At 35.1% G+C, this 72,089-nt stretch overlaps 1 protein-coding gene and 1 long non-coding RNA gene across 2 annotated transcripts; both read left to right on the top strand.

The window, feature by feature from the left end:
- The first annotated feature begins 25,535 nt into the window (after positions 1 to 25,535).
- On the top strand, positions 25,536 to 28,174 carry LOC101255592 (bidirectional sugar transporter N3). Its single transcript, XM_004239256.4, has 6 exons — positions 25,536 to 25,811; positions 26,041 to 26,077; positions 26,175 to 26,385; positions 26,558 to 26,719; positions 26,843 to 26,962; positions 27,696 to 28,174. Exons 1-6 carry the CDS (start codon positions 25,760 to 25,762, stop codon positions 27,999 to 28,001), a joined length of 888 nt encoding a protein of 295 aa, XP_004239304.2. The 5' UTR covers positions 25,536 to 25,759; the 3' UTR covers positions 28,002 to 28,174.
- Positions 28,175 to 32,430: 4,256 nt separating this feature from the next.
- On the top strand, positions 32,431 to 35,639 carry LOC112941565 (uncharacterized). The gene is made up of 2 exons (XR_011221022.1): positions 32,431 to 32,565; positions 35,383 to 35,639. It is a non-coding gene; the product is annotated as an uncharacterized lncRNA (long non-coding RNA).
- The last annotated feature ends 36,450 nt before the right edge of the window (positions 35,640 to 72,089 follow it).

The raw sequence follows: 72,089 nt of genomic DNA on the forward strand, positions 1-72,089 counted from the left end.
CCTTATAGAATGGCTCCCGCGGAGTTAAGGGAGTTAAAGGCCCAACTTCAAGAGTTAAGCAAAGGCTTTATTAGACCAAGTGCATCCCCTTGGGGTGCTCCTGTGTTGTTTGTGAAGAAGAAGGATGGAAGTTTTCGGATGTGCATAGACTATAGGCAACTGAATAAGGTAACTGTTAAGAACAAGTATCCTCTTCCTCGCATCGATGATTTGTTCGATCAGTTACAAGGTGCATGAACGTGATTATCCGACCCATGATTTGGAGTTGGCTGCAGTAGTGTTTGCATTAAAGCAATGGAGACATTATCTATATGGGGTTAAGTGTGAAGTCTATACGGATCATCGTAGTTTGCAGTATGTCTTTGCTCAGAAAGATTTGAATTTGAGACAGAGGAGATGGATGGAACTACTGAAGAACTATGATATCACTATCTTGTATCATCCGGGAAAAGCTAATGTTGTGGCAGATGCTTTAAGTAGAAAGAATGGGAGCATGGGAAGTCTAGCTCACTTGCAGGTTTCTAGACGCCCATTGGCTAGAGAGGTTCAGACTCTGGCTAATGACTTTATGAGGCTGGAAGTACTAGAGAAGGGAGGATTTTTGGCCTGTGTGGAGGCAAGATCTTCCTTTCTTGACAATATTAAGGGAAAGCAGTTTACTGATGAGAAACTAATCCGGATTCGAGATAAGGTATTGAGAGGAGAGGCTAAAGAAGCAAAAATCGATGAGGAAGGTGTTTTGAGAATTAAGGGAAGGGTATGTGTACCCTGCGTCGATGATTTGATTCACACTATTCTTACAAAGGCTCATAGTTCAAGGTATTCTATACATCCTGGTGCAACCAAGATGTATCGTGACCTAAAGCAACATTTTTGGTGGAGCCGAATTGTCAACAGGTAAAGTATGAACACCAGAGGCCTGGAGGGACACTTCAGAGAATGCCCATTCCTGAATGGAAGTGGGAGAGAATTGCAATGGACTTCGTGGTTGGTCTTCCAAAGACAATGGGTAAGTATGACTCCATTTGGGTAATTGTTGATAGGTTAACTAAGTCTGCTCACTTCATTCCGGTTAAGGGGACTTACAATGCAGAGAAGTTAGTCAAACTTTATATCTCAGAAATTGTTCGATTGCATGGAGTTCCACTTTCCATCATATCAGATAGAGGTTTGCAGTTTACTTCTATGTTTTGGAAAACATTGCATGCTGAATTAGGTACTAGGTTGGATCTTAGTACTGCATTTCACCCTCAGACTGATGGTCAGTCTGAGCGAACGATTCAGGTTTTGGAGGATATGCTTCGTGCATGTGTGATAGAATTTGGTGGTCATTGGGATAACTTCTTACCCATAGCAGAGTTCTCATACAACAATAGCTATCACTCAAGTATTTATATGGATCCTTTTGAGGCACTGTATGGGAGAAGATGTAGGTCTCCCATTGGGTGGTTTGATCCATTCGAGGTTAGACCTTGGGGCACTGACCTTCTGAGGGAATCGTTAGATAAAGTGAAATGCATTCAAGAAAAGCTTTTAGCGGCTCAAAGTAGACAGAAGTAATATGCAGATCGAAAGGTTAGAGACTTGGATTTTATGGAGGGTGAACAAGTCTTGCTGAAGGTTTCACCCATGAAAGGGGTGATGCGGTTCGGTAAGCGAGGTAAGCTTAGTTCGAGGTACATTGGTCCATTTGAAGTTCTGAAGCGCGGGGGGAGGTAGCTTATGAATTAGCCTTGCCCCCAGGACTCTCAGGAGTGCACCCGGTATTTCATGTGTCTATGCTGAAAAGATACCATGGGGATGGAAACTACATCATTCGTTGGGATTCAGTTCTTCTTGATGAGAATTTGTCTTATGAGGAGGAGCCTGTTGCCATTTTAGATAGAGAAGTCCGCAAGTTGAGATCAAGGGAGATTGCATCCATCAAGGTTCAATGGAAGAATTGGCCAGTTGAAGAGTCCACTTCGGAGAAGGAGGCTGATATGCAAGAAAAATATCCACATCTCTTTACAGACTCAGGTACTCTTTCTCGCCCTTGTTTTTCTTCCTGTGATCGTTCGAGGACGAACGATGGGTAAATTGGTATCTATTGTAACGACCTATTTAGTCGATTCGAGCAGTAGAGTTTAGTTTTGAAAATAACTGACTGTGTCAACGAGCCACAGGACGCATCGTCGTGGTCACGACGGATCGTCGAGGGTCTCCATCCCAAAACACTTAAACTCTGGAAAATTGGGTACGGGGATCAACTCTCTGAACTTCGCGACGGAATTGCAGCACGGACCGTCGTAGGCACGACGGACCGTCTCAAGACCCCTTACTGTCTTGACTCTCTGAATTCTGTGACGACCCTGCAGGACGGACCGTCGCAGGCACTACGGGCCATCACGAGTGGCGTAATTCCACCTGGGTCGGATTTCTGCTAAAGTTAGGGGCATTTTGGACTATTCATGCGTATAACTAGGAAGTTAGTGGGTTAATGTCAATAATTTAATTACTTGGGGGTTAAATGAGATAACCTTGAAAGAAATAATGGTTACTTTTATCATAATGAATTATATGATAATTAGGGTAAAAGAAAGAGAATTAGAAAGAAAAGAAGAGAGAACGAGCGAGGGGAGAAGAACGAAGAGACAGCAAGGGCCTTGGAGAAGTAGATTGCTTGATCACGATTCTTCGGTGGAGGTAGGTTATGGTTTATGCTATTTCATAGTAAACTCTAAATAGCGATTGATATGTGTTGGGTGGTATTGTAAAGTATTCTATATGCTTAATTGTGTTGTTACATGTTGTGATTATGTAAATGGTGATGGATTATATTGATAATACTGTGGAATCTTAAAAACCTTAAATCCACTCTATTAATGATGATGCTTGATATAAAAGAAGGCTTGAAGAACTAAAAGAATGAGGTTAATGGATTGGGTGTCACGAACCGACATGTGGTATTAGGGGATCGGGTGTCACGAACCGACACGCAGAATTAGGGGATCGGGTAACACGAACTGACACGTAGTATTAGGGGATCGGGTGTCACGTATTGACACGTAGAATTAGGGGATCGGGTGTCACGAACCGACACGTAGTATTAGGGGATCGGGTGCCACGAACCGACACATAGTATTAGGGGATCGGGTGTCACGAACCGACAGTAGTATTAGGGGATCGGAGTTTCACGTTCCGACACAAGAGGAATAAAGGGATTGAATCTGGAATTATGTAAATGTAATTAAATTCAAAGAACCTATTTCCCAAATGAGTGTGGTGTGGAGGCTTGAGTCCTCATAGATGTACTTGGTGTTGTTGTCAATAGTTCTTGTACTTGTTGTTGCCACCTGTTAAGTATTATGGTTGATTTTATACTATTGTTTAATATATATTGATTTCTATTTTGAGTTGGCCGGTGATATCTACTCAATACGTGTGCCTTGTACTGACCCCTACTTGTATGTTTCTCTTTGTTATTTGTGGAGTGCAGCAAACGTACCATCGACTTCGACTCATCCGCCACTCTAGCCAGTCTTCAGTATATCAGAATTCAGGGTGAGCTGCTGTTTCTAGCTCGGACTGGACTCTCTCCTTCACGTCCTGATGTCTTGAAGTTCGGACATGGACCATCTCTTTTACTTGTTTTAGTTTCTTGAATACTCTTAGAATTAGAAATTTGAGGATAGATGTTCTTGGTGTGATGACTTTCAGATTTTGGGTATAATAATAAGTATTGAGTTTTAGAAGTTATTTAATCGATGTTCATTAATGAGTTTTAAGTCTTCCACATTATATTCTGTTTATATTGTATTGAAATTTTGGGGTTTAGATTGGTTGGTTCGCTCACATATTAGGATAAGTGTGGGTACCACTCGCGGCTCGTTTAGGGTCGTGACAAATATTTTTATCTAATAAAGTTAGCCAAGGCTGAAAACTATGAGAAAATACTCCACCAAGGACCTTCGTTTCTGGGAGCGCAATTCATTTTAATCCAAAAAAAGAAACCTAAATTCAATCCTTCCACAACACAAATTAAGAACACAACGGTTTGGTTAAGATTTCCTTAACTCCCGATGGAATTCTATGACCTAGACATCTTTAAAAAAATAGGAAACCAAAAAGGATTTGTTATACCTCTAAAATAACATAGGTGAAACTAGAACCTAACATGTTTGTCATGAGGGTCTAAGGTCCTAAAATTGATTATAATGTGGTAATGAGGTAGTGTTTAAAGTATTAGGTGAATTGTAAGTGAAACGTCAAGGGACGATTAAGACGTGTGACGACTAGTAACCTATGTGCTTCATGTGTGTATTTTGTATTTATGAGTGTTTTATGATATTATGAGGTCCTTATATGATTTATTATAGTATTTATAGGCAATGTGAAGTTTCATGAAGTTTGAAGGTCAAACGTCCATGACGTTTGAAATTTTTGCCTTGAAATGACCTCGTGTGTCTTAGCATGTTTTGTCGAGTTTTATGTGTTCATTTTGGATGAAATTGATGCGGGAGGTTCTAAACTCGTAGACAATTATATTCGGATTGGAAACATCCGGGCAAACATCCCCAAGGACCAACCAAGGGTCTTTGAGGAAGGACCCTTCATTTGAGGACAAAGCTGTCTAGGCCTTCCCCAATCACGACCAGTAGGCTAGTCGACGCCCCGTCATTGGTGGACGTTGGTCAAGACTCAACCTAGGGAGATTAATCTCCCGATTTCCAGTCTCTTAACGAAATGACGACCAGCCAGGACTGTCCGTTTGTGGACAAACGGTCCGTCGATGGGCAAGCATCGATGGTCTGTGTAATTGCGTAGATTCACTGTAAAGTGACTGCCCCATGTCTAAATAAGAGTTCGGGCGGTTTCCTAAGGGTATTCTAGGTATTTTAAGCCCTAATTTCCTAGATGAATTCATTCTTCAAAAATCAAAAACCCAATTCCCTAAGAAATTCTCTAGAACTCCATTGAAGCCAAAACTCAAGGAAGAGCTTGGATTGAAGATTTGATTGATGATTCTTCATCAATTTCGTGGTTTAGCTTCATTGCGGTATGCTTTTTTTATCCTTGAAACTCTCTTCATCAAGGAGCCCAAAATTCAAAGAGATTTCTAAGGGCAAGAGACTCAGGATGTGAATCGCGATACATCTAAGGGAGAGAGGCTATAGGATGATAGAGTTTACCTTCTTTTCTACTCCTATATTGTGTCGTAGAGTAAAAGTTACGATTATTCTTTTCCTATGGTTTTCCTTGTGTTATAGGAGATGAATACGAGGAGGACATCGGCTAGGATACTTGAGGAGAATGATGTGAATGAGGAGATTCATCCTTAAGTTGAGCAAGTTATCCAAGGTGATCAAGCGGCTAAAGGTTATCAAGGTGATCAAGTCCCTATTGTGGGTGGAGGTAATAATGTTCTGGTGGTTCCCACGAAAATGACTAATGGAGATATTAGAGAGACTTTACTTACTTTAGCCCGAGCTTTGACTACCAATATGAATAGGGGTATTGAGCCTAGAGTGAATATTGTGGAGAGCACTATGACATATAGATTGAGAGATATTGTGAATATGAATCCTCCTATCTTTCTTGTCTCTAAGGTGGTAGAGGATCCCCAAGAGTTTCTAGATGGTGTGTATAAGGTTTTAAGTGCCATGGGGGTGACTTCTAGGGAGAAGGTGGAGTTAGCTTTGTATTAATTAAGGGAGTTTTCTCAAGTATGGTATACCCAATGGAAGGATAATAGGCTGGTTGATTCGGGAACCTATTAAGTGGAAAGAATTAAAAGAAACTTTTCTAGGAAAGTACTTTTCCCGTGTGAGGAGGGAGGTAAAGGTAAAGGAGTTTATCAATCTCAAGCAAGGTAATATGAGTGTTGAAGAATACTCTTTGAAGTTCTCTATGTTGTCTAGATATGCACCATCATTAGTGTCTAACCCTAGGGATGAGATGAGTAGGTTTGTGATTGCGGTCGCTGACCTAGTGAGAGAAAAATGTTGTACAACCATGTTCCATGTTGATATGACCCTATCTAGACTCATGGTTTATGTTCAATCAATTGAGGAGTCTAAACTTGGTAGGATTGCTAGAAACTTGAAAAAAAGTGTTCAAGTGATCAAAGTCAACCTAGGTTGAAAAAGAAGGTTTTAAGTCAATAAGAACCTAGGGGTGCTAAGGTAAAATTTGAGAAAGGAAGTGTTTCTCAAAATGGCAAGCCTACATGTGCTACTTGTGGAAAGAGGCACTACGGTGAATGCCTATTGGTTTCGGGAGTTTTTTTGGATGTGGTAAAGATGGACACAAAGTGAGGGATTGTCCTACTAGAGATGGTAATCAAGTTCATCCTAATGTTCTGAAAGATGGTGCTCCAAAGAAGAGGCGTTTTTATGCACTCCGGACTAGAGGAGCAAATCCGGATGAGGGAGATGATGATGATGGTAAGTTCTTGTATTTCTCTTTTTAGTGTTATGAGTTCCTTCTAAGTGGGGGAGTATGGTTAGTAGATGGTCTAGATGGCCATAGAAGCATGTTGCATGTGCGTGGTGTTTAGGAGTCTTGTTATTGAATTTCATTGATTCCTTGCATTGTGAATTTCATCATATTATTATTATGTTGTAAGATGTGCTTACATGGTTTTACATTGCATACTATCATGTTTCCATCATCAATTGCCTAAAAGTTTCATTTTTGGATTATTGAATTATGTTCACTCTGCCAGGAAATTTACCATAAGATTTTCAAAAAATTGACTAATTCTATTTGGAATGAAGGATGTGAGTTTTTATGGCATGATGAGTTGTAGAATTTCATCTAGTTTCTTGTTGTGATGTGAATCTCTTGATTATGTGAAATTGATATTTCTTCTAGATGTTCGTATTGTATAAGGTGTTATGTGGTATGGTTATGAGCAGCTAGTTGAATCTCTATTTTTGGAAGTGTTCAGAGAGCGACAAGTGTCATTCAGGACGAATGTCGTCCAAGTGGGGGAGATTGTAATACCTTTAAAATGACTTAGGTGAAACTAGAGCCTAACATGTTTGTAATGAGGGTATAGGTACTAAAATGGTTTATAATGTGTTAATGAGGTAGTGTCTAAAGTATTAGGTGAATCGGAAGTGAAACGTTAAGGGACGACTAAGACGTTTGACGACTAGTCACCTATGTTCTTCATAATTTTTTTATGTGTTAATGAGTGTTTTATGAGATTATGAGGTCCTTATATGATTTATTATAGTGTTTATAGTCAGTGTGTCAAGTTTCATGAAATTTGGATGTCAAACGTCAAAAAACGTCCATGACGTTCGAAAGTTTTGCCTTGAAATGACATTGTACGTCTTACCATGTTTTTTTGAGTGTTAATGTGAGTGGTCCTAAACTCATATACGATCATATTTGGGTTGAAAACGTCCGGGCAAACATCCCCAAGGACCAACCAAGGCTCCTTGAGAAAGGACTCTTCATTTGAGGATAAGGCTGTCTAGGCCAGCCCCAATCGACTGAGGCAATCGACGGCCGATAGGCTGGTCGACGCCCCGTCGTTGGTGTACGTTGTTCGAGACTTAAACTAGGGATATTAAGCTCCCAATGGCCAGTCTTGAACCAAACAACGGCCAGCCACGACGGTCTGTTTGTGAATAAATGGTCCGTAGATAGCAAGCGTCGATGATCTTTCTAACTGCGCAAGTTAATTGTAAAATGAAGGGGTAAATTGGTAAATTCACCCAACGCCCAAATAAGAGTTTGGGCGGTTTCCTAAGGGTATTCTAGGTATTTTAAGTTGGTTTATAGGTCCTAATTGTCTAAACAAATTCATTCTTCAAAAATCAAAACCTCAAGTCTCTAAGAAATTCTCTAGAACTCCATTGAAGCCAAAACTCAAGGGAGATATTGGATTGAAGATTTGATTGGTGATTATTCAACAATTTAGTGGTTTAGCTTCATTGAGTTATGTATTTTGATCCGTGAAACTCTCTTCATCAATGACCCAAAATTCAAAGAGATTTCTAACGTTTTCTATCCATGGGTTCTTTATTTAAAGGTTTTAAATCATTGTATATTGATTGAACCATAATTAACCTATGAACCCATGTTATTCATGAACCCTATTTTTTGACTACTTTGTGGTTGACTTGATGTTGTCTTAATGCTTATGAATTCTAGTGTAGTTTTCTATGGGCTACTGATTGATGTAAGAATTTTATTAAATTGATGTATAGGCTGTCTTAGATATATAAATCTATATTAAATTAACCTAGATCCATTACGTATTATGGTTTTTGTATTGAATTGATGATCATGGCCATGGGTAAGGGCCTTTTGGTATTTAATTGGATGATTTAGCTATGGATTGAAGTGGTGAGAATGGATTGGTGGTACGCTACCCTAATTCTCTTTATTTTATGTAATGTAGCTCTTGAATTATGTTGTTATTGGTATGGAACACTCATTGTGGCGGTGCTATGCGCTTTACTTGTGAATGATGCGGCTTTGTCGGCGTTACTTTATATATTATGATTATCATGACCTTGTCGTCACTACTTGATGTATTATGATGAATTATGTAGTTTGTTTATGTGAAGTATGATCATATTTATCTACATGTGAGTAATGTGAAAGTATGTGTTCTGCTATTGAAGTTGTTAGTGACCATGTTAGACTAAGACTATGTCCTTATGTGTGTAGTCTTAGAGTTGATGCATGGTTCTTCCTACTTGACTATATGAGTGTATGATGGTTATATTGATTATGCTATAGTAGTGTATAGGGTGACTTAAAGATGATAATGGTTATTCATATGTGCTTGTAGAATCATATGCTATACGTGGTAAAGTGAAGTATTGACGTGTCTTGTGTGGTAGACTTGTGTCCCTTACTTGATACATGTATGAATGTGAATATGAGATGTCTTGACTTAATATGATAAATCCTCTTAGTCTTGTATGTATGAATGACATGAGACCTTGAATGATGCTAAGAAGGTCATTTATGTGGAACCTTCAACCTAGTGGTAAGGTTATAATCCTTGAAGTCAAAAGTCGTAATGATATCCTTCTTGTATGAATGGTGGACTTATGGTTAGCTGACTGGAACTGCATGAAATCATCCTTAGGAAAGTCATTAAGCTATCCTTTTCGCTATTGAAAGGCAGCCCTAGGGGACCTCTTTGGTAGGGTGAATGTGATTGAGTTATGAACTAGATATGAAACCTCTTCATGTGATTCGTAATGTGAATTACTCAATGATAACAAATGTTAGCACCGAGTGAGTATGGTAAGGGAATTAGCTCTAGTTAAGAATGAGTCTAGAATGCAAAGAAACCCTTCATATTCCTTAACCATGTGCCTACATGGGATCTGTTCAATTTCTACAATTCGCAAGTATAACACCCCTCCATAGGAGTAGGTTACAACTCCGGATTCCATGCTTATCTACCATGGTCTATGTCTGTTATTGCCTATTCTTATCGTATAGGATACCCACTAGTATTCGAAAAGTTCTATGAAGTTTAGGTGGTGGTATGTGATGCTATCTAGATATTGCACAATAGGCTTTGAAGATGTTAGTGAGTGATTCCCTAGGTCTTCTCCAAGATCGTTACTTAAATGTCCTTATATATGATGAATGTCTCTTTAATGAACTAATGAAAGTAATGACTTAAGTTAAAAAATATGTTAAATGAATAAGTACATATCTAGAGTATTTAAGGATTGTCTAGTTAAGGTGTGAATGAGGCATAGGAATGGTCAATTCATATCTTACCTAGATAAGTCTTAAGAATGACTCTAGTAGGAAAGTTGGTTGAATAAGTAGACATAATCTAAACTTAGATAGTCTTAAGGATTATTTAGGTAATATTTTAGAGGTCAAGTATGGACATTCTCTTCTTGATTTACTTAAGTAAGTATTTTGATAACCTTTTGAAAAGAGAATGTCATAATATATGTATGTTATTGTATGAAATGAGAATCATCTTATCCTAGGTACTCTAAAGGATCTCTTAAGTGTGTGTGAAGGGATTGTACGGGCGGTCGTTTCACAACTCATTCAAATGAACCTTAGAATTACAATTTGGTAGGAGAATCTCATGGTTATGTGTTTGGTGCATTGTAAGTGTGTGTATCTTATTATAGGTGGTCTTAAGGATCATTTAGGTGTGCCTAGAAAGGGTGTATGGGCAGTCTCTCTTTGTTCTTACTTAAGTGAGTCTTAAGATAGCTTTTAGTGAGAAGAATGCATGCTAAGTAAGTTCACTGTAATGTTGGAATATGTTCATTGTGAAGCTTAAAATAGCTCACTATAATATTTTATAATTCTCTGTTTCTTAAATTGTGATAAAATGCTTATGTAATATATTATATGTTTCTAAGGTGTTAAATGTTGTTATTATGCTTATACTATGATGTTTTAATAAAAAAAAAGCATATTTCCATTAAATGTCGGATATGTTTGTACTAATTCCATGCTTTTATCTATCTCTAAAGTGATTTATAGGTGAAGGTGCTTTTGGGGGCGAAACTTGGATTAAAGTATCTTTCAAGCAAGTTGAAGTATGTTCTCATATGAATCGAGGGCATAGATGTCTTTGATTTATTTTATTGAAGTATTGTAATACACTTAGTACTATTATATTGTCGATTGTATGGATCGTGTCCAAAGTCTATTTTGAGTCTAAGATTTGATGACATAAGACTTAGTATTTTCTATGGATTTTATGTGAAAGATATTCTTAAAGACTATTTGAATTTTGTGAAAAGTTTTAATTCCGCACTACTTTCATATATGTATATGCGATGAACGATGCAAAAAGGCTAGTACAAGACCTCCGAGAGGCCAAGTACGTTGTGTTGCGATCCAATAGAATGTCCTAAATTTTAGGGTGTGCTCTCAGAATGTAACAAGATTCATCCTGAAGATAGACACTGTTACTATGAACACCACGAGGGAAATATATTCTAGGCTTTGCATCCTAGCCCCCCTCTCGAAATAACTACCTACATACATTCTAATAGGATCACAACTTCAAAGAATATATTATGAACCCTCCACACCCTTATGTACCCATTGTTGTAGACTTGGTCACCTAGTTATATTTGCCACTACAAACCTTCTAATATCTGTCCACGTCCAACAACAATGATGAACCAAAAACTAACCAGAACTTTCCAAAAAAAAGAGCCGAATGAAAGCATGGGATGGACAACAATGATATATCCAAAAAGAAAGAAACCCATATAAGATATTACAGAACAATGACGTAGCGAAAATATAAAGTGATCGACATATCTTCAGCCATTGTTAGCGATATAGTTGGATTCCACAATTCTTCTTTTCTTTAAAGATCTTCTAAGCACTCAAAACCTCACTCTTAGATAGTATGAAATTGTTAAAAGTAATGTGCTTAGGAACATTTGAATCAAATGACATATTTATAATCATGTTTCCATCAAGAACGGTTAAGAGGTTATGGGAAGTTACCAACCACTAGTGTAGTAGGATAGTGGATCCATGTAGTGGGATAATGGGTAGTTAACTATTATCCCATTAGTGGGGTACTGGGTAATTAACCACCTTCCCATTAATGGGATAATGGATCCATGTAGTGGGATAATGGGTAGTTAATCGTTATCCCATAAGTGGGATAAGGGTAATTAACCACATTTTCATTAGTGGGATAATGGATATATGTAGTGGAATAATGGGTCTATGAAGTGGGATAATGAACCCATTTAATACGGACCATATCATCATTAACAAAAATGATAATATTCTCCTATTTGGTTCGTATATTCTAATCCCATTAATGAAATACAATACATGAATCATGGCGATAGTTTCTCTTGCAGTGAGTAGTATCTTCCATGTATCACAATGCACTATATCTCTAAAATTTAACCCATATAATTAATGAATAAACTAAATATTTATTCAAGGTCCATAATTTAGTGATATTTCTGAAAATAAAACTGAATGTGCACACACTTAACTAGAAATATCATATAAATTAGAGTTTCATAAACATTCATTGTTACAAAAAAATTTTACATAGTGGGACTAAGTCCCATTGTGACTATATGATCCTTAAATTTTTGTGGTGTCATGCCTTTAGTTAAAGGATCAGCTAACATTACTTTAGTGCTAACATGTGCAATGACCACTTTCTTGTCTTTATCATATTCTCTTATGGCTAGATATTTGATGTCGATATGTTTGCTTCGACTACCACTTTTATTATTCTTAGCCATAAAGACAGCAACTGAATTATCATAATATAACCTTAATGGATTAGATATAGATTCGACAATTCTAAGTCCAGAAATAGAACTCTTTAACCATACACCATGTGAGGTAGCCTCGAAACAAGAAACAAACTCAGCTTCCATAGTAGAAGTAGTAATTAGAGTCTGTTTGTCACTTCTCCAAGATATAACTCCACCAGCTAACATAAATATGTATCCTGAAGTTTATTTTTGTGAATCAACACAGCCAACAAAGTCTGAATCAGAGTAGTCAATGACTTCCAAGTCATCTGATCATTTGTACATAAGCATGTAGACTTTTGTTTCTTGAAGATATCTTAAGACTTTCTTTACATCTCTCAGTGGTCAAGACCTCAATTACTATGATATCTTCCTAACATTCCAACAGAAAATGATATGTCAGGTCTTGTACAAGCCTGAGCATACATCAAGCTTCCAACAGCAGAAGTGTAAGAAATGTTCTTTATTTGTTCCCTCTCAATATCATTCTTCGGGCACTGATTCAAGTTGAACTTGTCGCCCTTCTTGATAAGAGCTACACTTGTTGAACAATCTTTCATCTGAACCTCTCAAAAATTTTATTGGTATAGGATTCTTTGAGATAAACCTAAGGTACCTTGATGTCTATCTCGATGAATCTTAATACCAATAACATAATATGCATCACCCATCATATCATAACTTTTAGAGAGAAATTGTTTCACCTCATGTATCATCCCTTATCACTAGATGCAAGTAAGATATCATCCACATATAGAACTAAGAAACATATTTTACTCCCACTGATCTTATTGTATATACACTGATCCATAATGTTCTCAACAAAATCAAATGAAGAGATAACATTATGATATTTCAAATACCATTGACGGGAAGCTTGTTTTAGTCTATATATGGATTTCTTTAACTTGCATACCAAGTGCTTACCATTACTAGAGGAGAATCCTTCAAGTTGTTTCATATAAACCTCTTCCTCTAGATCACCATTGAGAAATGTGATTTTCACATCCATCTGTTGCAATTCTAAGTCAAAATGTGCTACTAATGCCAATATTATGCGCAAGGAATCCTTTTTAGACACAGGAGAAAATGTCTCTGTCTTTCTTTTGAGTGAATCCTTTAGCTACGAGTCTTGTTTTATATCTTTCTATGTTACTTGATGAGTCTTTTTTAGTCTTAAAAATCCATTTACATCCAATGGTTTTAACATCACTAGGAAAATCGACAAGAGCTCAAACGTCGTTACTTTTCATAAAATTCATTTCTTCTTTAATGGGATTGTACCACAATTCATACTCCTTAGAATTCATGGCTTGTGAAAAAGACTCAGGATCATTTTCAACTCCAATGTCAGATTCTTGCAAATATACAACAAAATCACTAGGAATTGCTGATATTCTTTTTGTAGTGGATCTTTTCAATGTTGCACCAACATTTTCGTGTGGATTATGTTGTTTAATTGGTTATTCAATACTTTCAGGAATTACTTGAAGAACTTGATTTATATGCATGTTTCAGCAGCTTGTGGAATCTCATTGATTGATTGCTTAACACCTTATTGAACTTGAGGGGTATTATGTACAACAATCAATTTTTGACTTAAAGTGGAAGGTTGTCTCTCATAGAAATTGTATTTTGAAAGTGATCACTTCCACTAAATAAGTCATTTTCAAGAAATTCTGCATTTCTTGATTACACAATCTTAGTATTGTTAGATTGACAGTATAATATGTATCCTTTAGACCTTTCGTCATATTTAATGAAATATCCACTAATGGTCCTAGGACTCAGTTTCTTTTCTTGTGGGTTGTAAAATCTAACTTCAGACGGGCATCCCCACACATGTATATGTGTCAAACTAGGTTTTCAACTTTGAATAACTCAAAATGCATCTTTGGAACAGTCTTGGTTAGAACTCGGTTTAATATATACGATGTTTTCTTAAGAGATTCAATTCACAAGGACTTAGGTAGCTTAGAGCTACTTAACATACTACACACCATGTCCAATAATGTTCAATTTCTTCTTTCTGCTACACCATTCTGATCCAGAGAACCATGCATAGTATATTGGGCAACAATTCCATTTTGTTGAAGAAACTTTGCAAAATGGACCTTGTACTTGTCCATCTTCTGTATATCTACCATAATACTCACTACCTCTATCACTTCTCACAATCTTAATTTGTTTTTCATATTGTTTCTCTACTTCAGCCTTGAAAACTTTAAAGACTTCTAATGCTTCGCTCTTATTATGAAGCATGTAGAGATACATATATCGTAAGTAATCATCTCTAAAAGTGATAAAGTATTTCTGACCATATGCATCCATGTTTGGACAATATACATCTGAATGTATGATTTCCAATGCGGTTGAACTCCTCTTGACACCTTTTTTGACTTGTTGATCTGCTTGCTTTGATGCAGTCTGTACAACTATCATAATTAGTAAAATTTAAAGTACTAAGTACTCCTCATTTACTAATCTCTTAATTCTATCGATGGAGATATGCCCAATCTCCGATGTCTTTTAGTGTCAGTTTGTACATGCATAACAGTATGAATGGAATCATTTTGTAAATTAAGAGAGAAAAGTCAATAAGACAATAAATCATATTCAACAAGTTTAGATTTATAAAATAGTTTGGAATCACCTTCTAGAAAGAAGGAATATTCCAAACATATAAGTCTTGATACTGAAATTAAATTCCTAGAAAAATTAGGAACATAAAAAATCTTTTCCAACTCTAAAATAAAACAACTACTAAGAACTAAATTGCATGTACCAATAACTCCCACAAGCGACTGCATCTTGGTTCCAAAATGGATGCTTTACTCAGCTCCCACTGGCTTCCGCAAGTTTCTTAAATCCTACAAGGAATTCGTAATATGGATTGTAGAAGCAGAATCAATCCACCATGTGTTATGATTGACATCAATCATATTAGCTTCATAACAAAGAAGAGAGATAGAAGTACCTTTCTTAACAAGTCATTGTTAAAACTTGACACAATCATGCCTTATGTACCCAATCTTTCTACAAAAGCGACACTTGGGTTCCTTTTTTATGTCAGTTTCAAGTGGTGCATTTCCTTAAGACCTCTTGTTAGCTTGATTTGTCTTCTTTTCTTGAGTATTCATGAATGCACTTTCTCCTGTTTCCATCAGTAATCGACCTTCATCTTGAACACACATGTCCTTGAGTTCATTAATAGACCATTTATCTGTATGTGTGTTATAAGAGATCTTAAAGGGACTATACTGTGCAAGTAGACTATTCAGGATATAGTGCACAAAAAAAGTTTCAGACATTTTGACTTCAAGAATCTTTAGTTGAGCCGCTAAGTCTCGCATTTTTCATAATGTGCTCATGCACATTTCTCACACTATTGAGCCTCATTGATGGGAATTTCATAATTAAGGTGTTTGCAAGTGCCTAATCTGAAGTCTAAAATTGTTCATTAATAGCTTTCAGTAATGCCTTGACATTGTTATGTTGTTCGACAGAACCACAAATACCAGCAAAGATTTTGGCCTTAATGAACATAACACTCAAACGGATAGAGCATTCCCATGTTCATGAAGAAAAATCTCATCTTGAGTGCTGATTTCATTAATAGTTGGTTCGTCTTTCCTGATAGCATAATAAGCATCCGCACACCCTAAGTGAAGGAGAATTTTCTTCTTCCAAATCTTATAGTCCTCACCATTTAGTTCGAAAATATCAGAAATATCAGAGAAATTTATATGTTGCATAATTGTAGATTAATATATATACATACTTAACACAAATTTGAGGCAAGTAATATAAAGTTGAATCTACTAAAAATTGTTTGTATGCTAAATTTTTAATTCAATTATATTTATATTTATGATAAAATTATCAATTAAATAGCATGATATTCTATCTTTATGACAAAACTATTAAACTCTCATTCATAATTCCTGTGGGTAATTGTGAAAAATATTTAATATTTCATCTTAATTAATTATGCAACTTAATAATAAAGAAATTAAGTTATCATATCATGCATAATTAATTATAATTCTAATATCTAAAAATTTCTTTATGTGATCTTTACCTTTTAAATTTTAGGGAAAATACCCAAGTACCCCCTCAACCTATGCCCGAAATCCCAGAGACACACTTATACTATACTAAGGTCCTATTACCCCCCTGAACTTATTTCATATGTAATTTACTACCCCTTTTTAGCCTACGTGGCACTAGTTCAAGAAAAAAAGTCAACCATCATTGGGCCCACAAGATAGTGCCACGTAAACTAAAAAGGGGTAAAAAATTATTAATAAAATAAGTTCAGGGGGGTAATAGGACCTTAGTATAGTAGAAGTGTGTCTCTGAGATTTAGGGCATAGGTTGAGGGGGTACTTGGGCATTATCCCTAAATTTTATTCAATTAAAGATGTTGCTAATCTTAATCAAATAAATTCTAGATCACTTAGACATTTATTTCTTTAAGTGATCCAAAATATAATATATATTATCATTTTATTAAGATTGTTGTGGCTAAGTCTCAATGAAATAAAATTATATGAATCACTAAATATTAACTCATAACCATATACAAGATTTATGGTTGAACATTATGCAACAAAACAACAATCTCTTTGCTTTTATTATTAGAAAATGCTTTCAATAATTTCAAAACAAGATTTAAATTTTTAAGAACCATTTTGAGTGATTTTACAGAATTTTGACAACTAACAAAGCAGAGGGAATTCAATGACTCTGATACCAAATGTAAGATATTGCAGAGCAATGATGCAGTGAAAATATAGAGTGATCGGCATACCTTCAACCATTCATGTTAGCGATATAGTCGGAGCCTACAATTCTTTTATTCTTCAAAGATCTTCTAAGCACTTAAAACCTCACTCTTAGATGGTATGGAGTTTTTATAAATAATGTGCTTAGGGACCTTTGAACCAAATGACATATTTATAATCGTGCTTCCATCAAGAACGGTTAAGAGGTTATGAGAAGTTACCAACCACTAGTGTAGTAGGATTGTGGATCCATGTAGTGGGATAATAGGTAGTTAACCATTTTCCCATTAGTGGGATAATGGGTAATTAACTACCTTCCCATTAATGAGATAATGGATCCATGTAGTGAGATAATGGGTAGTTAACCATTATCCCATTAGTGGAATAATTGATACATGTAATACGGACCATGGGTATATGAAGAGGAATAATGGACCCATGTAATACGGACCATATCAACATTTCCAAAAATACTAACAACCCAGTCTACTTAAAAGCATGCATGAGGATAATAATCAATTCTTCATACCTCCACATCCCATAATCAACCCCACTAGACAAAAAATGACAAGCAATAACATTAGTAGCATAATAGAATTGCAAATAAAAACAAATACCAAGCAAAATCCAAACCAGTGAAACCAAAAATGATAACACAAAAGAGTTGTTACTTTCCGATAAGAAACACAAATTGTGACTTTTATGAAAAGTTGTGGCTTTTATGAAGAGTGAGACGAAAGGTTGTAGATTTTATGAAAAAAAGATGCGACTCGTATGAGAGCTTGTGACCTTTTCGAATGGTGTAACTTTCCAAAGAGTTGTGAACTTTTCGATAAGAACAATAAAGATTTGTTCACACTACCATTTATTTTCTATAAATAGAAGAATTTCCTTTCATTTTATAATAACAAAAATTTTGAACTTTTTCTTCTTCTTCTTTGGAGGATTAAATATTTGTATACATTAATCATGTTGAATAACTCACTGAAACCATTATTTTGTATCAACACTGAAGAATAGAATCGTTCTATTCTGAAAGGATCTATTCCTTAAACTTTGTGTACTAGAGAGACTTATTTCCATAAGGGACATTGTGCGTACAATGGGTTCAATTTTTTTCATTTTGTTTCATTCTATTGTTAAAGATCCTGATATGTTTTTTACCGTTATTAATTTTTCTTATATTATTACTTTTATTTTGGAGTACACGCTTTAAACTTTGTTATTTATGTTTCCTGCAAAATTATTTTTATAAGTACAAATTAAATAATAAACATTAATTGAGTATTCAGACAAGTTTTCATAACTGGAATTATTGAAGGTACAATTAAAAGAATCTTTATAAATCTTTAATTTCTCATCAACAACGTCATTCCTTCACATACAAGGATGGGATTATGTGTTCTTTAGAAAATCCTCTAAGAGTTAATAAATTTGTATGCCCATGTGTTATGATTTTTATGTTGTTATTATCTATTTTTACTAAATTTTATCAGTAGATATTACGAGTACTTTAAGGATTGAAAGTTTATTGAAGTGTTGGTCAATTTTTGAGGTATGTTATTTCAAGACATGAGAACTTTTTTGGTTAAATGATTTGTTATAATCATTGGATATCTCATAGGTTACTCCCTTTAATGTATGTTTTTTCTCGTTATTTTATTGTCTCCTTAACATTATATTGATTATTTTTCGTTTGGTATGTATATGATCTCACTTCCTTTTAATGTTTTTTTATTTTTTCCTTCTCATTCGGCTTTTTCTTAATTATTTTGGTGTGAGTTATGACTATTTTATGGCAAGCTTAATTTGAAATATATGAAACAAAATTTGCTCTGAATAAAATTAATATCTTTAACTACAAAAGATGTGTCTATTAAAACAGAAAAGACATAAAGTGTCACCTCAAGTTGTCCAGAATTTTCAAAAAGACACCCTAACTATGAGGGCGTTCTATTACCCCCTAAACAATTTCAATAATACATTATTACATCATTTCTCGATCAATACCAGATTTTAAAGAGCAAGTGTTTATCACACACCAATCATTGCGTCACGTGTTTATTGAATTTGAAATATATATATATATATATATTTTTATTTTTATTTTATTGCTTTAATTTTAATTTTACTTTAAATTCTTTATCTTTCACCCCTACTCACAAGTTAACCCTCCCTTCATTTTTTTTTCTTCTTCTTCTTCACCTCCCACCCTCACCTCACCCCACCCCTACCTCAAGTTGAGCCCCTCCATTTTTTTCTTCTTCTTCTTCGATCAAATTCCTTTCTTTCAAAATTATACTATTTTGTAGTATTTGTGATATTGATAACAAAACTAATTATTTTTTTAAGAAAATTAAAATTTTGAAGGTATCATAAATTAATTTATCTCATTTCATATAAATTCAAAACTAGAAATGATAATTTTGTAAGAATCAAAACTCTCAGAAAATTTAAAAAGTTTAAGTGGAATTTGAATTTTAAAAAGTAAATAATACCTACTAATCATCTTGAAATCTAGTGGGTTATCAAATTGTTCGAAATATAATAAAATTATATAATTTTAAAGTTGAAGAGAGTTAAACTAATAGTAGTAAAAAAAGGAGGTGCAGTTGTGATAAAAAATGATATTGAAAGTGAAAAGTTACCATGAAAATGACAATGAATTTTTGAAGAAGAAGGAAGAAAGAAAGAAAGAAAATTAATAAAGAGAAAAAGTTAAAATAATAAGAAAAACAAGAAAATATATTTTATAGCAAAATACTTGTAAAAATAAAATTCTATTTATTTTTTTAGTTTGTTCACGCTCTCCATGCCAGGTGGATAAAAATGATGTAATAATATCAGTTAAGGATTGTTTAGGGGGGTAATAGGACGTTTCCATAGTTTAAGTGTCTTTTTGAAAATCAGGACAACTTTATGTGTCACTTTATGTCTTTTCTCAACATATTTGTTGTCCTTTATGTTTTAAGACATCTTCGAGCGTTTGAGTTATCTAGGTTATACATATTTTTAATTTTTAATGTTAAAGAATATTTCTTCAACATGAATCTAGAATCACACATTTTAAACTACTTGTACTTTCATAGTGCAACAATTATACATACATATTTCAAAAAAAATAAAATCGTAAAGTTGCATTTATGAAGCATCTAGAAGGGCCTTCATAACGACAATGTAATGAAGAATGAATTTCTAAAAGGGTCAATATTTTTTTTATTGTTTCAAATTTAGTTTTCTCCTTCTATAAATTTTTTTTGAGTAACAAAGTAATAAGAACGAAAAATGATGAGCGTTTGGCCTCAGATAGTCTCTAAAAAAATTATTAAGGAGCTATTTTGACCATAAAATTATTAGATTATATATTTTTCATGTAAGAAAATAGAAAAAATGATGTTTAATCGCTACATAAAAACATCACTTTGTTTTAACAAGGCAATTATATCATCAAACATATAGTATGATAAATTATGTAAAAGATAAAACTGATTAGCTATGAAGATAGTTTTAATCATTCACTATATATTTACAATACTTAAAATATATGATAATGTCAAATCATTTAATTTTTGTTGAATTGTAATTAAAACCTACTAAAATTTACTCTTTTTTTTTCTTACAACAGTTGATTACTAGAAAGATTGTTCAAAAGTTAAGAAAAATTATTTATCCCCGCATGAAACGTAAGTAAATTACCTAGTTAATTAATAACTAAGGGATGTTTGTCATCTCATGTAATTTTCCTTATAAAAAACTAAGTGTGGCCCGTTAAGTTAGCTAGGCCAAAACCTAGCTTCGACTCATTTAGCCTAGTATAGTGGGCTCATGGCTTCTGGGTTAGGCCAGAATGACCTTGGTTTCTATTGAGCTCAGGATCGGACCAGTCTATTAGTGGGTGACCCAGCGCAGCCCAACCCGATTTTATAGCCTTGTTAGTAATGATTAATGTTAATGGGTTGGTCCGATCCGACCCGGCCCAGTCAACAGCTTTACTCCCAAAAGAAAGAATAGGCAGGAATTTAAGAAATGAATAAAAAATTTGATCTCACTAGGTAAATTGTGAAGCACTTAATATATATTGCAATCACAAAATAAACAAAAAAAAATACTAATTAAATTCTTAAGATTATGAGTACAAATATATATGTTTTTCCCTTAGTTTTTCTTGCTTGAGATATCTCAATGATGCTAGCATTGTTAATGATGATGTATTTTCTAAACTAAGAGTATATGAATCGCCTTGAAACCTATTTGATTTCTACGACACGGTTTTGTACATCTTCTTGAAATGTACATGGTTGTCAAGAAGATTTGCTTACGTCTTGATTTCTTCGTGAATATTTCAATATCATTTACAAAAAAAAAAATTCCAAATACCTTTTCAAGTGCGTATATTACTCTTTATTTAGACATGAGCTAAGATATATGGTAGAGTAGCCTCCAACAACCTAATTAGAATCCAACTTATCTTATAAAAACTCATAAAATTTCGATGTTTACACGCAAATTTAGAGGTTAACATGACTACTACTCCTAAAGTACTAAATGCTAGATTTTTAGACCCGTATCATAGCATCCAATTTTTGTTATACCAAATAACAAGTTCGAGAATAAATGTTACCACTATATTAAGACCGTACTTGTGAGGGATTTTTAATTAATTGTAAACTTAGGGCTAACAAATTAAAAGTTTACGTGATCATTGTCTCCTCATAGCTCAACTTTTTGCCGTCTATTCGTGGGAAGAACAATCAAGTCAAATACCAATAAATTTTAAAACGTGCATCCACGTATGCATCATTTATTATTTGGGAAAAATAAGAAGTACATACTATAAACTACAATATTTTGAATTTTGTGAGGATGAAATGAGTGCCAGGTCAGCCATGGCAAAATTAAAGAAGCCACTTGTTAATTAATTTTTTTTGAATGAATTAGATTATTTAAGGGTCCACAAATTTAATAGATCACCACATACAACAAGAGAAATATCAACAACCACAAGGGATTGATATGATTGAATTTTTGGCTGCGACTATATCAATTTTGCTTAGTTTGCATGGATTGGGTTACATTACCAATCATGCAGGGCAAAATTAAAAACTTATCATCAAAACCTCAATTATTTAGTTGACATTGACAAATGACATATATTGTCATCCATATTTTCAATAGTTTTTTCATCCCCCTCTTGTTAAAAAGTTTAAATATCAAAGAAGAACTAGGCTCAAAATGAGCCAAAATTATGAAGGTTTTAATTATGATAATTGGAAAGAAGTGGAGGAAGTGCATTTGATTTTGATGCTTCATATTTGATTAAATGAACTCATTTGATTTTGATGTGTCATATTTGATTATATGAAATCATTAATTTATTATTCTGTATAGTCATTCATGTTTTTAAAACTTTTTAATAATATTATTTTTGTTTCTTTAGAAACTCAATTATTTCTATTTTTCTCAAAATATATACTTTAAGATAATAAAAAACATTCTATATATATTTTCATTGGAACTTTTCGAAGCACAATTATTTTTCATTTCTGCTATAAAATTGAAGTACCTAGATATTCATAAAAAAATAATGTATCGAACTACTGAAAGTATAAAAAAACATGTGAAGTTATTCGCCTCTGCACCTTTAAAATCTTGAAGAACCGAGTAAATATTTCAATTAAATATATAAAAGAAATTAAATTGCTTATAAAGATACTAAACAAGTTTCTATTGTATTCTTTCAAAAATTTTTTTTGAAAAAACTAACGTAACAAGGCATCCAAATAGAAATAGTTAAATGATATTATAATTCTAAAAAAAACAAAATAATGTTACTTAGCAGTTCTCCAAACAGACGTGACTATTCGAGAAATTACTCTTAATTTATTAAAAACGCATCACACAACATGATCTTGGTCTAAATTTGAAGTACCTGATATGTTTCCCATCTAACTATAATATGTTGAATTGGGACTTTAACTAGAAAATGACCTCTTCTTTTGGGTTTGGTAAATATTGGGCGTACATCATATGGAAGAACAATTTACAAACAAAAGAAATTCAGTTCAAACGCTATAGAATGTGTCAAAATAGAAATTAATGTTCATGAAATATTTAAAATCTTAACTTTGATGTTCTTTTATTTTAATTTAAGTGATGTAGTTTAACTTATCATATAATTTAACAACAAAAAAGTTAACTTTTAAAACTTGTAATTTAAAATAAGTCACAATAAGATATTTTGTAGCTGTAAATTATTTCTTCAATAATAAACTTGATATTTTATTAAATTATTTCTAAATAATAAAAATTTGTCCTTTTTAATTAGGACTGCTTAAAAAGACAGGTGAGTCATTTATATAAATTAAAACCGAAAAAGAAATATAGATTTTGTTCTTTTGAAAATTTAGAGTTAATCAAACAAATGTCACTTGAATTGAAAAGGATCGTTCGAAAGATTATTTTAACAAACTTATGGAAGAAGTTCTTTAATCCCGCAAATATTCCCACTAAACCAGATTATATTATAAATAGAATCATAGAAATGAGACTATACTATTCCTCGAGTGGGCGTACGTCGATAGAGTATTTTATTTTCATTTTTTATTTAAGATTGGGTGCATAGATAGTAATAGAATCAAAATTTGATAAAGAGTATGCAAAATAAAATATATATACTCATAATAGCTAACATTTAACTTTTGTTATATACACCGTATAACCGGCGAAGGATATGCAAATCAGATCATCCTTCGCCTAAGGTGGCTCCACTCATGGGAGGTAGTCATTGATTATTTATACTTTTTTTCATCTCAAATTACTCGCTCATTTTTAAATTGACACACGTATTAATTAAGAAAACAATAATTGACATAGTAAATATACCATTTACCTCTTTTATTTTTTTTAAAATTAATTAATTAACGATATAATTGATAAAAAGAATTTTCTTTTTCTTGATTTATCAACAAAAACAAGTAAATAAAAGTTGAACAAGAAATTAGAGACCAAAGGAATATATATTATTCGAAATTTATAAAATGTAAGGATTGGTGGAAGGGAAAGTAAAATATATGATATTTTCGTTTGTTGTTCGATGATTGTTTGGTAAAAAGATTAGTAATAATAGGTTACGTAAAGGAAAACAGGTGTCCATCTAAATGGCCTCCAACTAGGTACCATTCTTCCAATCATCATATTATATTATAACATATAAAAGGACAACACAACAAAAGGGGAAATGGGAATGAAAGGTGGCTAGCTTTTCATATTATTTACGTCATTTAGAATTTGGACTTGTCCTATAATCATGCATAAACCGTTGGTATTTCAGCTAAAAAGAGAAAAGTAAAATCCCAAATTAAAGGGTTTAAAACACCTTTAATGCAACAAAATGACAAATCATCTTTAAAGAATTAAACAGACTAACAACAATAAGGCGTATTTGGTTATGTACAAATTAAATAAAAAGGGAATAAAGAACTAACGAGTTACGGGAAATAAGGCTTTTTTTTTTTGTAACGTAAAAAAAATGTAAATATCATTCATATTTCATGGGCAAAAAGACATAAGCAATGAGGAGTCGAGAAAACACTAGTAAAATATACGCAATAATTGTTGATAATAATATCTCTCGTCTTACGCATAATTATAGCCCTACAATTAATATATGTAGGCTCTACTTGAAAATATATATATTTATAGGACAATACTTTATAATATAATTTAACTAGAACAATCTAGAAGACCCCTTTTATTATTTTGATTCAATAGCAACTTTAATATGTAAATCATGAACTTGTACGTAAAATGTTGTCAATTTTTTTTTCAATTCGAATGAAAGAAATAGACCGACAATTAACATAAAAGTAAGTAATACATAAAAGAATAAATTTTTAGGAATACAAACGTAAGCAATATAATCATTCTAAATTAGTTTAGAAGTGAGACGTAATGAAATGATTAAGTGTGATCAATCAAAAGCCTTGCTAGCTATTAATCGATTGAGTTGGGTGTGAATGAAAATCCTAAAAATAGAATAAAGTGGGGTTCAACAATTTCTCTAATAGTACTACAATTAATAATAATAATAATAATAATAATAATAAATAGCTCCTAAGCCTAACACGTTGATGGTATTAATAAGGAAAAAAATACAAGTAACCCTTGTGGTCCTACTATCTCTTAACTCATTTTTTTTTAATACCTTTTAGACTTATGTGGTATTCAAATATCTTCTATACAATTGAATTGTGTTGAGTTACAGTGTGTTACATAAGTCAAAAAGTGTACAAAATTATATAAAAAATGAATTCAAACGAATAATAAAATCTTAGTTTAGTTAAGATTTGTCTCTAGGTACTTATATTTTATCCCCAATAATAATATTAATTTGAATATAGTAATTAATTTGTATGATTGACACGCATAGGGATAGCACGTGAGGCTAAAATCCATTATTTTGGGTGAATGATTTTATCGTACACCACCTACTAACCCTCCACTTGTCATGCAACGTAGATGATAATTGAGTTGTATGCACAAACCACATTTCCCCTATTATAAATACTTTCATTCTCTACCTTTTTGCATGAAATTGTGGGATTTTCTATCTTTTATATAAGTGAGAAAGAGAAAGAGCAAGGCTTCTCAAGAGACCTTAAATAAAGCTTTCTTCACAAATTTGAATATATTAATTTATATCATTCAAATAACCAAATCACAATCAGAATGGCCTTATTTGACCTCCACCATCCATGGCTCTTCGTCTTTGGAGTCTTAGGTAAGTTCCCTAAAAAGTTGTTGCAAAATAGCCCTTTTGAACCAAACTTTAGTTATTCCTAGCTAGTACTACAATATATTCACATTGTCCATTGCATATATATTCTCATGAATATATTGTATGACAAAACATCTTTATGTCATTCTTTTCTAAAAATGAAAGTAAGTCATATAAGTGGACAGAACAGTACTAACCCTTTTATTTATTTTTTTCCATTTGTATGTTACAGGAAATGTTATCTCCATATTGGTCTTCTTAGCTCCGGTGTAAGTAACTAATAATCTTTCATTAATTCTAACAAAGAGAAATTTCTAGTATTTTTCTTAGACATATACTAAATTTTTAGTTGTACTGATTTTTCAGGCCAGCATTCAGACGAATTTGCAAAGAAAAATCAACGATGGGTTATCAATCAGTACCTTACGTGGTAGCACTATTTTCATCGATGTTATGGATGTATTATGCATTTATCAAGAAAAATACAATTCTTCTAGTCTCCATCAATTCCTTTGGTTGCATTGTTGAGACCATTTACATTACGATTTTCATTCTCTACGCATCCAAGGAGGCTAGGGTACGTAATTTTCATTATGATATAGAACAGTTTGAACAACGTGGTACAATCAACAGTTAATAGTTGTACACGCTCATTGTACCACATGTTGTTCAACCTGCTTTAGGTTAACTCACTTAGTGTTACTTATATAATTAAATTGAGTTATGTTTTGACTACGCATATTACACAGAGGCAAACGGTGCAACTTTTGGTATTATTGATCGGAGGATTATACACACTCATATTTTTGATCACTTTATTTCCTCTGAATGGAGTCCTACGCGTACAAGTTGTTGGTTGGATTTGTGTAACCGTAGCAGTGGGTGTTTTTGCAGCACCTCTTAGCATCGTGGTAATTAAACATGATATGATATCAACTATCTATTAAATATAGTCACTTTGAAAATTAATTAATTATAATTTCTAACACTTTTTATGTTTGTTTTTTTAAAAAAAAAAAAATTAAAAAAATCAGTTTCAAGTGGTTCGAACAAGGACTGTGGAATTCATGCCTTTCACCCTCTCTTTCTTTCTTACTTTGAGTGCTATCATGTGGTTTGGCTATGGACTCCTCCTTAAGGACTTGTGTATTGCAGTAAGTACTTGCACCTAAACTACTACATATCTATTAAGCGGGTTTGATTAAATTTGAACGGGCCATAATGACTTAAGATAATAATTGGATCAAGATTCAACCAATTCAAAAAGGGTTATTAGGTCAAAATGTTATATAATGGTCAAGACTTAATTATTTTACTCAATTTTTACCAAGTTTAATTGTTTTATTTTTCTTTATTATGACTATATAAAACATATCGAATTGAAAAATAACTTTTAAAAAAATTATTTTAGCAATATTTCTAACGAGTCAATTTAGGTTATATATTGAAATTGATTGGATTGAAATGAGTTGAACTAATGAATGAGCGGTTCAATAACCAATCAAAACTTAAACAGATTGGACGAATTAAATTTTATTTTGTTAGCGATAATATTATAATATACATTAATCATTTGATACATTAAACAAAATTTTGGTTGCGTGGTATTTAGACAAGATAACTAAAACCAACCTACTTAGAAAGGCAACAAAAAGAACCACTAAATTTCGAACATGAACATGATGTGTCTTTATTGCTTACCAACTACTTAACATTCATACATTTATTGTTCCACATTAATTTCCTCATCGTACAATTCAACCAAACTACTAAACTACAAAATTATCTCAGTAATTCCATTTACTTAATAATTTTTCTTTAATTATTTAAAAAAAATATATAAATTGTAGTACTACAATAAAAAGATTTAATTTTAATTTTGTGCAGTTGCCGAATGTACTGGGTTTTTTTCTGGGAATGATTCAAATGTTGTTATATGGAATTTACCGGAACGCAAAGCCAGCGATAGATTTAGAGAAAAAAGTTTGTGAGCATGCAGTAAACTCGGAGCAGATTTATCCTGTTGATTCCGAAGACGTTAATTTCAACGATACAGAGGAAATTAACATGGCCGCTATAGTTCCAGTAGTGGTGGCAAATAACAATGAGAATGAGGAGAGACTTGGTGATGACGTAGCACAAGTGAAGTTGCAGCCCTTTCAAACACCGGTGCTTGTGGTGTGTGCTGCATGAATTTTACTCTTTTATTATTTGCTTCTATGTTTCATTGCTTTTTTGTTTATTTATTTGTAATTTACAGTATATGTCATCCTACCCTACCTACAAATTTCGGTTTCCATTTCTCTGTAGAAAGAGGAAAAGAGAAATATTATGAATCAAAAGGCCCTTAAATATATTTTACATAATCTCAATCAACAATTTCTTTTTGTTTCTAACACAGCAGTATATACTCCCGATTTTCTCATACTATAAATCATTTTATTAAGAATAAAATAAATATTTTAAGGTTAATTGTTACTCTCTTTTACTTGTCCACTTTTGAATAGACACACCTATCAAGAAATAATAATAATTGACAAAGTTAATTTACTATCATACCCCTATTAATTATGAAGTGGGTGAATTAGAAATTTGAGATTTTCAACAAGTTAATCTTTTTTATAGTAATTAATTAAGCATATTTTAAAGTAAAAATAATATCTCCTTTCTTGATTTATTCAAATAGACAAGTAATTAAGTATAACTAAAAAAAATAACCAAGTAATTAGGTAAAAAAATAAGCACTTAATATGTTCTTCCTCTGTCCATTAATACTTTATACTTGTCCATTATTGATTTTCTACACCTATTAAGAAACTACAAATAGAAGAGTCATTTTACTATATCACCCTTTAAATATAATAAATATAATGTTTTAAAAAATATATAGGAAAATGATTAAAATTAATGATAATCATAAATTAGGAATTGAATGTATAATTATCTATTGATTTCATAAAATAAACATATAAATATTATAAAATGTCTCAAATTAATATAGTGAATAATTATTATCGCACCAACTTAGTATTTTTTTTTTTAACCGACTAAAAAAGAAAAATTGATCATGTAAACTGATGGACAAGTAGTACATATTAATTAAAATTAGCTAGAGGCGAGAGAATTCCCAAATGAAATTACACTAATGTTGCTCCGCTAATTCATTAAGGTTTTAGGTTAGGTGTGTGTTTGGTATGGAGGAAAATATTTTTCATGGAAAATGTTTTTCTGAAAAATAAGTAGATTTTGGACTTATTTTTTCATGTTTGGTTACTAACTAGAAAAATATTTTTCGAAAATAATTTTTAGTGTTTAATTTATGAATGAAAAATACTTTTTAGAAACATCTTTATTTTTACTAGAGTAAGAAATAATTAATGAAATTGAAATATTTTTTAAAAAGAAAATTATTATTTTTTTGGGATGGTGGTGGTGGTGGGGGTGGGGTGGGGTGGGGAGGTAGTGGATGGGGCAAGGGGTGAGGGGGTAGGAGTGAATTTATTTATTGAAGTTGATAGTATTTTTAAAAAACAAAATCAATATTTTAGGAGGTTGGGGGTGGGTGGAGGGCTGGCAGGAGGGAGGGGGGTAGGAGTTCAAAAATAAAAAATTGAAGTTGAAAATATTTTGAAAAGTAAAATTAATTTTTTGGGGAAGAGGTGGGGTTGGGGGGCTGGCCGGTGGTGGGTGGGTGGTAGGGCGGTCAGGGATCGAATGAAAAATAAAATTTTGAAATTGAAAATATTTTCTTCAAATTAATGTTTTTCCAAAAAAAAAAAAGGTAATTTGAAATTGGATGGAAGTTTTGGAAAAAGTTTTCATTAATTTTTGAAGGGAAGTCATTTTCCTTAATTTTGAGGAAAATGAGTTGATTTGAAAAACATTTTCCAAGATTTTGTCCCAACCAAACATGAGAAAATTGGAAAACATTTTCCAGATAATGTTTTCCTTCATACCAAACACACTCTAGATGTTAAAATCCTTTCAAACCATATCATTCGAGCAGATGCGGAGCCAGGCTTTTAGGAGTTTATTTTAACTTTATTCGGTGAAAATATTACTATTTATATATGATGAAAATTATTTTTTATGTATATATGGTAAATTTTGGATACCATCGATTAGTTCATGTATTTATTTTTTCAGATTTTGAACCCTCTTATTAATAATTCTAGCTCCGTAATTGCATCCAGACCTGCCTGTTTATTTCTTGTTTAGCTTTAAGCCTTACTCATCTTCTTTTAGTTCGAGATTAGCTAATATACATTGACAAAAATTTTAGCTCCGTCATTACATCAAGATCTGCCTGTTTATTTCTTCTTTAGCTTCAAGCCTTACTTATCTTTTTCTAGTTTGAGATTAACTAATATACATTGACATTGAAAATTTATTTATATAATTAGATAATTTTAATATGTTGTTGCCAGTTAACATATCTTTTTTTAAAACGTTTTGAAATACTATTTCCGTAATCTCTCCTCCCAATTTCTATATACAGATCTCAATTTTCCATTGCCCCTCTCACTTTCTCTCTCTCTCTCCTAGACTTTATTCATACTTCATCTAAATTTGTGCCCTTAATTGAATGAACTAATGAGAAAATAGCCTTCTTGCTTAATTCTACACATTTCTAAATTCTGATATAAAAAATAATGAATAAAAAGTTATAATATTCATATAAATTATTATTGAATTGTGTTATTGATTGCCTCAAATTACTTCAATGAATTTGATGGTGTTGAAGAAACAATGATACAATTAAACGGATGATAAAGTTTGACATCCTAATTATATTTAGTAAGATGGGTCCTAATTTTAAATAAACTCAGCTAGAATAAACTTAAGAGTCCAAATTACTTCATAATATATTAGTTTGCTTATTTGTAATAATAGAAGGTGACTTAATTAAAAAATTTACCTATATATTGTAAACCTTAGAATTACTTTGACAACTTAGGATAAGCATCCATAATCATTGGTTACTAGTTAATCTCATCATATACGTGGGACATAAGGTTAGCCCGCAGTACATGCTAGCTAGCGTGCGAATTTAGCACCTACTAGACCTAAAGAAAGACAACTTAAAATTTGTTACTTCCTCTGTCTCAATTTATATAATATGAGTTCAAAAATTAATAAATAACATATTTTATGTTTACAATAATTTAATTTTAATATATTTATAAAGGGTTTATAGTTACACAAAAATTTACAACTTATTTTAAATTACAATCAAACTTAATGCAAATAATATTACATTAGATTCAGATAAATTGAGATGAAGAAAGTATACAAATGTCATGGATCATAATGTTGTCTTTCATACTATTATAACTTATTTTAGATTACAAATTTTAAATTTTTTATTTCTTTTTAAAACTTCATACAAATGAGATCACATCAGATAAATTAAAATGAAAAAATTGTATAAACGTCACAAATCGTAATATTGTCTTTCACACTATTATTACAGCGGGGACCCAACCTTGATCTGAAAAAGAAATGAAAAAGAAAGAGTGAAAAGAGAAGTAGCCACGTATTAATGTTGGCTAGTTTAGCTAGTTTCAAGTAGAGGAGGATAGTAGTCACATTAATGAAATTGAAAAATCAAACTCTTCCTTACGGGACAAGTATTAATGTTGGCTTGTTCCTGCATATCAAATTAATAGAATGCAGAGGTGGCACGTCTTTGGCCAAAATAAATCATAATTTTAGTGTCTGGCCTTCTTTCACTACCCCATTGATGTGTTGTTATATATGTACCATACCAAAGGAATTTTGGCTTCTAGCAATCAATAGTAAGTTATATATATATATATATATATATATATGTGTGTGTGTGTTCAAAATTTAAAAATCAGAAAATATGTATAATTGGAAAGATAGTAATTAGAAATTTTTAAAAGGAAAAGAATAAATATCCGAAATCACAGAATTTACTAGGCATCTTAAAGGAATTTAATTGTATTATCATATATGAGAATATGGATAACAATGACCATACGGGGGGAGACCCTCTTCTTAGCCTTTTGATACTAGAAGGAAAGTTTGTATTTAAAAACACAAGAAACCTTCCTATCACTCACTACCAATGAGAGAGAAATGAACTTTATCTTCCCTCCACCTTATTACCGTCCATTTTCCAATTGACATTCTACCTCTTCTTTTAAGATTTCAGCTTTGATAAAAGTCCAACAATTTCCCACATGAAGGGGATCGAAATAACTATATTGGTAAAATACATGCATGAAAAAATTGTGTGATTCGTAATTAAGTATTAATTACATTTGAATAAGTAGGTTATTTTTTGAATTTTAAGAGTGAACATATATCGAATATAATCAGTATCTTTGAACCGTTGAGATTTGATATATATATCTAGACAACATGTAAGTCATAGAATTAACCCTTTACCTGATTTTGATTCTCATTTTTTTCAGTCATAAACATTTTTTACACTAACATAGGTGATTTCTAATAAATATATTATCCTATAGACACATTATTTGATATACATTTTATGGAACTTAGGAATCATTAAAAAGTACTAATAATTTATCCTTGAAACTGAACATTGTCTCATCAAGAGAGTTGACCACATCTTTATTTTCAGAATATGCTGAAATGTAATGACCTCATGGTCATGTACTTGTTTTAGTGTGAATTTACTGTTTTGCCTATTTCCATAGCTTCTATGTAGTGTATGTGGTGTATCGAGATGGGTGGCACACTTCCGAGGTAGTCAAACAAGCTTTGAGTAAGTTTTTCCCTTTTCAAAAGCTTTACGTTGAAAGAGTTGACTTTAGTTAGGATATATATATATATATATATTGAGTAGCATTGATCTGTAGGAAGTTTTAGGTTGAGAATTTAGGATTGCATGATGCTTAGTTATCCTTTTGGCCATTTTTTGGCTTAAGCTTAACTTTTAGTCATAAAGCCTTAGCTTAGGATATTCCTTAGTCACGGTTGGCATAATAGGTTCCTTACAATGCTTCCAGATGGTGTAAACTTTAATTTGCACGTATTGGATTGGGTTGGTACGAATGCGTGTCTATTTTGTTAATTTCGGGCTTTTATCATACGTAGTACTATTGTGTTTGTGTCATGAGGCCTTAGTCTTGGAATGACTGGAGTCCGGTTTAGTATGATTGTACTATAACGGATGTACACCCAGTTGTTTGTCTGGCGTGATTGATTTAAAGAATAGTTTTACTTTGTTTTGTATAAAATCATGTGCATGATATATGTTTTTGACATGTTTTGGTTCACTACTGAGGAGAAGATGTAATTGAGACCCTTAAACGAGCTTATTACAACACTCTACCTATTTTGGGCTTCGAGGGAGAATGTTATTGATCTTATTTAAGATAACTCTAGAACTTCTACAAGATTTTCATCACTTTCTTCGGATTTATCATTTTTAAGAGACTCTTTCATGAAACCTGTTGATTTCACTATGGGGACTTGTTATTTTGGAAGGAAAAACAATAATTGTAAAAGAGTTTTGGCACAAAAAAGGTCGGTTTCTCTAAACATATGATTTATCGTGTCTTTTACTGACAGATAAGATCAGGAAGCACTTTGGGCGGCTTGAAGGATTATCTTTGGGTTTAACATTATTTTTGTAAGCTCAAGTAAGCATTCTGGGAAACCCGTGGAGCTGATCAGGGTCATATTTCTTATATTTCACTTGCTATTAAGTCTGAGGAATAATTTCGGACCTCCTACGCCTGTAGATGGAGCCCCAACTAGAGTTAGAGGACAAGAGTGACCTAGGGTTGAGGTAGAGTATGGGCTACAACACTATGCCGAGATCAAGAGAGGGCACCTTCACGAAGCCTGCTATAAAGTAAAGCAGGTCCATCAGTAGTTGGGTGTTGTGGGTCTGCCCATCCTCTGCCATATTTGTTGCCATGTCGGTCCTTCACAACACTTTAGCTACTTAACCTAATATATCGACTAGCCATAAGATTAGAGGTGAGGTGCAAACTTCAGCTTAGGAAGAGGTACATTATGCTCGAATACTAAGGGCACAACATGTTGATGTGGATCCTCACTTAGCGATTCCACTGATGTTGACAATTGTTCCGTCTATGATAGTTTAGTCGGTTATGTTATCTGAGGAGTAAAAGATGTTGGGACGATTCATCTGGGTATGACCTCCTAGGATTGATGGTACTTTGGGTGAGGATGCCCATGTGTTTCCCGTTAGTTGCCAAGAAAGGTTGCATAACCTCTATTTGGTAGAGTCACACATGGTTTATTACATTACTTTCTAGATAGATGGACCAACAAAGCAATGGTAGAGGTCTTATCTTGAGTGCAGGAAAGACGGGTCAATTCCAATGACTTGGTATCACTTCTACAAGGCCTTTTTAGAGAAATATGTACCTTACATCTCGGGGGGAAAAAGGTTATATAATAAGTTCACAAACTTGTCGTAGGGATCAATGTCGATATCTGTGTATTAGATACAAGTCCATGAGCTGTCCAGCCATGTAACTAGGGATTTTTTTTAAAAAAAGTGACATTAAGGTTTCAAAACAAATGGGTGGTGACATAAGTCTTAAGTATTGGGTGTAGGTGACAATTATGTGATTAAGATTAAAGATTGTGGAGTTGCTCTCAAGTTTATAAGTTGACAGTTTGGTCCACTGAATTATATGAAAGGTAAAAGGGTAATTTCACAATACCTAATTTAACCAACTTTTGGTGGGAATTAAATGAGGGGTAAAATGGTAAATTGACTATACCAAACCTAATTTAACAAATTTTGGTGGGAATATCGAGCCAAAAGAGGAAATAAAAACTTTTTCCCCGCCTCCAGCCGTCGTATTCGTCCTCTTCTTCTTCTGCTCTCGTCTTTGCTTGCTTGCTTTCCTTTCTTCCTTCTCTCTTCATCATCTTCTTCTTCTTCTTATTTTCATGCATTGTGGGTCTTCACTGGTAGTGCTTATGCTTTCTTCTTCATGAATAAGTTTTTTACCTAATCTGTAACTGGTGGACCAAATTTTGTTTTATTCAATTTGAATTACTGCATAAGCGTTATACACCATTGTTTCTGGTAAGTACAATTAATAGTTAATTTAAAATCAATTCATTATCATCTGATCTAGGTACCTGCAATTTTTTCAATAATTTGTATTCGTGTTTCCAACATATTGTTATAGCAACATTTGACTATTATAACATATTATAGTCATATGTAGCAACATGTGATTTATTTTCACAACAAAACGGTCATATGTAGCTACATATGACTTACATCTCGCAACAGAATAGTCATATGTTGCTACATATGATAAAACTAAAAAATGTAGCAACATGTGATTTATTTTCACAACAGAACAGTTATATGTAGCAACATATGACTTACATCTAGCAACAAAATAATCATATGTTGCTACATGTGATATAACTAAAAAAATGTAGCAACATGTAATTTATTTTTCACAACAGAAAAGTCATATGTAACAACATATGACTCAAATATCGCAACAGAATAGTCATATGTTGCTACATATGCTTATTCTTCATACTTAGTAATTATTTTTTTAATTATTTTCTTCAGGTACAATGTCATATATGTAGGGATTGATTATCGTGGTGAATGGGTTGAGAAGAAAAATTGATTCACATGGTGTTGGGAGGATAGTAAAAAATGAGGAGCCGATTCAGTAGGGATATATGTCGAAAGAAACATTTTGTATGATGAGTTCTTTAATTTAGTCGTGCAAATATCTGGATACAATTGTAAACTGCAAGATCTTGTCATTAGTTGCATTCCCCATTTTTTTTCATAATGAGAAGGTTTTACTTTTAAAATAACTGACAAATCTAGTTTGAGTTTTTATTTGGGAGGAATAGAGAAACCGCCAATATTAAAAGTCTACGTAGAAGAAACTCCTATCGAGGAGGATCATAATGTAGACCAAGGCCAACAATATATGTTTAATGATGAATTTCATCCTGCGGACATGAATAATCCTGATGATGAAATTGGAATAGGTGAAGGTGAAGGTAAAGGTGGAGGTGGAGGTGAAGGTGAAGCTCAAACTAAAGGGTCGGACCTTGAGAGCAAGTTTCCTCCCACACCTATAGTTTGCACAAACAATCCATGTGGTTCTCAAACTTCACATGTGATTAATGTTAGAAATGATGAAAAGGATATTATAAGGGAATGACATTCAAGAACAAGCAAGAACTGACAAATTCATTGAAAATTGCTTTCTTGAAAAAAAATTTAGACTGGAAAAGGTGATAAATTCTTGTGATGTGTTTTCCTTTAAATGTTCATATCCGGATTGCAATTGGTGGCTGAGGGCTATGAAATTTACAAGTAGTGACAGGTTTGCCATTAGAATCTATGAAAAGTACCATAATTGTGGTTCAGAGCATCTTACGAGCAATAATTCCCATGCCACGACAAAAGTCATAGGTAAGTACTTTGAAAATAGGTTTCCCAATGGTAAAGGCCCATCCATAAGAGATATGTCAAAACAAATCCGCACAGAATTGAATTGTAAGGTAAGCTATTGGAAGATTTATAAGGGCATGGATAATGCTAGGTCTAATGTTACGGGAACACATGAGCACGGGTACACAGTGCTTAATGCGTACCGGTATATGCTTGAAGTTGTGAATCCAGGAAGCAAGACGACATTGTCGCTCGATGAAAATGGGAGGTTACAGTTTTTCTTTGTGTCATATGCTGCTTGGATAATTGATTTTCAAGAAATGAGAAAAGTAATAGACATTGATGACATATTTCTAAGGAGAAAGTATGGAGGAGTTCTGCTATCGGCGGTGACTCAAGGTGCCGAGAATCATATATTTCTAATGGCTTTCTGTGTAGTGGACAAGGAATGCGATGCCTCATATGAATATTTTTTTTAAAATATGAGAAGCTTTGTAGATGATACTGATGAGTTGTGAATTATCTCTGATAGGCATCCAAGTATTCGAAAGATGGTTTTGAGAATCTAGCTTGCATCTCATTATGGTTGTTGCATGAGACACCTTGGGGAAAATATTCGAAATAACTTTCACAATTCAAAGGAAGTGTCCTATTTTATAAAGCAGCAAAGGCGTACGATATATGTGAGTTCAATGACCATTTCAATCAAATAAGATATTTGGTACCAAAGGCCGCTGAAGCTCTTGAACGTATTGAATTTCACACACGGAGTAGGGCATTTTTCCCAGAAAATAGGTACACCACCCCTATTGAGTTTTTCTTTACTTTATGTGTTTTGTTTGATTTTTATGTGTTGTTGTGTAGATATAACATTATGACATCAAACATCGCGGAATCGGTGCATAATGATGTTGAAAGATAATTTTCCATTGTCGCTCTATTTGATGAAATAAATAGGAGATTTGCATTGTTATATCACCAGAGGCGTATGGAATTGGTGCACTCCGCAAATAGATATGTTCCTTCAATTGAAAAAGACATACCAGAGTATGTTAACGCGGGGAATAAGTTATTGGCCCATCAAAACTATAACTTCAAGTTCAGTGTCACTGGTCATGTAGATGTTGCTACTGTGGATCTACAAAGAAGAACTTGTACTTGTAGTATTTTTGATTTGTACAGAATACCTTGTCCACATGCCATGACAGCGATTCGATCCCACCATGGTGATGATTTTGGAAATCAGATTTACCTGTACTCCTCTCCATATTATTTAGTGGAAAAATACATAATGGCATATTGTCAGAAAATTCACCCGGTGTCAACTGAAGATTCTTGGATTGTCCCTTTGGATATCATACATAGATAAATACCTCCTCCATATGTTGATCCAAGTGAAACCGGAAGAAAGACTTATAAAAGACGGTGTGGAGTTGGTGAATTATTTCTAACAAGAAAAAATAAAAGTTTAGTATATAAGGACTTTGGCCACAAAAAAACTACATGCCCAAATCGAAATGCCCCATAAGAAGTGGTAAGCTTTGTGTTGTTGAATTTTAATGAATGTTCTTTCTTATTTGAGGATAATATCTATTATATAATCTTATTTAGAAATGCCCTAATGCGTGATTTGTTGCTCTTCTTTGTTTCTATGTCAACACATGTCAAATGTTGCTACAGGATATATTAGATGTGGCAATATATGCAACACATGTTGCTACAGGCGAATCATCTCTAGCAACATATGACTCAAATGTTACTACATATAATCAACTGTAGCAACATATGACTCAAATGTTGCTACATATAATCATCTGTGGCAACGTATGACTGCATCATATAATCATCTGTCACAACATATACTTTAAAATAATGATTACGTGGGAGTGTGCTTTTAGATATAATAGATGTGGCAACATATGCAACACATATTCCTACAGGAGAATCATCTGTAGCAACATATGACTCAAATATTGCTACATATAATCAGTTGTAGCAACATATGACTCAAATGTTGCTACATATAATCATCTGTGGCAACATGTGAGTGAAACATATAATCATCTGTAGCAACATATACTTTTAAATAATGATTGAGAGGGAGTGTTCTTTTAGATATATTAGATGTGGCAACATATGAAACACATGTTGCTACAGGCGAATCATCTGTCGCAACATATGACTCAAATGTTGCTACATATAATCAGCTGTCACATCATATGATTCAAATATTGCTACATATAATCATTTGTGGCAAGATATGACTGCAACATATAATCATCTGTAGCAACATATACTTTTAAATAATGATTATGTGCGAGTGTGCTTTTAGATACATTAGATGTGGCAACATATGCAACAAATGTTGCTATAGGCGAATCAGCTGTAGCAACATATGACTCAAATGTTGCTATATATAATCATCTGTCCCAATATACTTTCAAATAATGATTACGTGGAAGTGTGCTATTAGATAATATATTTGTTTAATAATTAAGACTCTTTAGTTCACTCTGTTGAAACCTCATGTCTTGCAACATTTCAAAATTGTTGGCCTTTATAAGTACACAAGAAGGGAGAGATAAGTCAAAAGTTGTTTTATCTTCTTCTCTTCTTCTTCATTCTCAAAAATTATTTCAACTAGGGAAAACCTCTTCGAATCCCTACCAATTGAACTAGTAATTCTTATAGTTGAAAGGGTTGCTTCCTACTCTCTAGAATATTTAGTTAGTGTTAAATTATGTTCTAGGTTCCTCAATGAAGGTTGTAATGAACGTTCTGTATATCATAAGGTTACATTGGCCAGCTTTCCCACTGAACCTACATGGACGAGGAATCAACATGCCAGGTCTTTCATGAATATTTGCATAGCATCGGAGAACTTAGAAGACTTATACAGAAAATGCGTGGTAATTTTAATATTTTTAGTTTTTATTCGCCTTGCATCAATTTATTTTGTAAGCTTAATGTGTTGTTTCTTTTATAGTTTGATTTTTTCAATCGTAATGATTCAACTGCACTAAAAATGGTTAAAAAAGCAGCAGAAGGTGGCCACCATGGTGCATAGTATGTGCTTGCCATAATTTCAATCTTTGAAGGCGGTAATTCCATGAGAGAAGGCTTGATGTACATTGCCAACATATGAAAAAAAACATGCCAGTAATAGTGAGAAGATGTCGACACCATTTGCGGTGCATTTTAAATCGAATATGGGTGGAAGAACCTAATATTTTGGGTGTAAGACTCATTTGTTGCACTGTGCATCAACCCCAACAAAATGCCCGCAAGATTGGTTGTCCCAGAGGAAGTGACAATGAACACGATATTCGTTGCGAATTGTCTATTTGTGATTTAGAACTAGATTATCTAGTTAAATTTCTCCCACATACTACTGTGTGGGAATAATTTAATCTGTGTTGAAGCCGATGTTGATTTTATTATTTTTTGTATTAATTTTGAAATTTTATATGTGGCAACATATTATATTACATATGATGAAAATGTGGCCTTCACTTCTTTTGTACTTATTTTTGAATTATGATATAACAAATTATGGTCGTACACAACACTCTCCATTGTTATACCTTATTATTGTTGATTATTTATGTTCTAAATCACTAAAACTTGGTTAAAATTTCCATTTTTTCTTTTCTAAATCGATCAAATAGTCTTTTAGTGTCTCCTTGATTTTTCATCTGTAGCAACATATTGCAGTTTCTGTTGTAAAAGTCGCAACATATACCACAACTTTTGCAACATACAATTATAACAAATCGGTCTTTCGGGGCTTAATTCAATTAAATTGTCACGTAATTTGATATGTAACACCAATATACAGTCCTACAACATGTCTAAGTAACAAATTATGGTCGTACACAACACTCTCCATTGTATTATAGCAATTATATTTGTAAAAACAATCACCTCAATAGTTCATCATACATTGTCCTAGTAAATCCATATGATAGTTACATAACGCCCTTCTAAATCGTTCTCTCAAATGTTATAACTTCTTATTGTGGATTATTTATGTTCTAAATCACTAAAATTTGGTTCAAATTTCCATTTTTCCTTTCCTAAATCGATCAAATCATCTTTTAGCGTCTCCTTGATTTTTCATCTGTAGCCAACATATTGCAGTTTCTGTTGTAAAAGTCGCAACATATACTGTAACTGTTGCAACATACAATTATAACAATCGGTCTTTTGGGGCTTAATTCAATTAAATTATCATGTAATTCGATATGTAACACCAATATACAGTCCTACAACATGTCTAAGTAACAAATTATGATCGTACACAACACTCTCCATTGTATTATAGCAATTATATTCATAAAGACAATCACTTCACTAGTTCATCATGCATTGTCCTAGTAAATCCATATGATAGTTATATAACCCTTCTAAATAATTTTTTTCAAATGTTATACCTTATTATTGTTGATTATTTATGTTCTAAATCACTATGACTGAAATGTTGCTACATATAATCATCTGTAGCAACATATGCCAAACGTTTTGACAAACAAATTGATGAACTAAACATTCTTTAATTACATTGTCTTTAAGATAAAATAAAACAACATAATTGATAAATATAGCATTGTCTTTAATTACAAGCATAATGTCAAGGCTTTAAGCTCTGAGATATTATCCCATTAACCCAAATAAATTGCATCCTTTCAATTAGATTGTCACATAACAGTGAGCTGAGTGGATGCAATTTTTTCCGACTAATAAAATGCTCAATGAATGCAATGGAATATGACCCGCACGCCGATCCACTTGCATTTTTTTACCATAGGTTCTATTCGACTGTTAAATTCCCATGGTTGAGTCAGAAACTTCTCTGGCAAATGATTCATTATTCCACTCTGCTTCAACAATTTAGGCAGCAACTCAAAGAGAGGTTGTATGAGTGTGAAAAACTTGTCGTGTTCTGTTACCACAAGGTTGCAGTCATAAACATTTATTAATCTCTCGTGCAATAGAATCTCGAGAGTCACGAAATGATTACCCAACGTGTTCATGACTGTCAAAATCCTTTTTGCATCAATCCAATCCATGCCTCAATGAGTTGTCTTAATGCCCCTGACATAGTTAATCATATCAACATCCCATACAAAGTCATCTAGTAACTACCTCATGCTTTTACCACCAACGATTGTTGCCTCATCTCTCATTTGTTTATATCTCTGTAGAAACTTCATATAGAAGTTGAGACCTAGGATTCTATCTCTTGGATAATAGCAGTCCGAGTATTTCCAATGCCCCTGACGCATGAGGTTAAGAATTTCGTCAATATATTGAAAAAAAATATTATTAAATAGTTAGGAAGAGTAGTCACTGAAAAGACATAAGAAATAGTTAATAATATAAAAAGCAGGATTACACAGTCTTCCCACCAAACTTCTAGTCTTGTTATGTTCCTTAAATCTTGACCGGTCAAAACATGGATGCCATATTCCATTCGAATATCCATGCTTCTCTTTCAGCTACAGATGGATGCCTATAAATATTCAACCTTTTATACTCCGTTACGACTTCCTTCATAACGGACCTTGGAATTTCTTCAAACATCTTCCTCTTTAAATTTGCATTGCCTTGGCAAATGATTCTTTTCTCCGCTTGGACTTTGGAGTATATGCATGCCACACATTCTTTCATACAATTCCCTTCACACCCCTTTTGTGTTTTAATTCATTAACAACTTTACTCAATTTTTGTAGATACATGATATTATCTTCATCATGTTTCTTACACTTCTCACAGAGAAAGCCACAACATCGTCTACAAGAGGTAGCGCCTTCGTGTTGTCCTGCACCAGCACCATCATCAACACCAACACCAACACCATCATCAGTAGCAGTACCATCAAAAAAACCTAATTCATTAATGACTTCATTAGGAACTCTCTCTCTCTCTTTTGATGGTTGTTGCTCCAGCCAACACCATTTTAACTTTATCCACAATAGGATCAAAAATGGTTTCAACCAACCCCAGAGTTATTAGATATGACATTTGCAATTCCTATTCTGTTAGGGTAATCCATGGATGAACAACCTAAAATTGTAAAAATGATTCATATGTAAGAATTATCTGTTGCTACAGATGAATTGCCTGTTGCAACATGTGTCACAAATGTCGCAACACATGATTGGTCTATAAAAACATTTGTGTCACATGTAGCAACAGATGAATCATATTTAGCAATATGTGACACAATGTAGCAACATATGCCTGTAATATACTAATAATAACTTACTGCATCAAATGAGGGTTAAAAAGATCTGAAATATGCCCTTCTTTGGTAGTTTTAGTTCTTGCCATCAACCATCTCCTCATCCTTGTGGATGATCGCTCTTCTGCTGCAATTACTTGGTTGGTCAAATAAGAAATGACTTCAAATGCCCAGTCCTGTAAAAAAGGAAAAACCTGTCAATAATCAAATATTGAATTATTACTTAATATAATATAAAAAGATTAAAAACATTCAGCTTTACCATGAAAGCCCATGGAAACCCAAACAAGTTATGGTTTTTTCTCCTACATGCTTCAACATGTAGTCGACAGTTAGATGAAAACTCTCATGACCCCACGGGTAGCTCTTGAAAGCTTCAATATCCTGACAAAAATTGACATACTTTAAAAGTATGTTGTTGCCCGGATCCTTCGGCAAAAGAATATTATGTGTAAACCAAAGTAAGCACAATGACTCCTTATGCTTCCTTAGTTTATCCTCCCGTTCCAACAAACTTAATAAGTCAAAATTTTAAAGCTTTTTCCAACAAGGGACATCAACTCCTGCTCCTCAGCTGGCAGTGAGTGTTGTCCTGCTTCTGCTATTTCTTTAACTATTTTATTTCTTCGTGATTCTATTTTAACAATGTATTCAGGGATGGGCTCAATAGGAGGATTACATTTTAGCCTTGTAACTATGGCAAACTCTCTTATGCCAAAGAAAACCGGCATGCCACAATAATTAATTAGAATATAATCTTTTTTATTTGGATTTTCAAAAATGAACCTTCTTTTCAGAAGTTCATACACGATGGTCATTTGAAAACGTGAAAGTAGATCAATGGGTAAATCAAGAAAATGACCAAAACAACTATTTCTGAAAAAATCTTCCAATTGATTTCTCTTGAGGATATCCCTTAATTTGACGAAAGGTCTTCTTAGGATAGACCTAATGATGTTGTCACCATCAGCGTCAACCTGCAGATTGATATACCGTGGTTTCACGGTATTATTAATACTTTTTCCTTAAGTTTAGAGTGTCAAAAAGTCTTTTTGTGCTAATTTTTATGTAAGTTTCTTTTTATTTGCAGGAAATCTGTCTAAAAGAGGAATGCGGAGGTTTTTGAGCAAGAAATACAGAAAAGTACCACTTACGGAGCTTGTGACGGCCCGTCATGCTCGTGACGGTCCGTAGGTGGCATCGTAGTGCAGCTGCTGAAGGAAGATGTGGAAGTCTGACCAAGTGTGGAGTTACGGAGTACGTGACGGACCGTCAAAGCCATGACGGTCCGTCTTGCTGGTTCGTCATGAAGATCAGAGAAGTAGTCCAGTACCTAAATTCAAAGAGTTCAAGTGTTTTGGAACGGAGACCCTCGACGGACCGTTGTGCCTGTGATGATCTGTCATACCTTCCGTCGAGGGTAATGAAGCGAGCAGCAGAATAAATTGCACAAGTATGGGACGACGAAGTCCATGACGGTCCGTCGTGACCACGACGATCCGTCGACCTAGCCGAGTTTTGACAGATTTCCAGCAAATAGAGCCCTTATTTAATTAGATTTTATTTTTTTTATAAATAGTTCGAAAAACCTCGCTTTTGAGGTCAGACTCTTGGTTAGACCCTTGATTATTGTTAGACTCTTAATAATTTTTTATACTCTTTGTGAGATTCTTGATTATTTTGAGACTTTTGTAATTGATTGTTGGTGACTTTTGCTGATTAATCAAGTGAACTTTCGGATTTTACTCTTTTTCATTGAATTAAGTGCATGAATTCTTATATCATATATTTGAATATTGTGATTATGACTATGAGTAACTAAACTCCATAAATAGGGTTGTGAGAACCATAGGCGAATAATGAGGTAAAACCTAACTAAAATAACAACTCTAGAATAGTGTCTTGCATGTATTGATAATTCTTTTGCTTAGAAGTCTTTTTAACGGATGGCCAACGTTAGAACTCGCCTTAATGCTACTTGCCGGACCAAGGAGGTAGATAATAGGAAAAGAATTATCAACATTGATTTAGTGTATACTATCTAATAGGCTAGTATTGATTGGTACGATGAAATAACTTAGTCAAATATCGAATCAGATTCTTAATATGAGGTAAAGATAAGGGTTAGTTTAGCAACACACGTAGCCGGACCAAGGTGCGGAGTTAAATTTTCTAGATGCCGAACCAAGGATTTAGAAATACATAACTTATCACTTTGCATACAAGATACTAGGAAAGAACTGTTATAGTTAGAGTTATCAAGTTATGAACCTGTGGAGAACACGTTAACCCTAGTTACTTTTATTAATTAATTAAAATCCAACATTTGAAGCTGGTAGTTGTCTCCTTCAATTTCGCTAGTTATTTTCATTTATTTAGAAATAGAAAACCCCCCTTTTAGTATTTTTGCTTTCCAAGGAAGTAATTGACTGAACAATAGTAATAATGGATTGAAGTTAAGTCTAAACTATTTTCCTCGTGAGAACGATCCCAACCTCACTAGTTGGGTTATTTACTTGACACGACCGCTTTACTTCTTATATGAGAAGTAAGTTTGAGCATATCAAATTTTGGCGCTGCTGTCGGGGAGAGTGGTTTTTAGATTAACTTAAACTTATTACTTTTGTTTAGCTGATATTTTCTTGATTTTACTTTGTTTTATTGTTTTTGATTCTTGCAGAATCATCTTTCTTGTATGCCAAATACATGGAGAGGAAGAGCACCCTTGTTTCCCTACGATAAGGAATTAGAGTGTACACTATGCAACATGAATCAAAACTTGGGAATTAATGATGATGATCCAAACCAGAACATCCCAGCTCTGGTTGATGTTCATGGTCAGTTGTTACCCGATGCTCCGGGTGAACACCAACAGAGGGGACAAAATCTCGCTCCACGGCCCCACGAATACTACAGAGGCTATGACAACATAGAAGTCTCCAATGGGCTACTTCTCTTGCCCCCTTTACTACCAGGCCACACTTTTGTGCTAACTAGTAGCCTGATGCAAATGCTCACTGCCAGAGGTTTGTTTTCAGGGCTACCTTCTGAGGATCCACATGCCCATATAGCTAAGGTAAGGGCAGTGTGTAAAAGTTGTGTAGGGAGGCCTGACTTGGACGTAATAGGGCTAAGAGTGTTTCTCTCTCACTGACGGGAGAGGCTGCTATACGGTTCACTGAGCTCTCTTACAACTCAATTTTCACTTGGAACCAACTAAGGGACGTTTTCTTAGCACGCTACTACCCGGTCTCCAAGAAACTAAACCTCAAAGACAGAGTGAACAACTTTGTGGTACTACTAGGAGAGTCAGTTAGTAGTTCTTGGGATAGATTCACCTCGTTCTTGAGAAGCGTCCCAAATCACCGTATAGATGATAAGTCACTGAAGGAATACTTCTATCAGGGACAACATGATAATAATAAAGCGGTTGGACACTATAGCAGGTGGATCTTATGGGGAGTGTCCTTATGCTGAGATTGCTTAAAAATTAGAGAAAATCCCAGAACAATAAAGCTTAGAGTACTAGGAAGTTAGATACCGGGAGAAATACCTTCGCAGTGCAGTCCACTTACAACCCAGCCACAGATGAGATTTGTGAAGAAATGGCTCAGATGAGAACTGAGCTTGGGTTGGTACTAAAACATGTCACTGGGCTGCAGAAAAGATAAACGCAGTTAACTACTTGTCAAAACCACCGCCACAAAATGATGAGTGCTATTATGAGGAGGATTCCAATGCAGTAAATGAGCAGACAGGGGGTTTCCGACCAAGTGCCCAAGGCTCTAATCAGGAGAATTGGCGCCAAGATCAAGGTAACGAAGGTCGAAACTATGGTAACTATAACCGTGAGGGTCATTATGTCCGAGATGAAACTAAAACCGTGACAACAACTTCAACAGGGGTAACTATGGTAATAGAAATGATAGGAATGAGCCCTATGTTCCTCCTCAAAATCGTGAAGTTACTCCTAGGGATGGTGGAGGTAGTATGGAGCGAGTTGAGGATATGTTTCATAAAATAATGAGGAGGTTCGATGCTAGTGATGAGCACAATGAAGAGTTGAGGAATGATTTAGCGGGTATTGGGCAAAAAGTTGATACACATGCAATATCGATTAAGCAACTTGAGTTACAATTGGCCCAATTATATGCGACTCTGAACACACGGCAACCGGGCACTCTTCCTAGCAACACTGTCCAAAATCTGAAAAATGATGGACATTGTATCGCAATCACTACTCGCGGTGACAAGCAAACCATTGACCCACCTATGTCGTCTAATGAGAAAAAGGTGACAAAAGATATATGGTGAAGTAGAGGATAACACTGTAAAAGATGCTGAAGTGCCTAAAAAGGTAACTCCCTTGCCCACCACCCCCATTTCCTCAAAGATTATTGAAAAAGACCGAGGATGGTAAATATCGACATTTTATAACAATGTTGAAGCAACTTTCTATCAATGTCCCTTTGGTAGAAGCTTTAGAACAAATGCCCGATTACGCCAAGTTCATGAAAGATATGGTTACAAAGAAAAGAGTCGGCCACTTTTGAGGATGATGATAGAATGCAGCATTGTAGTGCTATTGCTACAAGATCTCTGGTACAACAGAAAGAAGATCCGGGTGCGTTCACTATTCCATGTACAATTAGGCTATTACATTTTGCAAAAGCATTATGTGATTTGGGGGCAAGCATAAATATCATGCCCCTCTCGATTTACAAGAAGTTGGGTTTGGTTGATCCAAATCCCACTGCGATGTGGCTACTGATGGATGATCGAACAGTAAAAAGGCATATAGGGATACTCCACGATGTGCTAGTAAAAGTGGAGTTGTTCATATTTCTGGCAGATTTTGTTATTCTTGATTGTAAAGTCAATTTTGAAGTGCCCATTATTCTTAGGAGGTCTTTCCTTGCTATGGGAAGAGCCTAAGTAGATATAGGAAAGGGGTAGCTGAAATTTCTGTTGAACAATGAGGAAGTGACCTTTAATATTTGTAGGTCCATGAGGTAGAGTGGTGAGCTTCAATCGGTATCTGCTATATCCTACAACATTGGTGAGACATCTGAGACACAAATAGGAGAACGTCTAGGTGTAGAAGCATTAGCGGCAGTGATAATGAATTTTGATAGCGATTGCATTGAAGAGTATGAGTTATAAGTCGCGGCTCTTGATCGAGGTGATGTTTGGTTTAAACTGAAGAAATATGAGTTATATATGAAGAATCGTGAGTCCCCACCTGCGAAACCATCTATAGAGGAGGCTCCAATGTTAGAACTAAAAGCTCTCCTACCTCATCTCATGTAAGAATTCTTAGAAAATGGTGATACTTTGCCGGTAATCATTGAATCCGACCTGAATGAACAACAAGTTGAGAGTTTAGTGAAAGTGCTAAAAAGGTTTAGAAGAGCTATTGGGTGGACTATTGCAAACATTATTGGGATCCCTCCTAGTATTTGCTCTCATAAAATCCAACTCATGTCTGATCATAAGCCAAGTATTGAGCACCAGAGATGCTTAAATCCACCTATGCAAGAGGTCGTGAACAAGGAAATCATTAAGTGGTTGGATGCCGGAGTAATCTATCCGATCGCCGATAGTAGTTGGCTATGCCCTGTTCAGTGTGTACCTAACAAAGGAGGAATGACTGTGGTCCCTAATGAAAAAAATGAACTTGTTCCAATGAGATCGGTTACTGGATGGAGGGTGTGTATGGATTACTGCAAATTAAATGCATGGACTAAAAAAGACCACGTTCCTATGCCCTTCATGGATCAGATATTGGATAGACTTGCCGGAAAAGGGTGGTACTGTTTTCTTGATGGGTATTCGGGGTATAATCAGATTTCTATTGCACCAAAAGATCAAGAGAAAACTTGTCCATATAGGACCTTTGCGTTCAAAAGAATGTCGTTTGGATTGTGCAATGCACCCGCCATATTTAAGAGATGTATGATGTCGATATTTTCCGACATGGTGGAAGATACGATAGAAGTTTTTATGAATGATTTTCTATGGTTGGTGATTCATTCGAGCGGTGTTTGAACAATTTATTTGAGGTCCTTAAGAGATGTGAAGACTGCAATTTAGTATTGAATTGGAAAAAATATCATTTCATGGTGAAAGAAGATATTGTTTTGGGTCATCACATTTCAGAAAAGGGCATAAAGGTTGATCGAGCTAAAGTCGAGGTAATAGAGAGACTTTCCCTATCGATCTCTTTGAAAGGTGTGAGAAGCTTTCTTGGGCATGCAGGTTTTAACCGGAGATTCATCCAAGACTTTTCAAAGATTGCACATCCACCGTGCAAACTGCTGGACAAAGATTGTAAATTTTGTTTTGATGAATCCTGTCTTAAAGCATTCGGCGAGCTAAAAGAAAAATTGGTGTTTGCACCTATCATTATTTCTTCGGATTGGAAAAGTCCATTTGAGGTGATGTGCCATGCTAGTGGGGTTGCTCTTGGTGTAGTATTGGGACAAAGAAAGAAAAAATCCTTCACCCCATTTGCTATGCTAGTAAAGCCCTAAATGAAGCTCCGAAGAACTACATAATGACTGAGCAAGAACTCCTTGCAGTAGTCTTTGCTTTTGAATAATTTCGCTGCTATTTGCTAAGTACTAGAGTTATAGTGCATAATGACCACTCAGCATTGAGATATTTGATGGCAAAGAAGGATGCGAAACCTAGGTTGATAGTTGGGTATTACTACTACAAGAATTTGACTTTGAAGTGATGGATAGAAAAGGAACTGAAAATCAAGTTGTTGATCATTTGTCCCATCTAGAGGATGAATCTATGAGAGAATTAGGGGATAAGATTGACATTGATGATATTTCCCCGATGAGCATGTATTGGCAGCTTCACAAGACTTGATTCCATGATTTGCAGATTTTACGAACTATCTGGCTAGTGAACTATTTTCTTTGATGAAAGGACAAGTCCGATGGAACAATATCACTAGCCAGATAGTTCGCAAAATCTGCAAACCATGGGATCAAATCTTGTGAAGCAGCCAATACATGCTCATCGGGGAAAGTATCATCAATTTCAGTCTTATCTCCTAACTCTCTCATAGCTTCATCCTCTAGACGAGACAAGTGATCAGCAACTTGATTTTCAGTTCCTTTTCTATCCATCACTTCAATGTCAAACTCTTGTAGCAGTAATAGCCAACGAATCAGCCTAGGTTTTGCATGCTTTTTCACCATCAAATATCTCAGTGCTGAGTGGTTAGTATGCACTATAACTCTAGTACCTAGCAAATAGGAGCGAAATTTCTCAAAAGCAAAGACTACTGCAAGGAGTTCTTGCTCGGTTACTGTGTAGTTCTTCTGAGCTTCATTTAGGGCTTTACTAGCATAGTGAATGGGGTGAAGGATTTTGTTTTTTCTCTGTCCCAATACTACACCAAGAGCCACCCCACTAGCATCGCACATCACCTCAAATGGTCTGTTCCAATCCGGAGAAATAATGATAGGCGCAGACACCAATTTTTCTTTTAGCTCACCGAATGCTTTAAGACAGGATTCATCAAAACAAAATTTACAATCTTTGTCCAGCAGTTTGCACAATGGATGTGCAATCTTTGAAAAGTCTTTGATGAATCTCCGGTAAAAACCTGCATGCCCAAGAAAGCTTCTCACACCTTTCACAGAGATCGGTGGGGGAAGTCTCTCTATTACCTCGACTTTAGATCGATCAATCTCTATGACCTTTTCTGAAATGCGATGACCCAACACAATACCCTCTTTCACCATGAAATGACACTTTTCCCAGTTTAGTACTAAATTGCAGTCTTCACATCTCTTAAGGACCTCAGATAAATTGGTCAAACACCGCTCGAATGAATCACCAACCACAGAAAAATCATCCACAAAAACTTCTATAGTATCCTCCACCATGTTAGAAAATATCGACATCATACATCTCTGAAATGTGGCGGGTGCATTGCACAACCCAAACAACATTCTTCTGAACGCAAAGGTCCCATATGGACAAGTAAAAGTGGTTTTCACTTGATCTTCTGGTGCAATAGAAATCTGATTATACCTCGAATATCCATCAAGAAAATAGTACCACCCTTTTCCAGCAAGTCTATCCAACATCTGATCCATGAAGGGCATAGGAAAGTGGTCTTTTTCAGTCCATGAATTTAGTTTGCGGTAATCCATACACACCCTCCATCCAGTAACCTGTCTCATTGGAACAAGTTCATTTTTTTTGTAGGGGACCACAGTCATTCCCCCTTTCTTAGGTACACACTGAACCGAGCATACCCAAGTACTATCGGAGGTTGGATAGATTACTCCGGCATCCAACCACTCAATGATTTCCTTCTTCACGACCTCTTGCATAGGAGGATTTAAGCGTCTCTGGTGCTCAATACTTGGCGTATGATCAGGCATGAGTTGGATTTTATGAGAGCAAATACCAGGAGGGATCCCAATAATATCCGCAATAGTCCACCCAATAGCTCTTTTGAACATTTTTAGCACCTTCACCAAACTCTGAACTTGTTGTTCATTCAGGTCTGATGCAATGATTATCGGCAAAGTGTCACCATTTCCTAAGAATTCATATCTGAGATGAGGTGGGAGAGCTTTTAGTTCTAATTTTGGAGCCTCCTCTATAGATGGTTTCACGGGTGGGGACTCGCGATTCATCATTTCTAGCTCATATTTCTTCAGTTTAAATCGAACATCACCTCGCTCAAGAGCCGCGACTAATGACTCATACTCTTCAATGCAATCGCTATCAAAATTCATTATCACTGCCGCTAATGCTTCTACACCTAGACGTTCTTCTATTTGTGTCTCAGATGTCTCACCCATGTTGTAGGATATAGCAGATACTGATTAGAGCTCACCACTCTGCCTCATGGACCTACAAATGTTTAAGGTCACTTCCTCATTGTTCAACCAAAATTTCATCTGCCCCTTTTCCATATCTACTAAGGCTCTTCCCGTAGCAAGGAATGGCCTCCCAAGAATAATGGGCACTTCAAAATTGACTTCACAATCAAGAATAACAAAATCTGCCGGAAATATGAACGACTCCACTTTTACTAGCACATCGTGGAGTATCCTTATAGGCTTTTTTATTGTTCGATCAGCCATCAGTAGCCGCATCACAGTGGGCATTAGATCACCCAAACCCAACTTCTTGTAAATCGAGAGGGGCATGAGATTTATGCTTTCCCCCAGATCACATAATGCTTTTGCAAAATGTAATAGCCCAATTGTACAAGGAATAGTGAACGCACCCGGATCTTCTTTCTTTTGGACCAGAGATCTTGTAGAAATAGCACTACAATGCTGCATCCTATTATCATCCTCAAAAGTGACCGATCTTTTCTTGTGATCAGATCTTTCATAAACTTGGCGTAACCAGGCATTTGTTCTAAAGCTTCTACCAAAGGGACATTGATAGAAATTTGCTTCAACATTGTTATAAAACACCGATATTTACCATCCTCGGTCTTTTTCAATAATCTTTGAGGAAATGGGGGTGGTGGCCTAGGCGTAAGAGTTACCTTTTTAGGCATTTCAGCATCTTTTGCAGTGTTATCCTCTAATTCACCATCAACTATGATTTCCACTGCGAGTAGTAATTGCCATACAATGTCCATCATTTTTCGGATTTTGGACAGTGTTGCTAGGAAGAGTGCCCGGTTTCCGTGTGTTCACAGTTGCAGATAATTGGGCCGATTGTAACTCAAGTTACTTAATCGATATTGCATGTGTATCGATTTTTTGACCAATACCCGCTAAATCATTCTTCAACTCTTTATTGTGGTCATCACTAGCATCGAACCTCCTCATCATTTTATGCAACATATCCTCAACTTACGACATACTACCTCCACCATCCCTAGGAGTAACTTCACAATTTTCAGGAGGAACATAGGGTCCATTCTTGTCGTTTCTATTACCATAGTTACCCCTGTTGAAGTTGTTGTCGCGATTGTAGTTTCCATCTCGGACATAATGACCCTCACAATTGTAGTTACCATAGTTCCGACCTTGGTTCCCTTGACCTTGGCTCCAATTCTCCTGATTAGAGCCTTGGGCACTTGGTCGGAAACCCTCGTCTGTTCATTTACTGCATAGGAATCCTCCTCATAATAGCACTCATCGCTTTGTGGCGGTGGTTTCGACAAGTAGTTGACTGCATTTATCTTTTTTGCACCCTCAGTGACATGTTTTAGTACCAACCCAAGCTCGGTTCTCATCTGAGCCATTTCTTCGCAAATCTCATCTGTGGATGGGTTGTGAGTGGACTGCACTGCGAAGGTGTTTCTCCCTGTATCAGACTTCCTAGTACTCCAAGCTTTATTATTCCGGGAGATTTTCTCTAATTTTTCATTAATCTCAGCATGAGGGCATTCCCCATAAGATCCACCTGCTATAGTGTCCAATAGCGCTTTATTATTATCATCCTGTCCCCGATAGACGTATTCCTTCAATGACTCATCATCTATATGGTGATTTGGTTCTCAAGAATGATGTGAATCTATCCCAAGAACTACTAATTGACTCTCCTGGTAGTGCCGCAAAGTTATTCACTCTGTCTTTGTGGTTTAGTTTCTTGGAGACCAGATAGTAGCGTGCTAAGAAAACATCCCTTAGTTGGTTCCAAGTGAAGATTGAGTTGTATGGGAGCTCAGTGAACCATATAGAAGCCCTCCCGTCAGTGAGAGAGGAAACACTCTGATCCCTATTACATCTAAATCCAAATCAGGCCTCCCTACACAGCTTTACACACTGCCCTTACCTTAGCTATATGAGCATGTGAATCCTCAGAAGGTAGCCCTGAAAACAAACCTCTGGCTGTGAGCATTTGCATCAGGCTACTAGTTACCACAAAGGTGTGGCCTGTAGGTAGAAGAGGCAAGACAAGTGGCCCATCCGAGTCTGCTATGTTATCATAGCCTCTGTAGTATGCCTGGGGCCGTGGAACGGGATTTAGTCCCCTCTGTTGGTGTTCACCCGGAGCATCGGGTAACATATGACCATGAACATCAACTAGAGCTGGGATGTTCTGGTTTGGATCATCATCGTTTATTCCCAAGTTTCGATTCATATTGCGTAGTGTACACACTCTAATTCGTGATTGTAGGGAAACAAGGGTTCTCTTCCTCTCCGTGTATTTGGCATACAAGGAGGATAGTTCTAAAAAAACAAAAACAATAAAACAAAGAAAAATCAAGAAAATATAAACTAAACTATAGTAATAAGTTCAAGTTAATCTAAAAGCTATATTCCCCGGCAGCGGCGCCAAAATTTGATACGCTCAAACTTACTTTTCAAATAAGAAGTAAAGCGGTCGTGTCAAGTAAATAACCCAACAAGTGAGGTTGGGATCGTTACCACGAGGATAATAGTTTAGACTTAACTTTAACCTGTTATTACTATTGTTTGGTCAATTACTTCCTTGGAAAGCAAAAACAATAAAAGGGGGGTTTCTATTTCTAACTGAATAAAAATAACTAACGAAATTGAAAGAGACACGTAACATCTTTTAATGTTGGATTTTAATCAATTAATCAAAGTAACTAGGGTTTACGTGTTCCCCACAGGTTCATAACTTGATAATTCTAACTATAACAATTCTTTCCTAGTATCTCGCATGAAAAGTGATAAGTTATGTATTTCTAAATCCTTGGTCCGACATCTAGAAAATCTCACTCCGCACCTTGTTCCGGCTACGTGTGTTGCTATCCTAACCCTTATCTTTACCTCAAATTAAGCATCGTATTCGATATTTGACTAAGTTATTACCTCGTACCAATCAATACTATCCTATTAGATAGTATACACTAAATCTATGTTGATAATTCTTTTCCTATTATCTACCTCCTTGGTTCAGCAAGTAGCATTAACGCGAGTTCTAACGTTGTCCATCCGTTAAAAAGACTTCTAAGAGAAAGAATTATTAATACATGCAAGACACTATGCTAGAATTGTTATTTTAGTTAAGTTTTATCTCATTATTTGCCTATGGTTCCCACAACCCTAGTTATGGAGTTTAGTTACTCATAGTCATAATCACAATATTCAAATATATTAAATAAGAATTCATGTACTTACTTCAAATACGAACCATTACGACTGAGACGGGCCGTCGTCGGGGACTCGTCGCGTTATTAATGAAGCGTACCCGACCCGGCTGGGGTTTTTTAAAAATTCAACATTTAAAACCCCACCCCTTCATTTCACCCTATTCCTCCACTTTTTCTCCCATTTCCCTCCCTTTTCAACTTCCAAAGATCATAACCCCTCTCTTACAACCGATCATTTTGCCCAAATTCTCCAAATTTCTAAAATTCACTATCTACTAGTCAGAGTCTGCTACTGTGGGTCTCTACTTGATCACCAGCTACCTTTCTCTCATTTTTTTCTCAAATTCTCAGGTATGTGTCTCTAATTTCTACTCATTTATATTGTATTTTTGTTTATGAATTAGTATTAACCTAGTTCTTCTTGATAGGTTCATTCTTTAATAAAATTATGTCTGACCTAGGTTGAAAATCCTCGAAATTACCGTGTTACAACTCTAAAAATAGGTGCATTAGCATTGCTAGTTTACTAAGTATTTGGGTTAGACAAATGTAGGTTAGAACACTACCAATTCTATTTGAGTCATAGGGGATGTATGGGGCATCCCTAGTTCTATCACTGAGTTACTGAACGAGACCCCGATGACGGACCGTCGTACCCACGACGGACCGTCGTTGGGTCTTTTCCAACAGCCTTAACACCCCACTGTCCAATTTTCTCTAACTGTCCACCAACGGCCACATGCGACGGACCGTCGTGGGAACGACGCTCCATCCTGCACAATCGTTTTGGTTGTCAGGGACCCTATTCCTAAGGGTCTCTCAATTAGAGGCACAGATGGCTACACTTCTGCATCACATCTATCCTTGGATGCTGAGGTCTATTGTTGTGGCAGAAGAGCCCTTGGAGCAGAGAATGGTCCAGCATACAGAGCGGAAGATCGGTGAGGTTCATCAGTGCTTGGATGCTTTTGAGTTGTGGGTGTTAGCCCGACCAGCCCCTCAGGTGGATGTATCGATCCTTCAGGATGCGGTCAACAGTCTTCACACAGACATCGACATGATCTTAGAGGCTAGGGTGCCTGAGTCTGAGTCCCCTTCTGCAGAGCCAGCTGAAGACACAGTGATGGCGGCCCTATTCGCCATTTCAGAGACTCCACCACCTCCCCCTCGAGAGCATGCCAAGAGGCGTAGGGGTCGAGAGGAGGACAAAGCACGAGCACAGAAAAAGGAGCGCCATGAGATGGAGGCTGCGAAGAGAGCCTCGCTTGTTGATGAGGAGGCACGTCAGATGAGAGTAGTAGAGTTAGCTGCTAGCGCGTGTAGCTCCAAAAATGTGGAGATATAGGGAGGCACTGCTGATAGTGTTGTTTATGTTGAGGAAACTACTGAGGTGTCCAGACTACACAGGTTGTGGGTTTGGGGAATCAGACCCACCAACTTGCTGATCGTCAGCGCTTTGCTCCCCGGGTTTGCTTCACCTACCACTCTTGTATTTCAATTTTTTTATGCATTGGGGAAAATTGCATGTCTTTTTTGTTGGGGTTTTCTTGCCTGTGTTCTTTTTACCCAAGAGACTGATTACTTTTTTAGTTGAACTGGCATGTCTATATCTTGTGTATATAGTTTAATTCTGAAGCATGATGGCTAAAATGATATCCTGATAAAATAGAAAATGATGCATGACTAGGCATAGTAATTGATAAATGTGTGGCTCTAAGCATGACATAGAGGTATACCACTGCATGACCCTAAGTCTAAAATTCAAACTAGGTGTCTAATAATCTTGTAGAGTAATGAGATGTCAAGTGAGTGTGAGGAAGATTTGAACAGTCCACTATTTGTACTAAGCTAGAACTTGCTTGGTTAGTCCTGCTAAAAGTAAGCCGTAATAGACAATTAGGAAAGGATCATAGGACCTTATTCAATATATCCCATTTTTAGCCTAAATAAAAGAAAACCAAATGATATTTATCCTTCTTCGATCCAAATGATTTGAGCTTAAACTAGACCTTTCTTTTTCACCCCAATTGATCTTTTCTGAGAATAAAGTGTTGGCCCTGGTCCCTCCTTGGACATGTGCACCTCAGCTTATGCCAAAAGCATAAGCTAAGGGTGGCTAATGCAGTAAACAACCATTTTTATTGCCCTGACCCAACTTTGGGTATTGTGTACTTTGACTCATGGCAAAGCCATGAGTTGAGGGTGGCTATTATGAGGAATGCTCTGGAAAGTGGGGTTGAAAGAACAAAGAGAGAGAAATAACAAAAGTAAAGTGACTCATGAATTAGTTGAAAAAAAAGTAAAAAAAATAAAAAAATACAAGAAATACAAGCAAGAAAATAAGAGAGTCACTTACACAAATGAAGAAAGAAGGGAAAATAGCAAGGTGAAAGTATATGAGAAACTAGGCAAAATAAAATGATAGAAAATGGTATGTTTATCCGATATGTCAAGGAGCGCAAAAAGTCACTAAAGTATACCTAAATATACCCTACCTGACCCTGAGCCTATGTTACAAGCTAAGAAAGTCCTATCGTGATCTTAAGAGTTGTATAGGGAACTTAAAACAGTGAAAACAAGGGCAAACTTATGGCAATATGTATGAATGAGTGTGAATTTGTTCTAAGAGTGAGTGTTGAAAAGTAATCCTTATACTCAAACTGAAATCATTGTGTGAAAAATGAGGATTTTGTTTTGAAGTGAGGACACTAGTTGCAATACCGAAGATATTAGCACCTCAGTGAGAAATTGACGAGAATAGGTGTTAGTGCATGGTGAGTCTGTGTCATGGTCTGATTCCACATAACTTAATCCTAATAGTGATAGCATGCATAAACATGATGAGATTGATCGGGATTGATAGCCAAATGATTGCGAAGGATAAAACATTGATACTATTGTACAAAGATTTTGTATTGAGTCATAGTGCGTTGTTTGAGGACAAACAACGAATTTAAGTTGAGGGTGTTGATATACCGTGGTTTCACGGTATTATTAATATTTTTTCCTTATGTTTAGTGTGTCCAAAATCTTTTTTGTGCTAATTTTTTATGTAAGTTTCTGTTTCTAAATAAAATGCTACAGGGAAAGTGTCTGCATAGATGATTTTAATCCCATCATCACCACTAACATTGAACTCTTCATGAATTTCTTGTTCTTCTTCATGAACTACATTTATTTTTTGTTGTTGTGCCACAAATACTACCTCTGTATTTTTCACTTCTTCTTCCTGAACTTCATTTATTTTCCTTTGTTCCTCAACTCCTTCTTGTTTTCCATCTTCTTCATCCACTACTTGTCTTTGTTCATATACCTTTTGACAAAATTCTACTTCTGCTTGAGGAGAAGAAACTGCTTCAGTTGCAAGATTTTCTAAAAGTGTAGATTTTTTGTTCCTCTTCCTATAAATTTTAGACCTAGCCTTCTTCTGGATCTTTGTTTGGTCAGATGTATCAATATCAAATTTTCTTTTGACAGAAGTTATTATACTTGTATCTGCAACCACAAAAATAAAATATTTAAAAGCCACACACACAAGAGCTACAACTACAAGTCAAAACAGGGCAATAAGCAGATAAATCCCTAATTAAATATTACCTGATAAGATATATATCAACGATAAAGTAGAAATTATGAGGACAACACAACACTGCCTTTGCTGTATAAGATGATCTGTGAAAGATGGAAGAGAATAAGAGAAGAGAAGGATCAGAGAAGTGTACTGGCAAAGGGAGAGGAGAATTTAGATAAATCTTGGAATACGAAACGACACATTTATATAAGAGAGAGGAGAGATGAGAGAGAGAGGAGAGGATAGGAGCGAAGGAAAATTAAAATTATTAGAGCCGTTTAATTTTTTCTTAATTAGGAAAATTCAAACTGTGACATATGTTGCCACATATATATTATATGTTGCTACATATATACAATCTGTTGCAACATATAATTTTGTCGTGTTTATTACTACATAAATTACATATGTTGCAAATCATATACTATCTGTTAGCTACAGATTATTCGCTCTGTTGCCACATATACTTTTGATCCTTTCCATCATAATTGACATTTGTTTAAACAAAATCGAAATAATCATAAAAAATATTTTAATACATAACCACCTATATATCTAATCAATGGTCGTAAACACAACATTTTCATTGATCTTAGCTTTTTTTTAGTTCTACGCATCTCTGGGTCTTCATTGTCACTAACATAACCATTTCGAGCCTTTACAATTCCATAATTCCACAGGAGTGAAGCATATCTCAAGTGAAGGGTGTCAGCACTAATTCCACATGATGGTACTTGTAATCCATCACTCAAATACTCAGCGTATGCAGCAACAAAAATTCCACAATCTCTGCATGGTATATCATCAATCAAAAAATATAATAACATTACATTTCGATAGTAGTAAGACAGAATAATATTGTGATACTTACAGACCAATGTTTTCTTGTTGGGCAATACCAGTAACATGACTGACTTCGAATGGGTGAGATTTGTTCTTTCCTAGGTAACATTTAAGAACTGACCAGTTGGTTCGCTCATTTTTCTCAAAAAAATCCACTCAGCTCAAGTTACTTTGGAACCATTATAGCCATCTTTTGAATCTCGGAGGATAGTTTTCTAGTAGACCTATTTGAGGACATAGAATCAGACACTTTTATGCACCGTTTCTTCAATGAAACGGCTGCCAATACCCAATGGAATTCCCCATTACTATTTACAGGGACATAAACATCATCCGTCAAGTGCCAAGACATTCCAGAAGGTATAGTATACCCTTTCAATATGTCAATTATTTTGTCCTCATATTCACTAGAATTTTCAAGGTATGTTTTGAAAAAACAACTAGTGGTGGTACATTGATATTTAGACTTAGTCTTTTTCTTCGACTTCTTACACAAATAGTAAAATATGACATCCACATACTGCACACATGCATCAAACAAGTGTATCAATTTAATTGTTTATATTCATGTACTAAACAATACATATAAAAGTGGGCATGAATTTACCTCATCATTTCAGCACCTATTGGGTTGAGACATTACGTAAAGCCAGTCCTTATTCATTAGAAATGCAACTACTCAATCAAGTTGGTCAAATTCAAGTTTTGACCAATTGGCTATGTAGTTATCCTCATTGTTTCCTCTACAATTGTGTAATCATTATAAATCATTGTTTATTGGACTACAAGAAGAAATTCTAATAATAGTTCCAAGGTTTTACTTTACTTACTTTTTTGCTTGATGCTTGTAAAGACCCTTATTTATCTATTGAGAGAAGGATGACATTAGTTTAGTTGGACCCTTGCTGTCAATGTTAAAACCTTCATATGGATATTGTCGCTTTACATCACAACTGACAACTTCGACATTCTTCCTTTTCTTTTTCGCTTTCATTTTTTCTTTTTGCTTCACCTTCTCTTTCTCCTTCTTCTTCTCCATATCCTTTGCCTTATTCTTCTTCTCCTTCTCCTTCTCCATATACATCTCCTTTGCCTTCTTCTTCTTCTCCTTCTCCTTCTCCTTCTCCTTTGCCTTCTTCTTCTTCTCCTTCTCCTTCTCCTTCTCCTTCTGTTTCTCCTTCTCTTCATTTGCCTTCTTCTCCCTCTCCTTCTCCTCCTTTGCCTTCTTCTCCTTCTCCTCCTTTGCATTCTTCTCCTTCTCCTTATACTTTTCTCCTTCTCCTCCTTTGTATTCTTCTCCTTTTCCTTCTTCTTTTCTCCTTCTCCATCTTTGCCTTCTTCTCCTTTTTTTTTCTTCTCAATAATCATAGAAAGTGTTTGAGAAATAGATTTTTTCAACCTCCTACATTTCAAAGGCTATGAAGTCTTCTTGAATCTTTGCACATCAATATTATGAGACATTTCCTTAAAAATATCAGTGAATTTTTAACATGACTAATAGAATAATCATGTTGTTGCTCACATTATTTGCATAGACAAAAAAAGCATTTCATATTAAAAGATTGAGTTGTTGTCATGGATGAAGCTTCTTGTATCATTTCATCTACAAGGTAAATAAAAAAATATTGAGATTTTACAATTCAATATGTTGCCACATATGTACCTGCTGTTGCGCAACATATACATCTTATGTAACAATAGATGTATCATATGTTGACACATCTGTACAAATTAATGCAACATTTGAATCTTATGTGTCAATAAATGACCAACATATCAATTTTACAATTCATTATAAAATAACATTAGCAGTATGTTGCAACCGATGGATAGTCTGTTGCGATAAATTATGAATATGTTGCCACATATGTACCTGTTGTTGCGCAACATATAACTTTTATGTAGCAACAGATGCATCATATGTTGACATGTCTGTACAGATTATTGCAACATTAAAAACTTTTGTTGCAACAGATGACCAACATATCACTAAAATGTGGCAACATACTCTAAATATATTTTGGACGCCTGAACAGTGTAATCAACACTATATTTCTAAAATCATATCAAAAAAATGGCCAAAAAAAAGAACAACAACAACAACAAAAAATGACTTTTCTCTGAATGATAACAATACATATACATTTCCTCAATATAAGGATTTTTTGAGCTGACTGATTTTCTTTCAAAAATGATAAATAATACACACAATTACGTCGATTATTCATTTTTTCACCTACACAACAATTTATTTTTTATTAATCCAAGAAAAAAACTTCAAAAACGTAAAGTATTTCAAAAAAATAACTTACCCATTTCTAGTCGAACACGATTACAGTTCAGAAAGATGAGAGAGTATTGGATGTCTGGAGAGGAAGAGTAACGATGTATTTTTGAATTTCTAAGGAACAAGATGAACAATCACCCAAGGGAGGAAGAAAAGAAGAGAGAGAAGAGAGGAGGGAAGATGAAAAGATTTTTCTTTTTAAATGATTTGGTTTGAATTATAAAAGTGTGCTTTTTTGTATTTTATAAAAGATTAGAAAGTTTTGAAAATGTTAATTTGGTCTCATAATTACATTTTAAAGAGGATATGACCGGCCCTTGGTAAATCTGTCACCAAAAACAATAACAAGACTTATTTGACACCTTTCTCTTAATTTTCTCATGCAACTATGATTATGTCGAAATAGCATGATCCGATTTATAGGTTCATTAGAGGGTTTCTTTACTCCTTCATGTTTCCACAAAGTAGGTAGCCTGAGACTTTCATTTCTTTAGGTTATAAACCATGCACGCAACATTGAAAGGATACGCCTTGAGGACTATGGGGGTTGCGACAAGAGGCCCCGCCACGAAGGTGGTGTTAGCATCTCTCAGTCTCATGGTAGAGGGTTTTTTGATAAAGGTAACCCATAGTAGTTTCAATCTAGTAGGATGGTTCACGCATCCCTATAGATTACAGATGGTGGCTTCGTGGGTGTTTTTGGTTAAGGCAACTACGCTTTGTGTCATACTTCTCGAGGTTTGCATTTTTGGTATTTGGGTTGTGGTGGTCAATCAGGTTCAACCGATTCATCTCAGAAAGTTACTTATGGTATGGTTTGTTATGCATGTGGAATGATAGGAAACTTTTCTAGAGATTTAACCACGACCAGTCACTACAGGATAAATGGTCCATAGATTCACGCCGCAAGGAATTCGATACGTTCGACTAGAGGCAACTCATAGGGTAGTAGGGGTAGTCTCTAGGGTACTCGAGGTGGTCCTCTGGCAGGCAAGTTGGGCGGTCGAGGTAGATGCATCCATAGGTATGCCTTCCCGAGTAGGCCAGAAGGGTGAGATTTGGATGCTCTCATCATAGGTACAATCTACATATCTAATCGATTTTGTTCTTCTTTGTTTGATTTAGGGTCTACTTATTCATATATGTCTGTTTATGATGCTATGTGTTTGTAGTTATCTTGGTAGTCGTTGTTGGTGCTTATGTGTGTAGATTTTACTATAATGATTCTTCAGTAGTGTCCATCTTAGGGTATGACACTTGGACAGAACTTGATTTTGTTAGATATGGTGGATTTTGACTCGATTCTAGACATAGGTTTGGCTATCTCCATATCAAGTGTTCTTTGATTACTTTTCCAAGTCTGTCACTTTGTGTAAGCCTCGTTTCCTTTTGATTATATGGACATTGATCGATAGCCATATATGAGGGGTGTGATTTAATTTCTACGGGTGCAACAGTTTGTAGGAAAAGGGAATTGACACGACTCGACCGTTGTAATTGGCACCCACACTATCCCTCCGATGAGAGAACCACTACTACAACCAAACCAAACAACTAGACCAAAACTAAGGAAATTAAGTTATGGTAGCAAGTTAACTAACTAACAAATATGAAATTTAAATATCTATAGTCTAAAAGTCAATGTACCAAAATATCTTACGAGATTCATAAATATAAACAAGAAGGGATATATCCCCCAACTAATGAATTATCAACTATAAAAAATAATGCCTATGTACGAAAATGGTGGACATAGACGAAAGAGAACTTTATGACAACCCAAAAGATGCGGCTCACCCTTGAAGTCTATGCAATGATCTGTAGTCTCCTAAGTGAGGTCTGTCAATAGCTTCTTGAAGATGCCCTATACTCAACAAAAATAAGAGAAAGTGCAGAATTAGTACACAACCACCGTGTATAGGTAAGATCATGAGGCCACTCGGTAGTGCAATATAAACAAGTCTAACAACATTATAATCACATGCATATATATATCAACATATACAACATTATCAATATGAAAATTCAAAAACACATTACACATGTTTATCACATCATTGGTCCTCTCACAAAACCCAAACCCAAACAGTTAGCTTGCCGAATCCTGGAAATCCGATCCCAAAGTATGTCGGAACGTGAAAATCCAATTCAATATTATGCCGAAACATGGAAATTCTATCCAAAGTTATGTTGGAACGTGGCAGATCGATCCTAGTTAGCTTGCCGGAATGTGACAATTCGATCCTTATTCACACACCCAATCACAATCACAAGTATATCATCACGATCATACATTTACATCATGATCATGGCAACATCATTCATCCATCTCAGTTACAACAAGTGTGATTAATATTACTACATTCATATACATACAAGTATAACAATGAAGGAAAAATATGCATACAAAACACAATCATGAAATCACAACCATCACCTACCTCGAAACAAGATGGAAACCCTAAGAAATTTGATCCTTTCCTTTCCAAATTTATTCCTCTTGTTCTTGGTCTACAAACAATTAATAACATACGAAATCAATAAATAATCACTAATTACCCGAATTACTAACAATGCTCACAACCCTTGATCATACCCATGATCTCCAATATCAGGATTAAGGTTGTTTCCACCATAAAATTTCTCAAAACCCCATCCTTATCAATATTTACCCATTCAATTACGTTCTACGGATCAAAAATGGATTCGGGGAGTTAAAAACTTACCTTACGCCTCAAGAATGGTGGAAAACAAGTTAGGCTCGCCTGGGTTGTTCTGTAGCTCTAAAAGTCGAAAAGTGTAAAATAAGGTCGTTTAGGGGTTTTATTAGAAATTTAATTCGTGTCTGTCCTGCTGCAACGACACTCATCCCATTGTAGGGGCGACACTATAGTGGCTAAAAATCCTGCAACAACGGTATTTTTGAAATAGTGAGGCCTCCCCAAAAATCTACGATTTTAAGTCGCATCCCATCCGCCACAGCGGCCACCATCCCGCTACAACGACATAACTCCCTCTACACTGGCACAAAGCGAGATAGAAACTTCTCGGTAGAATTATGATTCCTCCTTTTTACACTAGACTTTTAACTCACTATGCTTAGAAGTACCCTTAACGCTAAGATCAATTCTCCGAGATCTACTTATCCAAATTTGATTTCATAAAGTCGTAAGGATTCCTTAGAGTTATCTATCTATCCATTAAATTAAAATCATATTTACTCTACCAAATTTCTTCAAGATTTTCCTACACCTTGATAACTCTGATTACCTCCAAATATGGACAAGGTTAAAAAATTCTAATACAATGAAAAAGTTTTTCTGACCTTAATTTTCCCTTCTTTTGCATTTCTATAATGACATAACTCATTCGTTATAATAGATATCAATTTACCCATCACTCATCCCCAGATGACAAAACTTAGGAGAAGTAGGCTAACGAAAGAACATAGTAGTACTCATTCAATGAACAATTGGGGATACTTGTCTCACATATCCTTCTCGATTTCCCAAGTAGCTTTCTCGATTGGATGATACTTCCATTGGACTTTCATAGACTTAATATTCTTTGCCTCAATCTGTGTACATCATGATCAAGAATTGTAATAGGTTCCTCCTCATGTTGGAGGTCCTTGTCCAATACGATTGAGTCCCACTTAATGATATAATCCCCATCAGTCCATCACCATGATACCACTTTAACATGACACATGAAATAAGAGATGGACACCAAATAAATTAGGGGGTATAACATATCTATACGCCACCAGTCCTACATATTTGAGAACCTCAAAGGGACCAATATATTGCGGACTCAACTTTCTCTCTTACCAATCTCATCACCGCATTCATGGGTGATACTTTAAGAAAAAATTTTCACCACTTTGAAACTCCATATCTCTCACCTTATGATCTGCATACTTTTGTCTACTCTAAGCCGCTAGAATATTAGCTTGAATACTTTTCACCTTATCTTGATCATCCTTCACTAGAACAACACCCAAAGGTTTCACACACCAGCCTCAAACCAACCTATGGGTGATCTACATCCTCTCCAATATAAAGCCTCAAATGGTTCCATATCAATGTCTAAGTGATAGCTATTGTTATAAGAAAATTTGCATAAAGGTAAGAACTTATCTTAATGCCCTCCAAAATCAATCACTCAAGCTCTCAACATGTCTTCTAATACTTGTATAGTCCTCTCCGATTGTCCATCTGTCTGTGGATGAAAGGCCATACTAAAAGTGAGTTTTGCGCCCGGTCTGAGATGATATAAAGGGGCACACCATGCAACCTCACCATCTCTTTCACATAGATCTTTGCCAATTGTTCAGCATTATAATCTAGTCTTATCGAAATAAAATGGGCTAACTTTGTCAATCTATCAAACACAACCCAAATAGAATCAAACTTCCCTAAATTCTTGGCAAGACCAACCACAAAATCTGTCGCTATTCTTTCCCATTTTTATTCCGAAATTGGCATTGCCTGAATGGTATTGAATGGTCACATCACAATCCTTGAGTAACTCCATCCATATCCGCTGTCTCAAATTCATATCCTCTTGAGTGAACACATGTTGCAGACAACGATGATCAGTAAACACTTCATACTTAAGGCCATAGAGGTAATGACACTAAATCTTATAGGGAAATACTATTGCTCCCCACTCCAAGTAACAAGTTGGATAGTTTCTTTCATGTACCTTCAATTGGCGCGATGCATAGGTTATCACATTCTTATATTGCATTAACATAACGCCCAACCCTGAATGAGAAGCATCATAATAAACTATAAAATCCTTACATTCCACCGGTAATGCTAGGATAGATGCGGTAGTCAAGAGAGTCTTGAGCTTTTAAAAAGCTCTACTCACATTTTTTAGTCCATTCAAATGGTATCTCCTTCTTAGTCAAATTAGTCAAGTGAGTGGCAATAGAAGCAAAATTTTTCACAAACCGACTGTAGTAGCTAGCAAGCCCCACAAAGCTCCTAACTTCTGTCACAGAGCTAGAACGAACCCAATTTTTAACTGCCTTAATCTTTTGAGGATCTACCATTACCCCTTCCTTCGAAACTACATTCCCTAAAAATGCATCATAAGTCAACCAAAATCCACACCTAGAAAATTTTGCATATAATCTTTGTTTCCAAAGAACATCTAGAACAATGAAGATTGTCGACATACTCTTCCTCACTCTAGAGTAGACCAAAATATCTTCAATTAAAGCCATCACAAACGAATAAAGAAATATCTTGAACACGCTATTCATCAAACTCATAAAAGTTGTAGGCGCAATAGTCAAACCAAAAGATATCACCAAAAATTCATAGTGCACATAACAATGTTGTCTTGGGCACATCTTCTGGCCTAATTTTTAATCAATTTAAGCTAGACCTCAAATCAATCTTAGAGAAGACTGATGCACCTTGCAATTGGTCGAACAGTTCATCTATTCAAGTCAAAGGATACTTGTTTCGAATAGTGACCATATTCAATTGCCAAAAGTCTATACTCATTCTCATAGTCCTATCCTTTTTCTTAACAAACAACACAGGGGCACCCCATGGAGAAGAGCTAGGTCTAATAAATCCTTTATCAAGAATCTCTTGGATTTGAGCCTAAGCTCTCCCAATTTTGCCGGAGCCATGTGATATGGAGGGATAGAAATGATATGAGCACCAGGCTCTAAGTCAATACAAAAATCTATATCTCTATCTGGAGGAATACCAGACAAGTCATTAGTCTACTTCGCTAAATTTCTACACCACTAGAATAGACTCAATAGATGGAGACTCTACCTCAACGTCCCTGACATGAGCCAAATAAGCCAAACAAACTTGCTTTATCAATTTACTAAGCCAAATGGAGGATATAATCTTAGATTGATTTGGCTTGACACCCACTCCCACTCTAATCTTTCCATTCCTGGAATTTCTAGAGTTACTGACTTAGTATTACAATTTTATACAACATGATAAGGGGAAAATCAAGTCATGCCTAAGATAATATCAAAATCAACCATATCCAAAATCACCAAATCGGCCCAAGATTGAAAACTCATAAACAAAATAAGACACGCACGATAGACATGGGTGACTATGTTTGACTCTCCAACTGGGGTAGAAGCATGGATAGGGACATCAAGTACATCACAAATCATATCAGACTTGGACGCAAAACTCACGGATGCATAAGAGTAAGTGGAACCCGGATCAAACAACACATTATCTACCCGGTCATAGATAAGAATAGTACTTATGATCACCGCGTCAAGACGTCTATGCCTCATTCTTGCCCAGAAAAGCATAACATTGAGCCCTATCATCTTTATGAGATACTTCCCTGCCTGGTTGAATATTACCTCTCCTCGCACTACCATTACTATTTCCTTTACCTCCTCGGCCTTTGTGATTACCTCCTTTCCTATCTTGTGGATGCCTTCGACCATTATTAACATTCTGCACGGGTACCACCACTCTAGATGGTTGTTGTCGGAGTCTAACACACACGGGTAGGGCCAATCTCTCCTTATGTGTTTGAGTTCTCCAAAATTATAGCAATTACAATCATATGATGGTTTGTTTCCCGCCAAAAGCGTGATTCATTGGCTATCTAGAAAATTATAAGACGAGTTTCCCGAATAGTTACCTATAAAGGCGGGCATAGCAGACTAAATTGGTTTGGCTGCCAGCGTCGGCCTACCAGACCCCTTAGAGTAGGAGCCTTGTAAATTTCCGAATTCTTGGCTCTCATTGCCAATGCCTTAGCCTGACCGTCTCGCCTAACCCCTCCACTTTCTTCATGTAGTTTGTCATCTCATTAAAGCTCCTTTCTACAGAAGTCATATGACCAAATAACACTTGAGCTAAGAATTCAAGCCTCTAATAACAATCACGTTCTCTCCTCCTCTGTAATGACCAGCTGCGTAGCATATCTAGATAAAGCATGAAACTTAGCTTTATAAGCAGCCACAAACATATCACCTTGCTCTAGGTCCATCAACTCATCCTTTTTGAATTCTCTCAAGGTCCCAGGCACATACTTCTCTAGAAACAGGACATGGAATTAGATCCAAGTAAGTGGAGGTAATTAGAAGTTCTACGCTCCACCATTGCTTGACCTCATCTTGAAGTTGGAAATACACGAACTCAACCCCATGTTGGTAAACAATACCCAATTTAAGAAACCTCTTGTAACATTCTAAAATGGACTCATAAGTATCCTCAGTCTCGAAACCAAGAAATACCAGAGTCTTAAGCTTCAAAAACTTAGTCAACATATCAAGATCATTACCCTTCATCAAAAAACCCAGCAAAGGACAAAAGAAGTCATCATTATCTCCCGTCTCCCTCGTCTTGGGCGTAGTAGTAGAAACAGGAGGATTAGCAGGGACTTGAGCGGATGAAAGCATTTCCGTACCAGCAAACCCTTTCAAGAATGACATGATCTATTGAGCTAACACCAGATTGATGGGAGGGATTTCATTAGCCTAATCCTACACTCCTTCCTCGTGTTCCATTTCCTCAACACCTCAAACATCGATATCATCTTTTATCTCCTCATTATGCGCAGGGGGTTCTCATTCACATAAACATTCTCAACCGGTACCTCATTCTCAGTAAGCGCTACTCTACCATGGCCTCTACCCCCTAGCTCTTGCTCTACCCTCACCTTGACCACGACCTTTCACTACAAGTTCCTCAGCTAAAGCATTGATGGGGCTGGGGGACGAACACTGTTGAACCTTGTATTAATAACCATCTGCGGACAAAAGAGTGGAAGGAGGTTAGATACCAATTCAAATCGACTGATACCAATTGGAATCAAGTTATAGCATGAAAAAGACAAAATATAATAGAGATTTCCAAATCCCAATAGCCTCTCGATAAAAATTAAAGGTGTCCCCGTACCATTCTACGAGACTCTATTAGACTCGTTCCGATACATCGAGATTAAAGAACGTAGGCTCTCATACAAGCTTTTCACGACCCGGACCATCGTGGATGACACCCAAACTATCCCTCCATGGGAGAAGCATTACTATAACCCAAACCAAGCAACTAGACCAAAACTAAGGAAATTAAGTTACGAAAGAAGTTAATTAACTAATAAATGCGGAATTTAAATACCTAAAATCTGAAAGTCAATGTACCAAAACATGTAACAAGATCCATACATTTAAACAAGAAGTATACATCCGCAACTAATGAAACTATTCAACTATCTAAAACTATGCCTATGTTTGAAAAATGGTGGACATAGACGAAAGAGAAATCCATGGTAGCCCAAAAGATGTAGCTCAATGTTGAAGTTGATGAGATAATCTCTAGTATCCTAAGAGAGGCTTATTAATAGCCATTTGAAGATGTCTATACTAAACAAAAATAAGAGCAAGTGTAGAATCAGTACACAATCACCGTGTACTGGTAGGATCATGCGGCTATCCCACTAGTGCAATATAAACAAGTCTAACAACATTATAATCATATGCATATATATCAATATACACAACATTACCAACATGACAATTCGGCAAAAATATTACACATGCTTATCACATCATTGGTCCCCTCACAGAACCCAAATCCAAATAGTTAGCTTGCTGGAACGCGACAATCCGATCCCAAAGTATGTTGGAATGTGATTATCCGATCCATTATTGTGTCAAAACGTGGCAACCCAATCCAAAGTTATGATGGAACGTGGCAACCGATCCTAGTTAGCTTGTCGGAATGTGGAAATCTTATCCCTATTCACACACCATAATCACAATCACAAGTACATTTACATCATGATTTCATGACTACATCATTCATCTATCTCAGTTACAACAAGTGTGATAAATATTGCAACATTCATATACATACAAGTATTACAATGAAGCAAGAGCATGCATACATCACACAATCATGAAATCACAACTATCACCACCTCGAAACAAGCTTGAAACCCTAAGAAACTTGATCCTTTCCTTTTCGGATTCGTCCTACTTGTTCTTGGTCTACTTATCCAAATTTGATCCTGTAAAGTTGTAAAGATTCCTTAATGAGTGATCTATCTATTCATGAATTCAAAATCATATTACTCTACCCGATTGCTATCAGATTTTCCTACATCTTGGTGAATCCAATTTTCTCTAAATTTGGACAAGCTTAAAGGAGCTTAAGGAGTAGATTTGATGAGTGGTGAATTTTTAATCATTTGAAACTCTTTTCTTATGATTATGTTGATTTTAGAAAAAGGCTAATTATTCATTGAATTATGTTGATTTTAGATATTTGTTGCTACCAAATAAAATTATGGATAAAAGTGGAAAAGAATCTGAAAAGAAGTTGAATCTGGAACAAATTGGGTCTCTGATGTTGCACGTGCGAGTAAAAGTTCGCTTAAGCGGACGGTCAAAGGAGGTCAACATGTCGCTTAAGTGACCATGCAGGAATCTCTTTGTGAACTAGCCAAAAAGGGTGGGGTCCACTTAAGTGATGGGATGTCGCTTTTGCTAACTTCCATTCGCTTTTGTGAAACCTGTCTTCTAGGTTAAGAGCTAACTTGGATCAATATTCTCACAAAGGGGCTGAAGAGAAACATCAAGATCGGAAAAAAAAATTAGGAGTTAGCTTATGTTAATATTTTTGGGTTGAGACTTTGAAGACAAACACAATTGAGTTTGAAGATTGTGTGCTTATATAGTAAAATATCTTATTGCTTTCTTCATTTCCTTACTTTAAAAGCTAGAATTGTGGTTGTAATTGTGTATCTGAAATTAAGACTTCTGTGCTAGAATTAGACAAAGCTATTTGGGTATTTGATTTATTGTTATATTACTTTTGTGATTCCTTGATTCCATACTTAATTTCATGAAATGGTTTTAATTTATTTTTCATGCTTTAATCTATGATTTATGAGTGCACGCTCAGATCTAGCTTCCGATCTTTGTGGGTTACTCGATATGTTTTTTCATATATTTTATGTGATCGTAATTTATTTTCTATCACTTTAAAATTTGTTGCAAACAAATTGACATGCCGAATGGGACAAAATATGTCCATCCCTTTTCTTGATGCAAATCAAATCTTTAAATTTGAAGCCACAAAATCGCAAAGGTGGAAGAATATTCAGTACATCCATTCTCGTCTTTTAAGTTTCATGAAGTCTCTACTTTGACAACCCTTGATGTAGGGGACATTTGTAGACTTTGAAAATTTATGGGACTCTACAAGACGTGTTTAATTCTTGTTAGGACTCTACAAGATGTATTTGGTTCCAGTTAGAATTCTTGGAGGCTACGCAACCTAAACCCTATTTCATGTCTATATAAAAGATATTATATTTCTTTGAAAAGAAGATTTCAAAAATTCCACAAATTCACAAAGATAAGATCAAAATATTTCATAACCAAATACTTCAAGAAGAACCACAAATCCATTCATGAAAGATGAAGTCCAAATTATCTTAGTGCAAGAAATACGTCATCCTTGAGTTATGGAGATCAAGTTTAAATCATCCTAGTTCGAGAAATATACCACTAATGACCCTCAAATTATGAGATCAAGTACAAAGCATCCTAGTTCAAGAATACGTCATTAACACCTCTTGAATTATAGAGAAATCTAAAGGAAGAAGGATGAAGGGAGAAACAAAACTTATATTCACAATCTTGATCAATAATATTATGTTTCTTTATATTTTATTTGTAATTGCAATTTATTTTCTATCACTTGTTGCAAACAGGTAGCTTATTCAATAATCCTATAAATTGAATGATCTAAAGCATATCATTAAGTCAATCACATCATCATCATTATGTTGATAGACCTTCCGAAATATTGAGTACCTTAGTCAA

The sequence above is a fragment of the Solanum lycopersicum genome, chromosome 5 (genome assembly GCF_036512215.1).
Source record: "Solanum lycopersicum chromosome 5, SLM_r2.1".
Lineage (NCBI taxonomy): Eukaryota > Viridiplantae > Streptophyta > Magnoliopsida > Solanales > Solanaceae > Solanum > Solanum lycopersicum.

Excerpts from the sequence above, each read along its gene's own strand:
- LOC101255592 (XM_004239256.4), top strand. The coding sequence starts at position 25,760 with ATGGCCTTATTTGACCTCCACCATCCATGGCTCTTCGTCTTTGGAGTC. Across the intron at positions 25,812-26,040 it reads CTTCGTCTTTGGAGTCTTAG|GAAATGTTATCTCCATATTG; the intron begins GTAAGTTCCCTA and ends TGTATGTTACAG. Across the intron at positions 26,078-26,174 it reads TTGGTCTTCTTAGCTCCGGT|GCCAGCATTCAGACGAATTT; the intron begins GTAAGTAACTAA and ends CTGATTTTTCAG.